The following is a 69,046-nucleotide window of genomic DNA, read 5'->3' on the forward strand; positions in this document are numbered from 1 at the left end:
GGCAAGGTTGAGGGCACAGGTGAGGGTGCAGACACGTGCTAGGTTCGGGGCACGTGCGGACGCACGGGTCAGTGTCCGCGTACGGAGTAGGATAAGGGTACAGCGGAGGCTAAGGTGTGCGGCTGCCGGTGGGTTTCCTTTCCGGGCTAGGGTTAGGGTTAGGGAACGGCAAGGTTGAGGGCACAGGTGAGGGTGCGGACACGTGCTAGGGTCGGGGCACGTGCGGACGCACGGGTCAGTGTCCGCGTACGGATTAGGATTAGGGTACGGCGGAGGCTAAGGTGTGGGGCTGCCGGTGGGTTTCCGTTCCGGGCTAGGGTTAGGGTTAGGGAACGGCAAGGTTGAGGGCACAGGTGAGGGTGCGGACACGTGCTAGGGTCGGGGCACGTGCGGACGCACAGGTCAGTGTCCGCGTATGGATTAGGATTAGGGTACGGCGGAGGCTAAGGTGTGGGGCTGCCGGTGGGTTTCCGTTCCGGGCTAGGGTTAGGGTTAGGGAACGGCAAGGTTGAGGGCACAGGTGAGGGTGCGGACACGTGCTAGGGTCGGGGCACGTGCGGACGCACGGGTCAGGGTCCGCGTACGGATTAGGATTAGGGTACGGCGCAGGCTAAGGTGTGGGGCTGCCGGTGGGTTTCCGTTCCGGGCTAGGGTTAGGGTTAGGGAACGGCAAGGTTGAGGGCACAGGTGAGGGTGCGGACACGTGCTAGGGTCGGGGCACGTGCGGACGCACGGGTCAGGGTCCGCGTACGGATTAGGATTAGGGTACGGCGGAGGCTAAGGTGTGGGGCTGCCGGTGGGTTTCCGTTCCGGGCTAGGGTTAGGGTTAGGGAACGGCAAGGTTGAGGGCACAGGTGAGGGTGCGGACACGTGCTAGGGTCGGGGCACGTGCGGACGCACGGGTCAGTGTCCGCGTACGGATTAGGATTAGGGTACGGCGGAGGCTAAGGTGTGGGTCTGTCGGTGGGTTTCCGTTCCGGGCTAGGGTTAGGGTTAGGGAACGGCAAGGTTGAGGGCACAGGTGAGGGTGCGGACACGTGCTAGGGTCGGGGCACGTGCGGACGAACGTGTCAGTGTCCGCGTACGGATTAGGATTAGGGTACGGCGGAGGATAAGGTGTGGGGCTGCCGGTGGGTTTCCGTTCCGGGCTAGGGTTAGGGTTAGGGAACGGCAAGGTTGAGGGCACAGGTGAGGGTGCGGACACGTGCTAGGGTCGGGGCACGTGCGGACGCACGGGTCAGTGTCCGCGTACGGAGTAGGATTAGGGTACGGCGGAGGCTAAGGTGTGGGGCTGCCGGTGGGTTTCCGTTCAGGGCTAGGGTTAGGGTTAGGGAACGGCAAGGTTGAGGGCACAGGTGAGGGTGCGGACACGTGCTAGGGTCGGGGCACGTGCGGACGCACGGGTCAGTGTCCGCGTACGGATTAGGATTAGGGTACGGCGGAGGCTAAGGTGTGGGGCTGCCGGTGGGTTTCCGTTCCGGGCTAGGGTTAGGGTTAGGGAACGGCAAGGTTGAGGGCACAGGTGAGTGTGCGGACACGTGCTAGGGTCGGGGCACGTGCGGACGCACGGGTCAGTGTCCGCGTACGGAGTAGGATTAGGCTACGGCGGAGGCTAAGGTGTGGGGCTGCCGGTGGGTTTCCGTTCCGGGCTAGGTTTAGGGTTAGGGAACGGCAAGGTTGAGGGCACAGGTGAGGGTGCGGACACGTGCTAGGGTCGTGGCACGTGCGGACGCACGGGTCAGTGTCCACGTACGGAGTAGGATTAGGTTACGGCGGAGGCTAAGGTGTGCGGCTGCCGGTGGGTTTCCGTTCCGGGCTAGGGTTAGGGTTAGGGAACGGCAAGGTTGAGGGCACAGGTGAGGGTGCGGACACGTGCTAGGGTCGGGGCACGTGCTGACGCACGGGTCAGTGTCCGCGCACGGATTAGGATTAGGGTACGGCGGAGGCTAAGGTGTGGGGCTGCCGGTGGGTTTCCGTTCCGGGCTAGGGTTAGGGTTAGGGAACGGCAAGGTTGAGGGCACAGGTGAGGGTGCGGACACGTGCTAGGGTCGGGGCACGTGCGGACGCACGGGTCAGTGTCCGCGTATGGATTAGGATTAGGGTACGGCGGAGGCTAAGGTGTGGGGCTGCCGGTGGGTTTCCGTTCCGGGCTAGGGTTAGGGTTAGGGAACGGCAAGGTTGAGGGCACAGGTGAGGGTGCGGACACGTGCTAGGGTCGGGGCACGTGCGGACGCACGGGTCAGGGTCCGCGTACGGATTAGGATTAGGGTACGGCGCAGGCTAAGGTTTGGGGCTGCCGGTGGGTTTCCGTTCCGGGCTAGGGTTAGGGTTAGGGAACGGCAAGGTTGAGGGCACAGGTGAGGGTGCGGACACGTGCTAGGGTCGGGGCACGTGCGGACGCACGGGTCAGGGTCCGCGTACGGATTAGGATTAGGGTACGGCGGAGGCTAAGGTGTGGGGCTGCCGGTGGGTTTCCGTTCCGGGCTAGGGTTAGGGTTAGGGAACAGCAAGGTTGAGGGCACAGGTGAGGGTGCGGACACGTGCTAGGGTCGGGGCACGTGCGGACGCACGGGTCAGTGTCCGCGTACGGATTAGGATTAGGGTACGGCGGAGGCTAAGGTGTGGGTCTGTCGGTGGGTTTCCGTTCCGGGCTAGGGTTAGGGTTAGGGAACGGCAAGGTTGAGGGCACAGGTGAGGGTGCGGACACGTGCTACGGTCGGGGCACGTGCGGACGCACGGGTCAGTGTCCGCGTACGGATTAGGATTAGGGTACGGCGGAGGCTAAGGTGTGGGGCTGCCGGTGGGTTTCCGTTCCGGGTTAGGGTTAGGGTTAGGGAACGGCAAGGTTGAGGGCACAGGTGAGGGTGCGGACACGTGCTAGGGTCGGGGCACGTGCGGATGCACGGGTCAGTGTCCGCGTACGGATTAGGATTAGGGTACGGCGGAGGCTAAGGTGTGGGGCTGCCGGTGGGTTTCCGTTCCGGGCTAGGGTTAGGGTTAGGGAACGGCAAGGTTGAGGGCACAGGTGAGGGTGCGGACACGTGCTAGGGTCGGGGCACGTGCGGACGCACGGGTCAGTGTCCGCGTACGGATTAGGATTAGGGTACGGCGGAGGCTAAGGTGTCGGGCTGCCGGTGGGTTTCCGTTCCGGGCTAGGTTTAGGGTTAGGGAACGGCAAGGTTGAGGGCACAGGTGAGGGTGCGGACACGTGCTAGGGTCGGGGCACGTGCGGACGCACGGGTCAGTGTCCGCGTACGGATTAGGATTAGGGTACGGCGGAGGCTAAGGTGTGGGGCTGCCGGTGGGTTTCCGTTCCGGGCTAGGTTTAGGGTTAGGGAACGGCAAGGTTGAGGGCACAGGTGAGGGTGCGGACACGTGCTAGGGTCGGGGCACGTGCGGACGCACGGTTCAGTGTCCGCGTACGGAGTAGGATTAGGGTACGGCGGAGGCTAAGGTGTGGGGCTGCCGGTGGTTTTCCGTTCCGGGCTAGGGTTAGGGTTAGGGAACGGCAAGGTTGAGGGCACAGGTGAGGGTGCGGACACGTGCTAGGGTCGGGGCACGTGCGGACGCACGGGTCAGTGTCCGCGTACGGAGTAGGATTAGGGTACGGCGGAGGCTAAGGTGTGGGGCTGCCGGTGGGTTTCCGTTCCGGGCTAGGGTTAGGGTTAGGGAACGGCAAGGTTGAGGGCACAGGTGAGGGTGCGGACACGTGCTAGGGTCGGGGCACGTGCGGACGCACGGGTCAGTGTCCGCGTACGGATTAGGATTAGGGTACGGCGGAGGCTAAGGTGTGGGGCTGCCGGTGGGTTTCCGTTCCGGGCTAGGGTTAGGGTTAGGGAACGGCAAGGTTGAGGGCACAGGTGAGGGTGCGGACACGTGCTAGGGTCGGGGCACGTGCGGACGCACGGGTCAGTGTCCGCGTACGGATTAGGATTAGGGTACGGCGGAGGCTAAGGTGTGGGGCTGCCGGTGGGTTTCCGTTCCGGGCTAGGGTTAGGGTTAGGGAACGGCAAGGTTGAGGGCTCAGGTGAGGGTGCGGACACGTGCTAGGGTCGGGGCACGTTCGGACGCACGGGTCAGTGTCCTCGTACGGATTAGGATTAGGGTACGGCGGAGGCTAAGGTGTGGGGCTGCCGGTGGGTTTCCGTTCCGGGCTAGCGTTAGGGTTAGGGAACGGCAAGGTTGAGGGCACAGGTGAGGGTGCGGACACGTGCTAGGGTCGGGGCACGTTCGGACGCATGGGTCAGTGTCCTCGTACGGATTAGGATTAGGGTACGGCGGAGGCTAAGGTATGGGGCTGCCGGTGGGTTTCCGTTCCGGGCTAGGGTTAGGGTTAGGGAACGGCAAGGTTGAGGGCACAGGTGAGGGTGCGGACACGTGCTAGGGTCGGGGCACGTGCGGACGCACGGGTCAGTGTCCGCGTACGGATTACGATTAGGGTACGGCGGAGGCTAAGGTGTGGGGCTGCCGGTGGGTTTCCGTTCCGGGCTAGGGTTAGGGTTAGGGAACGGCAAGGTTGAGGGCACAGGTGAGGGTGCGGACACGTGCTAGGGTCGGGGCACGTGCGGACGCACGGGTCAGTGTCCGCGTACGGATTAGGATTAGGGTACGGCGGAGGCTAAGGTGTGGGGCTGCCGGTGGGTTTCCGTTCCAGGCTAGGGTTAGGGTTAGGGAACGGCAAGGTTGAGGGCACAGGTGAGGGTGCGGACACGTGCTAGGGTCGGGGCACGTGCGGACGCACGGGTCAGTGTCCGCGTACGGATTAGGATTAGGGTACGGCGGAGGCTAAGGTGTGGGGCTGCCGGTGGGTTTCCGTTCCGGGCTAGGGTTAGGGTTAGGGAACGGCAAGGTTGAGGGCACAGGTGAGGGTGCGGACACGTGCTAGGGTCGGGGCACGTGCGGACGCACGGGTCAGTGTCCGCGTACGGATTAGGATTAGGGTACGGCGGAGGCTAAGGTGTGGGGCTGCCGGTGGGTTTCCGTTCCGGGCTAGGGTTAGGGTTAGGGAACGGCAAGGTTGAGGGCACAGGTGAGGGTGCGGACACGTGCTAGGGTCGGGGCACGTTCGGACGCACGGGTCAGTGTCCTCGTACGGATTAGGATTAGGGTACGGCGGAGGCTAAGGTGTGGGGCTGCCGGTGGGTTTCCGTTCCGGGCTAGGGTTAGGGTTAGGGAACGGCAAGGTTGAGGGCACAGGTGAGGGTGCGGACACGTACTAGGGTCGGGGCACGTTCGGACGCATGGGTCAGTGTCCTCGTACGGATTAGGATTAGGGTACGGCGGAGGCTAAGGTGTGGGGCTGCCGGTGGGTTTCCGTTCCGGGCTAGGGTTAGGGTTAGGGAACGGCAAGGTTGAGGGCACAGGTGAGGGTGCGGACACGTGCTAGGGTCGGGGCACGTGCGGACGCACGGGTCAGTGTCCGCGTACGGATTACGATTAGGGTACGGCGGAGGCTAAGGTGTGGGGCTGCCGGTGGGTTTCCGTTCCAGGCTAGGGTTAGGGTTAGGGAACGGCAAGGTTGAGGGCACAGGTGAGGGTGCGGACACGTGCTAGGGTCGGGGCACGTGCGGACGCACGGGTCAGTGTCCGCGTACGGATTAGGATTAGGGTACGGCGGAGGCTAAGGTGTGGGGCTGCCGGTGGGTTTCCGTTCCAGGCTAGGGTTAGGGTTAGGGAATGGCAAGGTTGAGGGCACAGGTGAGGGTGCGGACACGTGCTAGGGTCGGGGCACGTGCGGACGCACGGGTCAGTGTCCGCGTACGGATTAGGATTAGGGTACGGCGGAGGCTAAGGTGTGGGGCTGCCGGTGGGTTTCCGTTCCGGGCTAGGGTTAGGGTTAGGGAACGGCAAGGTTGAGGGCACAGGTGAGGGTGCGGACACGTGCTAGGGTCGGGGCACGTGCGGACGCACGGGTCAGTGTCCGCGTACGGATTAGGATTAGGGTACGGCGGAGGCTAAGGTGTGGGGCTACCGGTGGGTTTCCGTTCCAGGCTAGGGTTAGGGTTAGGGAACGGCAAGGTTGAGGGCACAGGTGAGGGTGCGGACACGTGCTAGGGTCGGGGCACGTGCGGACGCATGGGTCAGTGTCCGCGTACGGATTAGGATTAGGGTACGGCGGAGGCTAAGGTGTGGGGCTGCCGGTGGGTTTCCATTCCGGGATAGGGTTAGGGTTAGGGAACGGCAAGGTTGAGGGCACAGGTGAGGGTGCGGACACGTGCTAGGGTCGGGGCACGTGCGGACGCACGGGTCAGTGTCCGCGTACGGATTAGGATTAGGGTACGGCGGAGGCTAAGGTGTGGGGCTGCCGGTGGGTTTCCGTTCCGGGCTAGGGTTAGGGTAAGGGAACGGCAAGGTTGAGGGCACAGGTGAGGGTGCGGACACGTGCTAGGGTCGGGGCACGTTCGGACGCACGGGTCAGTGTCCTCGTACGGATTAGGATTAGGGTACGGCGGAGGCTAAGGTGTGGGGCTGCCGGTAGGTTTCCGTTCCGGGCTAGGGTTAGGGTTAGGGAATGGCAAGGTTGAGGGCACAGGTGAGGGTGCGGACACGTGCTAGGGTCGGGGCACGTGCGGACGCACGGGTCAGTGTCCGCGTACGGATTAGGATTAGGGTACGGCGGAGGCTAAGGTGTGGGGCTGCCGGTGGGTTTCCGTTCCGGGCTAGGGTTAGGGTTAGGGAACGGCAAGGTTGAGGGTACAGGTGAGGGTGCGGACACGTGGTAGAGTCGGGGCACGTGCGGACGCACGGTTCAGTGTCCGCGTACGGATTAGGATTAGGGTACGGCGGAGGCTAAGGTGTGGGGCTGCCGGTGGGTTTCCGTTCCGGGCTAGGGTTAGGGTTAGGGAACGGCAAGGTGGAGGGTACAGGTGAGGGTGCGGACACGTGGTAGGGTCGGGGCACGTGCGGACGCACGGGTCACTGTCCGCGTACGGATTAGGATTAGGGTACGGCGGAGGCTAAGGTGTGGGGCTGCCGGTGGGTTTCCGTTCCGGGCTAGGGTTAGGGTTAGGGAACGGCAAGGTTGAGGGCACAGGTGAGGGTGCGGACACGTGCTAGGGTCGGGGCACGTGCGGACGCACGGGTCAGTGTCCGCGTATGGATTAGGATTAGGGTACGGCGGAGGCTAAGGTGTGGGGCTGCCGGTGGGTTTCCGTTCCGGGCTAGGGTTAGGGTTAGGGAACGGCAAGTTTGAGGGCACAGGTGAGGGTGAGGACACGTGCTAGGGTCGGGGCACGTGCGGACGCACGGTTCAGTGTGCGCGTACGGATTAGGATTAGGGTACGGCGGAGGCTAAGGTGTGGGGCTGCCGGTGGGTTTCCGTTCCGGGCTAGGTTTAGGGTTAGGGAACGGCAAGGTTGAGGGCACAGGTGAGGGTGCAGACACGTGCTAGGGTCGGGGCACGTGGGGACGCACGGGTCAGTGTCCGCGTACGGATTAGGATTAGGGTACGGCGGAGGCTAAGGTGTGGGGCTGCCGGTGGGTTTCCGTTCCGGGCTAGGGTTAGGGTTAGGGAACGGCAAGGTTGAGGGCACAGGTGAGGGTGCGGACACGTGCTAGGGTCGGGGCACGTGCGGACGCACGGGTCAGTGTCCGCGTACGGATTAGGATTAGGGTACGGCGGAGGCTAAGGTGTGGGGCTGCCGGTGGGTTTCCGTTCCGGGCTAGGGTTAGGGTTAGGGAACGGCAAGGTTGAGGGCACAGGTGTGGGTGCGGACACGTGCTAGGGTCGGGGCACGTGGGGACGCACGGGTCAGTGTCCGCGTACGGATTAGGATTAGGGTACGGCGGAGGCTAAGGTGTGGGGCTGCCGGTGGGTTTCCGTTCCGGGCTAGGGTTAGCGTTAGGGAACGGCAAGGTTGAGGGCACAGGTGAGGGTGCGGACACGTGGTAGGGTCGGGGCACGTGCGGACGCACGGGTCAGTGTCCGCGTACGGATTAGGATTAGGGTTCGGCGGAGGCTAAGGTGTGGGGCTGCCGGTGGGTTTCCGTTCCGGGCTAGGGTTAGGGTTAGGGAACGGCAAGGTGGAGGGTACAGGTGAGGGTGCGGACACGTGCTAGGGTCGGGGCACGTGCGGACGCACGGGTCACTGTCCGCGTACGGATTAGGATTAGGGTACGGCGGAGGCTAAGGTGTGGGGCTGCCGGTGGGTTTCCGTTCCGGGCTAGGGTTAGGGTTAGGGAACGGCAAGGTTGAGGGCACAGGTGAGGGTGCGGACACGTGCTAGGGTCGGGGCACGTGCGGACGCACGGGTCAGTGTCCGCGTACGGATTAGGATTAGGGTACGGCGGAGGCTAAGGTGTGGGGCTGCCGGTGGGTTTCCGTTCCGGGCTAGGGTTAAGGTTAGGGAACGGCAAGTTTGAGGGCACAGGTGAGGGTGAGGACACGTGCTAGGGTCGGGGCACGTGCGGACGCACGGGTCAGTGTCCGCGTACGGATTAGGATTAGGGTACGGCGGAGGCTAAGGTGTGGGGCTGCCGGTGGGTTTCCGTTCCGGGCTAGGTTTAGGGTTAGGGAACGGCAAGGTTGAGGGCACAGGTGAGGGTGCAGACACGTGCTAGGGTCGGGGCATGTGCGGACGCACGGGTCAGTGTCCGCGTACGGATTAGGATTAGGGTACGGCGGAGGCTAAGGTGTGGGGCTGCCGGTGGGTTTCCGTTCCGGGCTAGGGTTAGGGTTAGGGAACGGCAAGGTTGAGGGCACAGGTGAGGGTGCGGACACGTGCTAGGGTCGGGGCACGTGCGGACGCACGGGTCAGTGTCCGCGTACGGATAAGGATTAGGGTACGGCGGAGGCTAAGGTGTGGGGCTGCCGGTGCGTTGCCGTTCCGGGCTAGGGTTAGGGTTAGGGAACGGCAAGGTTGAGGGCACAGGTGAGGGTGCGGACACGTGCTAGGGTCGGGGCACGTGCGGTCGCACGGTTCAGTGTCCACGTATGGATTACGATTAGGTTACGGCGGAGGCTAAGGTGTGGGGTTGCCGGTGGTTTTCCGTTCCGGGCTAGGGTTAGGGTTAGGGAACGGCAAGGTTGAGGGCACAGGTGAGGGTGCGGACACGTGCTAGGGTCGGGGCACGTGCGGACGCACGGGTCAGTGTCCGCGTATGGATTAGGATTAGGGTACGGCGGAGGCTAAGGTTTGGGGCTGCCGGTGGGTTTCCGTTCCGGGCTAGGGTTAGGGTTAGGGAACGGCAAGGTTGATGGCACAGGTGAGGGTGAGGACACGTGCTAGGGTCGGGGCACGTGCGGACGCACGGGTCAGTGTCCGCGTACCGATTAGGATTAGGGTACGGCGCAGGCTAAGGTGTGGGGCTGCCGGTGGGTTTCCGTTCCGGGCTAGGGTTAGGGTTAGGGAACGGCAAGGTTGAGGGCACAGGTGAGGGTACGGACACGTGCTAGGGTCGGGGCACGTGCGGACGCACGGGTCAGGGTCCGCGTACGGATTAGGATTAGGGTACGGCGGAGGCTAAGGTGTGGGGCTGCCGGTGGGTTTCCGTTCCGGGCTAGGGTTAGGGTTAGGGAACGGCAAGGTTGAGGGCACAGGTGAGGGTGCGGACACGTGCTAGGGTCGGGGCACGTGCGGACGCACGGGTCAGTGTCCGCGTACGGATTAGGATTAGGATACGGCGGAGGCTAAGGTGTGGGGCTGCCGGTGGGTTGCCGTTCCGGGCTAGGGTTATGGTTAGGGAACGGCAAGGTTGAGGGCACAGGTGAGGGTGCGGACACGTGCTAGGGTCGGGGCACGTGCGGACGCACGGGTCAGTGTCCGCGTACGGATTAGGATTAGGGTACGGCGGAGGCTAAGGTGTGGGGCTGCCGGTGGGTTTCCATTCCGGGCTAGGGTTAGGGTTAGGGAACGGCAAGGTTGAGGGCACAGGTGAGGGTGCGGACACGTGCTAGGGTGAGGGAACGTGCGGACGCACGGGTCAGTGTCCGCGTACGGATTAGGATTAGGGTACGGCGGAGGCTAAGGTGTGGGGCTGCCGGTGGGTTTCCGTTCCGGGCTAGGGTTAGGGTTAGGGAACGGCAAGGTTGAGGGCACAGGTGAGGGTGCGGACACGTGCTAGGGTCGGGGCACGTGCGGACGCACGGGTCAGTGTCCGCGTACGGATTAGGATTAGGGTACGGCGGAGGCTAAGGTGTGGGGCTGCCGGTGGGTTTCCGTTCCGGGCTAGGGTTAGGGTTAGGGAACGGCAAGGTGGAGGGTACAGGTGAGGGTGCGGACACGTGCTAGGGTCGGGGCACGTGCGGACGCACGGGTCACTGTCCGCGTACGGATTAGGATTAGGGTACGGCGGAGGCTAAGGTGTGGGGCTGCCAGTGGGTTTCCGTTCCGGGCTAGGGTTAGGGTTAGGGAACGGCAAGGTTGAGGGCACAGGTGAGGGTGCGGACACGTGCTAGGGTCGGGGCACGTGCGGACGCACGGGTCAGTGTTCGCGTACGGATTAGGATTAGGGTACGGCGGAGGCTAAGGTGTGGGGCTGCCGGTGGGTTTCCGTTCCGGGCTAGGGTTAGGGTTAGGGAACGGCAAGGTGGAGGGTACAGGTGAGGGTGCGGACACGTGCTAGGGTCGGGGCACGTGCGGACGCACGGGTCACTGTCCGCGTACGGATTAGGATTAGGGTACGGCGGAGGCTAAGGTGTGGGGCTGCCGGTGGGTTTCCGTTCCGGGCTAGGGTTAGGGTTAGGGAACGGCAAGGTTGAGGGCACAGGTGAGGGTGCGGACACGTGCTAGGGTCGGGGCACGTGCGGACGCACGGGTCAGTGTCCGCGTACGGATTAGGATTAGGGTACGGCGGAGGCTAAGGTGTGGGGCTGCCGGTGGGTTTCCGTTCCGGGCTAGGGTTAAGGTTAGGGAACGGCAAGTTTGAGGGCACAGGTGAGGGTGAGGACACGTGCTAGGGTCGGGGCACGTGCGGACGCACGGGTCAGTGTCCGCGTACGGATTAGGATTAGGGTACGGCGGAGGCTAAGGTGTGGGGCTGCCGGTGGGTTTCCGTTCCGGGCTAGGTTTAGGGTTAGGGAACGGCAAGGTTGAGGGCACAGGTGAGGGTGCAGACACGTGCTAGGGTCGGGGCATGTGCGGACGCACGGGTCAGTGTCCGCGTACGGATTAGGATTAGGGTACGGCGGAGGCTAAGGTGTGGGGCTGCCGGTGGGTTTCCGTTCCGGGCTAGGGTTAGGGTTAGGGAACGGCAAGGTTGAGGGCACAGGTGAGGGTGCGGACACGTGCTAGGGTCGGGGCACGTGCGGACGCACGGGTCAGTGTCCGCGTACGGATTAGGATTAGGGTACGGCGGAGGCTAAGGTGTGGGGCTGCCGGTGCGTTGCCGTTCCGGGCTAGGGTTAGGGTTAGGGAACGGCAAGGTTGAGGGCACAGGTGAGGGTGCGGACACGTGCTAGGGTCGGGGCACGTGCGGTCGCACGGTTCAGTGTCCGCGTATGGATTACGATTAGGTTACGGCGGAGGCTAAGGTGTGGGGTTGCCGGTGGTTTTCCGTTCCGGGCTAGGGTTAGGGTTAGGGAACGGCAAGGTTGAGGGCACAGGTGAGGGTGCGGACACGTGCTAGGGTCGGGGCACGTGCGGACGCACGGGTCAGTGTCCGCGTATGGATTAGGATTAGGGTACGGCGGAGGCTAAGGTTTGGGGCTGCCGGTGGGTTTCCGTTCCGGGCTAGGGTTAGGGTTAGGGAACGGCAAGGTTGATGGCACAGGTGAGGGTGAGGACACGTGCTAGGGTCGGGGCACGTGCGGACGCACGGGTCAGTGTCCGCGTACCGATTAGGATTAGGGTACGGCGCAGGCTAAGGTGTGGGGCTGCCGGTGGGTTTCCGTTCCGGGCTAGGGTTAGGGTTAGGGAACGGCAAGGTTGAGGGCACAGGTGAGGGTGCGGACACGTGCTAGGGTCGGGGCACGTGCGGACGCACGGGTCAGGGTCCGCGTACGGATTAGGATTAGGGTACGGCGGAGGCTAAGGTGTGGGGCTGCCGGTGGGTTTCCGTTCCGGGCTAGGGTTAGGGTTAGGGAACGGCAAGGTTGAGGGCACAGGTGAGGGTGCGGACACGTGCTAGGGTCGGGGCACGTGCGGACGCACGGGTCAGTGTCCGCGTACGGATTAGGATTAGGATACGGCGGAGGCTAAGGTGTGGGGCTGCCGGTGGGTTGCCGTTCCGGGCTAGGGTTATGGTTAGGGAACGGCAAGGTTGAGGGCACAGGTGAGGGTGCGGACACGTGCTAGGGTCGGGGCACGTGCGGACGCACGGGTCAGTGTCCGCGTACGGATTAGGATTAGGGTACGGCGGAGGCTAAGGTGTGGGGCTGCCGGTGGGTTTCCATTCCGGGCTAGGGTTAGGGTTAGGGAACGGCAAGGTTGAGGGCACAGGTGAGGGTGCGGACACGTGCTAGGGTGAGGGAACGTGCGGACGCACGGGTCAGTGTCCGCGTACGGATTAGGATTAGGGTACGGCGGAGGCTAAGGTGTGGGGCTGCCGGTGGGTTTCCGTTCCGGGCTAGGGTTAGGGTTAGGGAACGGCAAGGTTGAGGGCACAGGTGAGGGTGCGGACACGTGCTAGGGTCGGGGCACGTTCGGACGCACGGGTCAGTGTCCTCGTACGGATTAGGTTTAGGGTACGGCGGAGGCTAAGGTGTGGGGCTGCCGGTGGGTTTCCGTTCCGGGCTAGGGTTAGGGTTAGGGAACGGCAAGGTTGAGGGCACAGGTGAGGGTGCGGACACGTGCTAGGGTCGGGGCACGTGCGGACGCATGGGTCAGTGTCCGCGTACGGATTAGAATTAGGGTACGGCGGAGGCTAACGTGTGGGGCTGCCGGTGGTTTTCCGTTCCGGGCTAGGGTTAGGGTTAGGGAACGGCAAGGTTGAGGGTACAGGTGAGGGTGCGGACACGTGGTAGGGTCGGGGCACGTGCGGACGCACGGGTCAGTGTCCGCGTACGGATTAGGATTAGGGTACGGCGGAGGCTAAGGTGTGGGGCTGCCGGTGGGTTTCCGTTCCGGGCTAGGGTTAGGGTTAGGGAACGGCAAGGTTGAGGGCACAGGTGAGGGTGCGGACACGTGCTAGGGTCGGGGCACGTGCGGACGCACGGGTCAGTGTCCGCGTACGGATTAGGATTAGGGTACGGCGGAGGCTAAGGTGTGGGGCTGCCGGTGGGTTTCCGTTCCAGGCTAGGGTTAGGGTTAGGGAACGGCAAGGTTGAGGGCACAGGTGAGGGTGCGGACACGTGCTAGGGTCGGGGCACGTGCGGACGCACGGGTCAGTGTCCGCATACGGATTAGGATTAGGGTACGGCGGAGGCTAAGGTGTGGGGCTGCCGGTGGGTTTCCGTTCCGGGCTAGGGTTAGGGTTAGGGAACGGCAAGGTTGAGGGCACAGGTGAGGGTGCGGACACGTGCTAGGGTCGGGGCACGTGCGGACGCACGGGTCAGTGTCCGCGTACGGATTAGGATTAGGGTACGGCGGAGGCTAAGGTGTGGGGCTGCCGGTGGGTTTCCGTTCCGGGCTAGGGTTAGGGTTAGGGAACGGCAAGGTTGAGGGCACAGGTGAGGGTGCGGACACGTGCTAGGGTCGGGGCACGTTCGGACGCACGGGTCAGTGTCCTCGTACGGATTAGGATTAGGTTACGGCGGAGGCTAAGGTGTGGGGCTGCCGGTGGGTTTCCGTTCCGGGCTAGGGTTAGGGTTAGGGAACGGCAAGGTTGAGGGCACAGGTGAGGGTGCGGACACGTGCTAGGGTCGGGGCACGTTCGGACGCATGGGTCAGTGTCCTCGTACGGATTAGGATTAGGGTACGGCGGAGGCTAAGGTGTGGGGCTGCCGGTGGGTTTCCGTTCCGGGCTAGGGTTAGGGTTAGGGAACGGCAAGGTTGAGGGCACAGGTGAGGGTGCGGACACGTGCTAGAGTCGGGGCACGTGCGGACGCACGGGTCAGTGTCCGCGTACGGATTACGATTAGGGTACGGCGGAGGCTAAGGTGTGGGGCTGCCGGTGGGTTTCCGTTCCGGGCTAGGGTTAGGGTTAGGGAACGGCAAGGTTGAGGGCACAGGTGAGGGTGCGGACACGTGCTAGGGTCGGGGCACGTGCGGACGCACGGGTCAGTGTCCGCGTACGGATTAGGATTAGGGTACGGCGGAGGCTAAGGTGTGGGGCTGCCGGTGGGTTTCCATTCCAGGCTAGGGTTAGGGTTAGGGAACGGCAAGGTTGAGGGCACAGGTGAGGGTGCGGACACGTGCTAGGGTCGGGGCACGTGCGGACGCACGGGTCAGTGTCCGCGTACGGATTAGGATTAGGGTACGGCGGAGGCTAAGGTGTGGGGCTGCCGGTGGGTTTCCGTTCCGGGCTAGGGTTAGGGTTAGGGAACGGCAAGGTTGAGGGCACAGGTGAGGGTGCGGACACGTGCTAGGGTCGGGGCACGTGCGGACGCACGGGTCAGTGTCCGCGTACGGATTAGGATTAGGGTACGGCGGAGGCTAAGGTGTGGGGCTACCGGTGGGTTTCCGTTCCGGGCTAGGGTTAGGGTTAGGGAACGGCAAGGTTGAGGGCACAGGTGAGGGTGCGGACACGTGCTAGGGTCGGGGCACGTGCGGACGCATGGGTCAGTGTCCGCGTACGGATTAGGATTAGGGTACGGCGGAGGCTAAGGTGTGGGGCTGCCGGTGGGTTTCCATTCCGGGATAGGGTTAGGGTTAGGGAACGGCAAGGTTGAGGGCACAGGTGAGGGTGCGGACACGTGCTAGGTTCGGGGCACGTGCGGACGCACGGGTCAGTGTCCGCGTACGGATTAGGATTAGGGTACGGCGGAGGCTAAGGTGTGGGGCTGCCGGTGGGTTTCCGTTCCGGGCTAGGGTTAGGGTAAGGGAACGGCAAGGTTGAGGGCACAGGTGAGGGTGCGGACACGTGCTAGGGTCGGGGCACGTTCGGACGCACGGGTCAGTGTCCTCGTACGGATTAGGATTAGGGTACGGCGGAGGCTAAGGTGTGGGGCTGCCGGTAGGTTTCCGTTCCGGGCTAGGGTTAGGGTTAGGGAATGGCAAGGTTGAGGGCACAGGTGAGGGTGCGGACACGTGCTAGGGTCGGGGCACGTGCGGACGCACGGGTCAGTGTCCGCGTACGGATTAGGATTAAGGTACGGCGGAGGCTAAGGTGTGGGGCTGCCGGTGGGTTTCCGTTCCGGGCTAGGGTTAGGGTTAGGGAACGGCAAGGTTGAGGGTACAGGTGAGGGTGCGGACACGTGGTAGAGTCGGGGCACGTGCGGACGCACGTTTCAGTGTCCGCGTACGGATTAGGATTAGGGTACGGCGGAGGCTAAGGTGTGGGGCTGCCGGTGGGTTTCCGTTCCGGGCTAGGGTTAGGGTTAGGGAACGGCAAGGTGGAGGGTACAGGTGAGGGTGCGGACACGTGCTAGGGTCGGGGCACGTGCGGACGCACGGGTCACTGTCCGCGTACGGATTAGGATTAGGGTACGGCGGAGGCTAAGGTGTGGGGCTGCCGGTGGGTTTCCGTTCCGGGCTAGGGTTAGGGTTAGGGAACGGCAAGGTTGAGGGCACAGGTGAGGGTGCGGACACGTGCTAGGGTCGGGGCACGTGCGGACGCACGGGTCAGTGTCCGCGTACGGATTAGGATTAGGGTACGGCGGAGGCTAAGGTGTGGGGATGCCGGTGGGTTTCCGTTCCGGGCTAGGGTTAGGGTTAGGGAACGGCAAGTTTGAGGGCACAGGTGAGGGTGAGGACACGTGCTAGGGTCGGGGCACGTGCGGACGCACGGTTCAGTGTGCGCGTACGGATTAGGATTAGGGTACGGCGGAGGCTAAGGTGTGGGGCTGCCGGTGGGTTTCTGTTCCGGGCTAGGGTTAGGGTTAGGGAACGGCAAGGTTGAGGGCACAGGTGAGGGTGCGGACACGTGCTAGGGTCGGGGCACGTGGGGACGCACGGGTCAGTGTCCGCGTACGGATTAGTATTAGGGTACGGCGGAGGCTAAGGTGTGGGGCTGCCGGTGGGTTTCCGTTCCGGGCTAGGGTTAGGGTTAGGGAACGGCAAGGTTGAGGGCACAGGTGTGGGTGCGGACACGTGCTAGGGTCGGGGCACGTGCGGACGCTCGGGTCAGTGTCCGCGTACGGATTAGGATTAGGGTACGGCGGAGGCTAAGGTGTGGGGCTGCCGGTGGGTTTCGTTCCGGGCTAGGGTTAGCGTTAGGGAACGGCAAGGTTGAGGGCACAGGTGAGGGTGCGGACACGTGGTAGGGTCGGGGCACGTGCGGACGCACGGGTCAGTGTCCGCGTACGGATTAGGATTAGGGTACGGCGGAGGCTAAGGTGTGGGGCTGCCGGTGGGTTTCCGTTCCGGGCTAGGTTTAGGGTTAGGGAACGGCAAGGTTGAGGGCACAGGTGAGGGTGCAGACACGTGCTAGGGTCGGGGCATGTGCGGACGCACGGGTCAGTGTCCGCGTACGGATTAGGATTAGGGTACGGCGGAGGCTAAGGTGTGGGGCTGCCGGTGGGTTTCCGTTCCGGGCTAGGGTTAGGGTTAGGGAACGGCAAGGTTGAGGGCACAGGTGAGGGTGCGGACACGTGCTAGGGTCGGGGCACGTGCGGACGCACGGGTCAGTGTCCGCGTACGGATTAGGATTAGGGTACGGCGGAGGCTAAGGTGTGGGGCTGCCGGTGCGTTGCCGTTCCGGGCTAGGGTTAGGGTTAGGGAACGGCAAGGTTGAGGGCACAGGTGAGGGTGCGGACACGTGCTAGGGTCGGGGCACGTGCGGTCGCACGGTTCAGTGTCCGCGTATGGATTACGATTAGGTTACGGCGGAGGCTAAGGTGTGGGGTTGCCGGTGGTTTTCCGTTCCGGGCTAGGGTTAGGGTTAGGGAACGGCAAGGTTGAGGGCACAGGTGAGGGTGCGGACACGTGCTAGGGTCGGGGCACGTGCGGACGCACGGGTCAGTGTCCGCGTATGGATTAGGATTAGGGTACGGCGGAGGCTAAGGTTTGGGGCTGCCGGTGGGTTTCCGTTCCGGGCTAGGGTTAGGGTTAGGGAACGGCAAGGTTGATGGCACAGGTGAGGGTGAGGACACGTGCTAGGGTCGGGGCACGTGCGGACGCACGGGTCAGTGTCCGCGTACCGATTAGGATTAGGGTACGGCGCAGGCTAAGGTGTGGGGCTGCCGGTGGGTTTCCGTTCCGGGCTAGGGTTAGGGTTAGGGAACGGCAAGGTTGAGGGCACAGGTGAGGGTGCGGACACGTGCTAGGGTCGGGGCACGTGCGGACGCACGGGTCAGGGTCCGCGTACGGATTAGGATTAGGGTACGGCGGAGGCTAAGGTGTGGGGCTGCCGGTGGGTTTCCGTTCCGGGCTAGGGTTAGGGTAAGGGAACGGCAAGGTTGAGGGCACAGGTGAGGGTGCGGACACGTGCTAGGGTCGGGGCACGTGCGGACGCACGGGTCAGTGTCCGCGTACGGATTAGGATTAGGATACGGCGGAGGCTAAGGTGTGGGGCTGCCGGTGGGTTGCCGTTCCGGGCTAGGGTTATGGTTAGGGAACGGCAAGGTTGAGGGCACAGGTGAGGGTGCGGACACGTGCTAGGGTCGGGGCACGTGCGGACGCACGGGTCAGTGTCCGCGTACGGATTAGGATTAGGGTACGGCGGAGGCTAAGGTGTGGGGCTGCCGGTGGGTTTCCATTCCGGGCTAGGGTTAGGGTTAGGGAACGGCAAGGTTGAGGGCACAGGTGAGGGTGCGGACACGTGCTAGGGTGAGGGAACGTGCGGACGCACGGGTCAGTGTCCGCGTACGGATTAGGATTAGGGTACGGCGGAGGCTAAGGTGTGGGGCTGCCGGTGGGTTTCCGTTCCGGGCTAGGGTTAGGGTTAGGGAACGGCAAGGTTGAGGGCACAGGTGAGGGTGCGGACACGTGCTAGGGTCGGGGCACGTTCGGACGCACGGGTCAGTGTCCTCGTACGGATTAGGTTTAGGGTACGGCGGAGGCTAAGGTGTGGGGCTGCCGGTGGGTTTCCGTTCCGGGCTAGGGTTAGGGTTAGGGAACGGCAAGGTTGAGGGCACAGGTGAGGGTGCGGACACGTGCTAGGGTCGGGGCACATGCGGACGCACGGGTCAGTGTCCGCGTACGGATTAGAATTAGGGTACGGCGGAGGCTAAGGTGTGGGGCTGCCGGTGGGTTTCCGTTCCGGGCTAGGGTTAGGGTTAGGGAACGGCAAGGTTGAGGGTACAGGTGAGGGTGCGGACACGTAGTAGGGTCGGGGCACGTGCGGACGCACGGGTCAGTGTCCGCGTACGGATTAGGATTAGGGTACGGCGGAGGCTAAGGTGTGGGGCTGCCGGTGGGTTTCCGTTCCGGGCTAGGGTTAGGGTTAGGGAACGGCAAGGTTGAGGGTACAGGTGAGGGTGCGGACACGTGCTACGGTCGGGGCACGTGCGGACGCACGGGTCACTGTCCGCATACGGATTAGGATTAGGGTACGGCGGAGGCGAAGGTGTGGGGCTGCCCGTGGGTTTCCGTTCCGGGCTAGGGTTAGGGTTAGGGAACGGCAAGGTTGAGGGCACAGGTGAGGGTGCGGACACGTGCTAGGGTCGGGGCACGTGCGGACGCACGGGTCAGTGTCCGCGTACGGATTAGGATTAGGGTACGGCGGAGGCTAAGGTGTGGGGCTGCCGGTGGGTTTCCGTTCCGGGGTAGGTTTAGGGTTAGGGAACGGCAAGGTTGAGGGCACAGGTGAGGGTGCAGACACGTGCTAGGGTCGGGGCACGTGCGGACGCAGGGGTCAGTGTCCGCGTACGGATTACGATTAGGGTACGGCGGAGGCTAAGGTGTGGGGCTGCCGGTGGGTTTCTGTTCCAGGCTAGGGTTAGGGTTAGGGAACGGCAAGGTTGAGGGCACAGGTGAGGGTGCGGACACGTGCTAGGGTCGGGGCACGTGCGGACGCACGGGTCAGTGTCCGCGTACGGATTAGGATTAGGGTACGGCGGAGGCTAAGGTGTGGGGCTGCCGGTGGGTTTCCGTTCCGGGCTAGGGTTAGGGTTAGGGAACGGCAAGGTTGAGGGCACAGGTGAGGGTGCGGACACGTGCGGACGCACGGGTCAGTGTCCGCGTATGGATTACGATTAGGGTACGGCGGAGGCTAAGGTGTGGGGTTGCCGGTGGGTTTCCATTCTGGGCTAGGGTTAGGGTTAGGGAACGGCAAGGTTGAGGGCACAGGTGAGGGTGCGGACACGTGCTAGGGTCGGGGCACGTGCGGACGCACGGGTCAGTGTCCGCGTACGGATTAGGATTAGGGTACGGCGGAGGCTAAGGTGTGGGGCTGCCGGTGGGTTTCCGTTCCGGGCTAGGGTTAGGGTTAGGGAACGGCAAGGTTGAGGGCACAGGTGAGGGTGCGGACACGTGCTAGGGTCGGGGCACGTGCGGACGCACGGGTCAGTGTCCGCGTACGGATTAGGATTAGGGTACGGTGGAGGCTAAGGTGTGGGGCTGCCGGTGGGTTTCCGTTCTGGGCTAGGGTTAGGGTTAGGGAACGGCAAGGTTGAGGGCACAGGTGAGGGTGCGGACACGTGCTAGGGTCGGGGCACGTGCGGACGCAAGGGTCAGTGTCCGCGTACGGATTAGGATTAGGGTACGGCGGAGGCTAAGGTGTGGGGCTGCCGGTGGGTTTCCGTTCTGGGCTAGGGTTAGGGTTAGGGAACGGCAAGGTTGAGGGCACAGGTGAGGGTGCGGACACGTGCTAGGGTCGGGGCACGTGCGGACGCAAGGGTCAGTGTCCGCGTACGGATTAGGATTAGGGTACGGCGGAGGCTAAGGTGTGGGGCTGCCGGTGGGTTTCCGTTCCGGGCTAGGGTTAGGGTTAGGGAACGGCAAGGTTGAGGGCACAGGTGAGGGTGCGGACACGTGCTAGGGTCGGGGCACGTGCGGACGCACGGGTCAGTGTCCGCGTACGGATTACGATTAGGGTACGGCGGAGGCTAAGGTGTGGGGCTGCCGGTGGGTTTCCGTTCCGGGCTAGGGTTAGGGTTAGGGAACGGCAAGGTTGAGGGCACAGGTGAGGGTGCGGACACGTGCTAGGGTCGGGGCACGTGCGGACGCACGGGTCAGTGTCCGCGTACGGATTAGGATTAGGGTACGGCGGAGGCTAAGGTGTGGGGCTGCCGGTGGGTTTCCGTTCCGGGCTAGGGTTAGGGTTAGGGAACGGCAAGGTTGAGGGCACAGGTGAGGGTGCAGACACGTGCTAGGGTCAGGGCACGTGCGGACGCACGGGTCAGTGTCCGCGTACGGATTAGGATTAGGGTACGGCGGAGGCTAAGGTGTGGGGCTGCCGGTGGGTTTCCGTTCCGGGCTAGGGTTAGGGTTAGGGAACGGCAAGGTTGAGGGCACAGGTGAGGGTGCGGACACGTGCTAGGGTCGGGGCACGTGCGGACGCACGGGTCAGTGTCCTCGTACGGATTAGGATTAGGGTACGGCGGAGGCTAAGGTGTGGGGCTGCCGGTAGGTTTCCGTTCCGGGCTAGGGTTAGGGTTAGGGAATGGCAAGGTTGAGGGCACAGGTGAGGGTGCGGACACGTGCTAGGGTCGGGGCACGTGCGGACGCACGGGTCAGTGTCCGCGTACGGATTAGGATTAGGGTACGGCGGAGGCTAAGGTGTGGGGCTGCCGGTGGGTTTCCGTTCCGGGCTAGGGTTAGGGTTAGGGAACGGCAAGGTTGAGGGTACAGGTGAGGGTGCGGACACGTGGTAGGGTCGGGGCACGTGCGGACGCAAGGTTCAGTGTCCGCGTACGGATTAGGATTAGGGTACGGCGGAGGCTAAGGTGTGGGGCTGCCGGTGGGTTTCCGTTCCGGGCTAGGGTTAGGGTTAGGGAACGGCAAGGTGGAGGGTACAGGTGAGGGTGCGGACACGTGCTAGGGTTGGGGCACGTGCGGACGCACGGGTCACTGTCCGCGTACGGATTAGGATTAGGGTACGGCGGAGGCTAAGGTGTGGGGCTGCCGGTGGGTTTCCGTTCCGGGCTAGGGTTAAGGTTAGGGAACGGCAAGGTTGAGGGCACAGGTGAGTGTGCGGACACGTGCTAGGGTCGGGGCACGTGCGGACGCACGGGTCAGTGTCCGCGTACGGATTAGGATTAGGGTACGGCGGAGGCTAAGGTGTGGGGCTGCCGGTGGGTTTCCGTTCCGGGCTAGGGTTAGGGTTAGGGAACGGCAAGTTTGAGGGCACAGGTGAGGGTGAGGACACGTGCTAGGGTCGGGGCACGTGCGGACGCACGGGTCAGTGTCCGCGTACGGATTAGGATTAGGGTACGGCGGAGGCTAAGGTGTGGGGCTGCCGGTGGGTTTCCGTTCCGGGCTAGGTTTAGGGTTAGGGAACTGCAAGGTTGAGGGCACAGGTGAGGGTGCGGACACGTGCTAGGGTCGGGGCACGTGGGGCCGCACGGGTCAGTGTCCGCGTACGGATTAGGATTAGGGTACGGCGGAGGCTAAGGTGTGGGGCTGCCGGTGGGTTTCCGTTCCGGGCTAGGGTTAGGGTTAGGGAACGGCAAGGTTGAGGGCACAGGTGAGGGTGCGGACACGTGCTAGGGTCGGGGCACGTGCGGACGCACGGGTCAGTGTCCGCGTACGGATTAGGATTAGGGTACGGCGGAGGCTAAGGTGTGGGGCTGCCGGTGGGTTTCCGTTCCGGGCTAGGGTTAGGGTTAGGGAACGGCAAGGTTGAGGGCACAGGTGAGGGTGCGGACACGTGCTAGGGTCAGGGCACATGCGGACGCACGGGTCAGTGTCCGCGTACGGATTAGAATTAGGGTACGGCGGAGGCTAAGGTGTGGGGCTGCCGGTGGGTTTCCGTTCCGGGCTAGGGTTAGGGTTAGGGAACGGCAAGGTTGAGGGTACAGGTGAGGGTGCGGACACGTAGTAGGGTCGGGGCACGTGCGGACGCACGGGTCAGTGTCCGCGTACGGATTAGGATTAGGGTACGGCGGAGGCTAAGGTGTGGGGCTGCCGGTGGGTTTCCGTTCCGGGCTAGGGTTAGGGTTAGGGAACGGCAAGGTTGAGGGTACAGGTGAGGGTGCGGACACGTGCTACGGTCGGGGCACGTGCGGACGCACGGGTCACTGTCCGCATACGGATTAGGATTAGGGTACGGCGGAGGCGAAGGTGTGGGGCTGCCCGTGGGTTTCCGTTCCGGGCTAGGGTTAGGGTTAGGGAACGGCAAGGTTGAGGGCACAGGTGAGGGTGCGGACACGTGCTAGGGTCGGGGCACGTGCGGACGCACGGGTCAGTGTCCGCGTACGGATTAGGATTAGGGTACGGCGGAGGCTAAGGTGTGGGGCTGCCGGTGGGTTTCCGTTCCGGGGTAGGTTTAGGGTTAGGGAACGGCAAGGTTGAGGGCACAGGTGAGGGTGCAGACACGTGCTAGGGTCGGGGCACGTGCGGACGCAGGGGTCAGTGTCCGCGTACGGATTACGATTAGGGTACGGCGGAGGCTAAGGTGTGGGGCTGCTGGTGGGTTTCTGTTCCAGGCTAGGGTTAGGGTTAGGGAACGGCAAGGTTGAGGGCACAGGTGAGGGTGCGGACACGTGCTAGGGTCGGGGCACGTGCGGACGCACGGGTCAGTGTCCGCGTACGGATTAGGATTAGGGTACGGCGGAGGCTAAGGTGTGGGGCTGCCGGTGGGTTTCCGTTCCGGGCTAGGGTTAGGGTTAGGGAACGGCAAGGTTGAGGGCACAGGTGAGGGTGCGGACACGTGCGGACGCACGGGTCAGTGTCCGCGTATGGATTACGATTATGGTACGGCGGAGGCTAAGGTGTGGGGTTGCCGGTGGGTTTCCATTCCGGGCTAGGGTTAGGGTTAGGGAACGGCAAGGTTGAGGGCACAGGTGAGGGTGCGGACACGTGCTAGGGTCGGGGCACGTGCGGACGCACGGGTCAGTGTCCGCGTACGGATTAGGATTAGGGTACGGCGGAGGCTAAGGTGTGGGGCTGCCGGTGGGTTTCCGTTCCGGGCTAGGGTTAGGGTTAGGGAACGGCAAGGTTGAGGGCACAGGTGAGGGTGCGGACACGTGCTAGGGTCGGGGCACGTGCGGACGCACGGGTCAGTGTCCGCGTACGGATTAGGATTAGGGTACGGTGGAGGCTAAGGTGTGGGGCTGCCGGTGGGTTTCCGTTCTGGGCTAGGGTTAGGGTTAGGGAACGGCAAGGTTGAGGGCACAGGTGAGGGTGCGGACACGTGCTAGGGTCGGGGCACGTGCGGACGCACGGGTCAGTGTCCGCGTACGGATTAGGATTAGGGTACGGCGGAGGCTAAGGTGTGGGGCTGCCGGTGGGTTTCCGTTCCGGGCTAGGGTTAGGGTTAGGGAACGGCAAGGTTGAGGGCACAGGTGAGGGTGCGGACACGTGCTAGGGTCGGGGCACGTGCGGACGCACGGGTCAGTGTCCTCGTACGGATTAGGATTAGGGTACGGCGGAGGCTAAGGTGTGGGGCTGCCGGTGGGTTTCCGTTCCGGGCTAGGTTTAGGGTTAGGGAACGGCAAGGTTGAGGGCACAGGTGAGGGTGCGGACACGTGCTACGGTCGGGGCACGTTCGGACGCACGGGTCAGTGTCCTCGTACGGATTAGGATTAGGGTACGGCGGAGGCTAAGGTGTGGGGCTGCCGGTGGGTTTCCGTTCCGGGCTAGGGTTAGGGTTAGGGAACGGCAAGGTTGAGGGCACAGGTGAGGGTGCGGACACGTGCTAGGGTCGGGGCACGTGCGGACGCACGGGTCAGTGTCCGCGTACGGATTACGATTAGGGTACGGCGGAGGCTAAGGTGTGGGGCTGCCGGTGGGTTTCCGTTCCGGGCTAGGGTTAGGGTTAGGGAACGGCAAGGTTGAGGGCACAGGTGAGGGTGCGGACACGTGCTAGGGTCGGGGCACGTGCGGACGCACGGGTCAGTGTCCGCGTACGGATTAGGATTAGGGTACGGCGGAGGCTAAGGTGTGGGGCTGCCGGTGGGTTTCCGTTCCGGGCTAGGGTTAGGGTTAGGGAACGGCAAGGTTGAGGGCACAGGTGAGGGTGCAGACACGTGCTAGGGTCAGGGCACGTGCGGACGCACGGGTCAGTGTCCGCGTACGGATTAGGATTAGGGTACGGCGGAGGCTAAGGTGTGGGGCTGCCGGTGGGTTTCCGTTCCGGGCTAGGGTTAGGGTTAGGGAACGGCAAGGTTGAGGGCACAGGTGAGGGTGCGGACACGTGCTAGGGTCGGGGCACGTGCGGACGCACGGGTCAGTGTCCTCGTACGGATTAGGATTAGGGTACGGCGGAGGCTAAGGTGTGGGGCTGCCGGTAGGTTTCCGTTCCGGGCTAGGGTTAGGGTTAGGGAATGGCAAGGTTGAGGGCACAGGTGAGGGTGCGGACACGTGCTAGGGTCGGGGCACGTGCGGACGCACGGGTCAGTGTCCGCGTACGGATTAGGATTAGGGTACGGCGGAGGCTAAGGTGTGGGGCTGCCGGTGGGTTTCCGTTCCGGGCTAGGGTTAGGGTTAGGGAACGGCAAGGTTGAGGGTACAGGTGAGGGTGCGGACACGTGGTAGGGTCGGGGCACGTGCGGACGCAAGGTTCAGTGTCCGCGTACGGATTAGGATTAGGGTACGGCGGAGGCTAAGGTGTGGGGCTGCCGGTGGGTTTCCGTTCCGGGCTAGGGTTAGGGTTAGGGAACGGCAAGGTGGAGGGTACAGGTGAGGGTGCGGACACGTGCTAGGGTTGGGGCACGTGCGGACGCACGGGTCACTGTCCGCGTACGGATTAGGATTAGGGTACGGCGGAGGCTAAGGTGTGGGGCTGCCGGTGGGTTTCCGTTCCGGGCTAGGGTTAAGGTTAGGGAACGGCAAGGTTGAGGGCACAGGTGAGGGTGCGGACACGTGCTAGGGTCGGGGCACGTGCGGACGCACGGGTCAGTGTCCGCGTACGGATTAGGATTAGTGTACGGCGGAGGCTAAGGTGTGGGGCTGCCGGTGGGTTTCCGTTCCGGGCTAGGGTTAGGGTTAGGGAACGGCAAGTTTGAGGGCACAGGTGAGGGTGAGGACACGTGCTAGGGTCGGGGCACGTGCGGACGCACGGGTCAGTGTCCGCGTACGGATTAGGATTAGGGTACGGCGGAGGCTAAGGTGTGGGGCTGCCGGTGGGTTTCCGTTCCGGGCTAGGTTTAGGGTTAGGGAACGGCAAGGTTGAGGGCACAGGTGAGGGTGCGGACACGTGCTAGGGTCGGGGCACGTGGGGACGCACGGGTCAGTGTCCGCGTACGGATTAGGATTAGGGTACGGCGGAGGCTAAGGTGTGGGGCTGCCGGTGGGTTTCCGTTCCGGGCTAGGGTTAGGGTTAGGGAACGGCAAGGTTGAGGGCACAGGTGAGGGTGCGGACACGTGCTAGGGTCGGGGCACGTGCGGACGCACGGGTCAGTGTCCGCGTACGGATTAGGATTAGGGTACGGCGGAGGCTAAGGTGTGGGGCTGCCGGTGGGTTTCCGTTCCGGGCTAGGGTTAGGGTTAGGGAACGGCAAGGTTGAGGGCACAGGTGAGGGTGCGGACACGTGCTAGGGTCGGGGCACGTGCGGACGCACGGGTCAGTGTCCGCGTACGGATTAGGATTAGGGTACGGCGGAGGCTAAGGTGTGGGGCTGCCGGTGGGTTTCCGTTCAGGGCTAGGGTTAGGGTTAGGGAACGGCAAGGTTGAGGGCACAGGTGAGGGTGCGGACACGTGCTAGGGTCGGGGCACGTGCGGACGCACGGGTCAGTGTCCTCGTACGGATTAGGATTAGGGTACGGCGGAGGCTAAGGTGTGGGGCTGCCGGTGGGTTTCCGTTCCGGGCTAGGTTTAGGGTTAGGGAACGGCAAGGTTGAGGGCACAGGTGAGGGTGCGGACACGTGCTACGGTCGGGGCACGTTCGGACGCACGGGTCAGTGTCCTCGTACGGATTAGGATTAGGGTACGGCGGAGGCTAAGGTGTGGGGCTGCCGGTGGGTTTCCGTTCCGGGCTAGGGTTAGGGTTAGGGAACGGCAAGGTTGAGGGCACAGGTGAGGGTGCGGACACGTGCTATGGTCGGGGCACGTGCGGACGCACGGGTCAGTGTCCTCGTACGGATTAGGATTAGGGTACGGCGGAGGCTAAGGTGTGGGGCTGCCGGTAGGTTTCCGTTCCGGGCTAGGGTTAGGGTTAGGGAATGGCAAGGTTGAGGGCACAGGTGAGGGTGCGGACACGTGCTAGGGTCGGGGCACGTGCGGACGCACGGGTCAGTGTCCGCGTACGGATTAGGATTAGGGTACGGCGGAGGCTAAGGTGTGGGGCTGCCGGTGGGTTTCCGTTCCGGACTAGGGTTAGGGTTAGGGAACGGCAAGGTTGAGGGTACAGGTGAGGGTGCGGACACGTGGTAGGGTCGGGGCACGTGCGGACGCACGGTTCAGTGTCCGCGTACGGATTAGGATTAGGGTACGGCGGAGGCTAAGGTGTGGGGCTGCCGGTGGGTTTCCGTTCCGGGCTAGGGTTAGGGTTAGGGAACGGCAAGGTGGAGGGTACAGGTGAGGGTGCGGACACGTGCTAGGGTTGGGGCACGTGCGGACGCACGGGTCACTGTCCGCGTACGGATTAGGATTAGGGTACGGCGGAGGCTAAGGTGTGGGGTTGCCGGTGGGTTTCCGTTCCGGGCTAGGGTTAGGGTTAGGGAACGGCAAGGTTGAGGGCACAGGTGAGGGTGCGGACACGTGCTAGGGTCGGGGCACGTGCGGACGCACGGGTCAGTGTCCGCGTACGGATTAGGATTAGGGTACGGCGGAGGCTAAGGTGTGGGGCTGCCGGTGGGTTTCCGTTCCGGGCTAGGGTTAGGGTTAGGGAACGGCAAGTTTGAGGGCACAGGTGAGGGTGAGGACACGTGCTACGGTCGGGGCACGTGCGGACGCACGGGTCAGTGTCCGCGTACGGATTAGGATTAGGGTACGGCGGAGGCTAAGGTGTGGGGCTGCCGGTGGGTTTCCGTTCCGGGCTAGGTTTAGGGTTAGGGAACGGCAAGGTTGAGGGCACAGGTGAGGGTGCGGACACGTGCTAGGGTCGGGGCACGTGGGGACGCACGGGTCAGTGTCCGCGTACGGATTAGGATTAGGGTATGGCGGAGGCCTAGGTGTGGGGCTGCCGGTGGGTTTCCGTTCCGGGCTAGGGTTAGGGTTAGGGAACGGCAAGGTTGAGGGCACAGGTGAGGGTGCGGACACGTGCTAGGGTCGGGGCACGTGCGGACGCACGGGTCAGTGTCCGCGTACGGATTAGGATTAGGGTACGGCGGAGGCTAAGGTGTGGGGCTGCCGGTGGGTTTCCGTTCCGGGCTAGGGTTAGGGTTAGGGAACGGCAAGGTTGAGGGCACAGGTGAGGGTGCGGACACGTGCTAGGGTCGGGGCACGTGCGGACGCACGGGTCAGTGTCCGCGTACGGATTACGATTAGGGTACGGCGGAGGCTAAGGTGTGGGGCTGCCGGTGGGTTTCCGTTCCGGGCTAGGGTTAGGGTTAGGGAACGGCAAGGTTGAGGGCACAGGTGAGGGTGCGGACACGTGGTAGGTTCGGGGCACGTGCGGACGCACGGGTCAGTGTCCGCGTACGGATTAGGATTAGGGTACGGCGGAGGCTAAGGTGTGGGGCTGCCGGTGGGTTTCCGTTCCGGGCTAGGGTTAGGGTTAGGGAACGGCAAGGTGGAGGGTACAGGTGAGGGTGCGGACACGTGCTAGGGTCGGGGCACGTGCGGACGCACGGGTCACTGTCCGCGTACGGATTAGGATTAGGGTACGGCGGAGGCTAAGGTGTGGGGCTGCCGGTGGGTTTCCGTTCCGGGCTAGGGTTAGGGTTAGGGAACGGCAAGTTTGAGGGCACAGGTGAGGGTGCGGACACGTGCTAGGTTCGGGGCACGTGCGGACGCACGGTTCAGTGTCCGCGTATGGATTACGATTAGGTTACGGCGGAGGCTAAGGTGTGGGGTTGCCGGTGGTTTTCCGTTCCGGGCTAGGGTTAGGGTTAGGGAACGGCAAGGTTGAGGGCACAGGTGAGGGTGCGGACACGTGCTAGGGTCGGGGCACGTGCGGACGCACGGGTCAGTGTCCGCGTATGGATTAGGATTAGGGTACGGCGGAGGCTAAGGTTTGGGGCTGCCGGTGGGTTTCCGTTCCGGGCTAGGGTTAGGGTTAGGGAACGGCAAGGTTGATGGCACAGGTGAGGGTGAGGACACGTGCTAGGGTCGGGGCACGTGCGGACGCACGGGTCAGTATCCGCGTACCGATTAGGATTAGGGTACAGCGGAGGCTAAGGTGTGGGGCTGCCGGTGGGTTTCCGTTCCGGGCTAGGGTTAGGTTTAGGGAACGGCAAGGTTGAGGGCACAGGTGAGGGTGCGGACACGTGCTAGGGTCGGGGCACGTGCGGACGCACGGGTCAGGGTCCGCGTACGGATTAGGATTAGGGTACGGCGGAGTCTAAGGTGTGGGGCTGCCGGTGGGTTTCCGTTCCGGGCTAGGGTTAGGGTTAGGGAACGGCAAGGTTGAGGGCACAGGTGAGGGTGCGGACACGTGCTAGGGTCGGGGCACGTGCGGACGCACGGGTCAGTGTCCGCGTACGGATTAGGATTAGGGTACGGCGGAGGCTAAGGTGTGGGGCTGCCGGTGGGTTGCCGTTCCGGGCTAGGGTTAGGGTTAGGGAACGGCAAGGTTGAGGGCACAGGTGAGGGTGCGGACACGTGCTAGGGTCGGGGCACGTGCGGACGCACGGGTCAGTGTCCGCGTACGGATTAGGATTAGGGTACGGCGGAGGCTAAGGTGTGGGGCTGCCAGTGGGTTTCCATTCCGGGCTAGGGTTAGGGTTACGGAACGGCAAGGTTGAGGGCACAGGTGAGGGTGCGGACACGTGCTAGGGTCAGGGCACGTGCGGACGCACGGGTCAGTGTCCGCGTACGGATTAGGATTAGGGTACGGCGGAGGCTAAGGTGTGGGGCTGCCGGTGGGTTTCCGTTCCGGGCTAGGGTTAGGGTTAGGGAACGGCAAGGTTGAGGGCACAGGTGAGGGTGCGGACACGTGCTAGGGTCGGGGCACGTGCGGACGCACGGGTCAGTGTCCGCGTACGGATTAGAATTAGGGTACGGCGGAGGCTAAGGTGTGGGGCTGCCGGTGGGTTTCCGTTCCGGGCTAGGGTTAGGGTTAGGGAACGGCAAGGTTGAGGGTACAGGTGAGGGTGCGGACACGTGGTAGGGTCGGGGCACGTGCGGACGCACGGGTCAGTGTCCGCGTACGGATTAGGATTAGGGTACGGCGGAGGCTAAGGTGTGGGGCTGCCGGTGGGTTTCCGTTCCGGGCTAGGGTTAGGGTTAGGGAACGGCAAGGTTGAGGGTACAGGTGAGGGTGCGGACACGTGCTACGGTCGGGGCACGTGCGGACGCACGGGTCACTGTCTGCATACGGATTAGGATTAGGGTACGGCGGAGGCGAAGGTGTGGGGCTGCCGGTGGGTTTCCGTTCCGGGCTAGGGTTAGGGTTAGGGAACGGCAAGGTTGAGGGCACAGGTGAGGGTGCGGACACGTGCTAGGGTCGGGGCACGTGCGGACGCACGGGTCAGTGTCCGCGTACGGATTAGGATTAGGGTACGGCGGAGGCTAAGGTGTGGGGCTGCCGGTGGGTTTCCGTTCCGGGGTAGGTTTAGGGTTAGGGAACGGCAAGGTTGAGGGCACAGGTGAGGGTGCAGACACGTGCTAGGGTCGGGGCACGTGCGGACGCACGGGTCAGTGTCCGCGTACGGATTAGGATTAGGGTACGGCGGAGGCTAAGGTGTGGGGCTGCCGGTGGGTTTCCGTTCCGGGCTAGGGTTAGGGTTAGGGAACGGCAAGGTTGAGGGCACAGGTGAGGGTGCGGACACGTGCTAGGGTCGGGGCACGTGCGGACGCACGGGTCAGTGTCCGCGTACGGATTAGAATTAGGGTACGGCGGAGGCTAAGGTGTGGGGCTGCCGGTGGGTTTCCGTTCCGGGCTAGGGTTAGGGTTAGGGAACGGCAAGGTTGAGGGTACAGGTGAGGGTGCGGACACGTGGTAGGGTCGGGGCACGTGCGGACGCACGGGTCAGTGTCCGCGTACGGATTAGGATTAGGGTACGGCGGAGGCTAAGGTGTGGGGCTGCCGGTGGGTTTCCGTTCCGGGCTAGGGTTAGGGTTAGGGAACGGCAAGGTTGAGGGTACAGGTGAGGGTGCGGACACGTGCTACGGTCGGGGCACGTGCGGACGCACGGGTCACTGTCTGCATACGGATTAGGATTAGGGTACGGCGGAGGCGAAGGTGTGGGGCTGCCGGTGGGTTTCCGTTCCGGGCTAGGGTTAGGGTTAGGGAACGGCAAGGTTGAGGGCACAGGTGAGGGTGCGGACACGTGCTAGGGTCGGGGCACGTGCGGACGCACGGGTCAGTGTCCGCGTACGGATTAGGATTAGGGTACGGCGGAGGCTAAGGTGTGGGGCTGCCGGTGGGTTTCCGTTCCGGGGTAGGTTTAGGGTTAGGGAACGGCAAGGTTGAGGGCACAGGTGAGGGTGCAGACACGTGCTAGGGTCGGGGCACGTGCGGACGCACGGGTCAGTGTCCGCGTACGGATTACGATTAGGGTACGGCGGAGGCTAAGGTGTGGGGCTGCCGGTGGGTTTCTGTTCCAGGCTAGGGTTAGGGTTAGGGAACGGCAAGGTTGAGGGCACAGGTGAGGGTGCGGACACGTGCTAGGGTCGGGGCACGTGCGGACGCACGGGTCAGTGTCCGCGTACGGATTAGGATTAGGGTACGGCGGAGGCTAAGGTGTGGGGCTGCCGGTGGGTTTCCGTTCCGGGCTAGGGTTAGGGTTAGGGAACGGCAAGGTTGAGGGCACAGGTGAGGGTGCGGACACGTGCTAGGGTCGGGTCACGTGCGGACGCACGGGTCAGTGTCCTCGTACGGATTAGGATTAGGTTACGGCGGAGGCTAAGGTGTGGGGCTGCCGGTAGGTTTCCGTTCCGGGCTAGGGTTAGGGTTAGGGAACGGCAAGGTTGAGGGCACAGGTGAGGGTGCGGACACGTGCTAGGGTCGGGGCACGTGCGGACGCACGGGTCAGTGTCCGCGTATGGATTACGATTAGGGTACGGCGGAGGCTAAGGTGTGGGGTTGCCGGTGGGTTTCCATTCCGGGCTAGGGTTAGGGTTAGGGAACGGCAAGGTTGAGGGCACAGGTGAGGGTGCGGACACGTGCTAGGGTCGGGGCACGTGCGGACGCACGGGTCAGTGTCCGCGTACGGATTAGGATTAGGGTACGGCGGAGGCTAAGGTGTGGGGCTGCCGGTGGGTTTCCGTTCCGGGCTAGGGTTAGGGTTAGGGAACGGCAAGGTTGAGGGCACAGGTGAGGGTGCGGACACGTGCTAGGGTCGGGGCACGTGCGGACGCACGGGTTAGTGTCCGCGTACGGATTAGGATTAGGGTACGGTGGAGGCTAAGGTGTGGGGCTGCCGGTGGGTTTCCGTTCTGGGCTAGGGTTAGGGTTAGGGAACGGCAAGGTTGAGGGCACAGGTGAGGGTGCGGACACGTGCTAGGGTCGGGGCACGTGCGGACGCACGGGTTAGTGTCCGCGTACGGATTAGGATTAGGGTACGGCGGAGGCTAAGGTGTGGGGCTGCCGGTGGGTTTCCGTTCCGGGCTAGGGTTAGGGTTAGGGAACGGCAAGGTTGAGGGCACAGGTGAGGGTGCGGACACGTGCTAGGGTCGGGGCACGTGCGGACGCACGGGTCAGTGTCCTCGTACGGATTAGGATTAGGTTACGGCGGAGGCTAAGGTGTGGGGCTCCCGGTAGGTTTCCGTTCCGGGCTAGGGTTAGGGTTAGGGAACGGCAAGGTTGAGGGCACAGGTGAGTGTGCGGACACGTGCTAGGGTCGGGGCACGTGCGGACGCACGGGTCAGTGTCCGCGTACGGATTAGGATTAGGGTACGGCGGAGGCTAAGGTGTGGGGCTGCCGGTAGGTTTCCGTTCCGGGCTAGGGTTAGGGTTAGGGAACGGCAAGGTTGAGGGCACAGGTGAGGGTGCGGACACGTGCTAGGGTCGGGGCACGTGCGGACGCACGTGTCAGTGTCCGCGTACGGATTAGGATTAGGGTACGGCGGAGGCTAAGGTGTGGGGCTGCCGGTGGGTTTCCGTTCTGGGCTAGGGTTAGGGTTAGGGAACGGCAAGGTTGAGGGTACAGGTGAGGGTGCGGACACGTGGTAGGGTCGGGGCACGTGCGGACGCACGGGTCAGTGTCCGCGTACGGATTAGGATTAGGGTACGGCGGAGGCTGAGGTGTGGGGCTGCCGGTGGGTTTCCGTTCCGGGCTAGGGTTAGGGTTAGGGAACGGCAAGGTTGAGGGTACAGGTGAGGGTGCGGACACGTGCTAGGGTCGGGGCACGTGCGGACGCACGGGTCACTGTCCGCGTACGGATTAGGATTAGGGTACGGCGGAGGCTAAGGTGTGGGCCTGCCGGTGGGTTTCCGTTCCGGGCTAGGGTTAGGGTTAGGGAACGGCAAGGTTGAGGGCACAGGTGAGGGTGCGGACACGTGCTAGGGTCGGGGCACGTGCGGACGCACGGGTCAGTGTCCGCGTACGGATTAGGATTAGGGTACGGCGGAGGCTAAGGTGTGGGGCTGCCGGTGGGTTTCCGTTCCGGGCTAGGGTTAGGGTTAGGGAACGGCAAGTTTGAGGGCACAGGTGAGGGTGAGGACACGTGCTAGGGTCGGGGCACGTGCGGACGCACGGGTCAGTGTCCGCGTACGGATTAGTACTAGGGTACGGCGGAGGCTAAGGTGTGGGGCTGCCGGTTGGTTTCCGTTCCGGGCTAGGTTTAGGGTTAGGGAACGGCAAGGTTGAGGGCACAGGTGAGGGTGCAGACACGTGCTAGGGTCGGGGCACGTGCGGACGCACGGGTCAGTGTCCGCGTACGGATTAGGATTAGGGTACGGCGGAGGCTAAGGTGTGGGGCTGCCGGTGGGTTTCCGTTCCGGGCTAGGGTTAGGGTTAGGGAATGGCAAGGTTGAGGGCACAGGTGAGGGTGCGGACACGTGCTAGGGTCGGGGCACGTGCGGACGCACGGGTCAGTGTCCGCGTACGGATTAGGATTAGGGTACGGCGGAGGCTGAGGTGTGGGGCTGCCGGTGGGTTTCCGTTCCGGGCTAGGGTTAGGGTTAGGGAACGGCAAGGTTGAGGGCACAGGTGAGGGTGCGGACACGTGCTAGGGTCGGGGCACGTGCGGACGCACGGGTCAGTGTCCGCGTACGGAGTAGGATTAGGGTACGGCGGAGGCTAAGGTGTGGGGCTGCCGGTGGGTTTCCGTTCCGGGCTAGGGTTAGGGTTAGGGAACGGCAAGGTTGAGGGCACAGGTGAGGGTGCGGACACGTGGTAGGGTCGGGGCACGTGCGGACGCACGGGTCAGTGTCCGCGTACGGATTAGGATTAGGGTACGGCGGAGGCTAAGGTGTGGGGCTGCCGGTGGGTTTCCGTTCCGGGCTAGGGTTAGGGTTAGGGAACGGCAAGGTGGAGGGTACAGGTGAGGGTGCGGACACGTGCTAGGGTCGGGGCACGTGCGGACGCACGGGTCACTGTCCGTGTACGGATTAGGATTAGGGTACGGCGGAGGCTAAGGTGTGGGGCTGCCGGTGGGTTTCCGTTCCGGGCTAGGGTTAGGGTTAGGGAACGGCAAGGTTGAGGGCACAGGTGAGGGTGCGGACACGTGCTAGGGTCGGGGCACGTGCGGACGCACGTATCAGTGTCCGCGTACGGATTAGGATTAGGGTACGGCGGAGGCTAAGGTGTGGGGCTGCCGGTGGGTTTCCGTTCCGGGCTAGGGTTAGGGTTAGGGAACGGCAAGTTTGAGGGCACAGGTGAGGGTGAGGACACGTGCTAGGGTCGCGGCACGTGCGGACGCACGGGTCAGTGTCCGCGTACGGATAAGGATTAGGGTACGGCGGAGGCTAAGGTGTGGGGCTGCCGGTGGGTTTCCGTTCCGGGCTAGGTTTAGGGTTAGGGACCGGTAAGGTTGAGGGCACAGGTGAGGGTGCAGACACGTGCTAGGGTCGGGGCACGTGCGGACGCACGCGTCAGTGTCCGCGTACGGATTAGGATTAGGGTACGGCGGAGGCTAAGGTGTGGGGCTGCCGGTGGGTTTCTCTTCCGGGCTAGGGTTAGGGTTAGGGAACGGCAAGGTTGAGGGCACAGGTGAGGGTGCGGACACGTGCTAGGGTCGGGGCACGTGCGGACGCACGGGTCAGTGTCCGCGTATGGATTAGGATTAGGGTACGGCGGAGGCTAAGGTGTGGGGCTGCCGGTGGGTTTCCATTCTGGGCTAGGGTTAGGGTTAGGGAACGGCAAGGTTGAGGGCACAGGTGAGGGTGCGGACATGTGCTAGGGTCGGGGCACGTGCGGACGCACGGGTCAGTGTCCGCGTATGGATTACGATTAGCGTACGGCGGAGGCTAAGGTGTGGGGTTGCCGGTGGGTTTCCGTTCCGGGCTAGGGTTAGGGTTAGGGAACGGCAAGGTTGAGGGTACAGGTGAGGGTGCGGACACGTGCTAGGGTCGGGGCACGTGCGGACGCACGGGTCAGTGTCCGCGTACGGATTAGGATTAGGGTACGGTGGAGGCTAAGGTGTGGGGCTGCCGGTGGGTTTCCGTTCCGGGCTAGGGTTAGGGTTAGGGAACGGCAAGGTTGAGGGCACAGGTGAGGGTGAGGACACGTGCTAGGGTCGGGGCACATGCGGACGCACGGGTCAGTGTCCGCGTACCGATTAGGATTAGGGTACGGCGCAGGCTAAGGTGTGGGGCTGCCGGTGGGTTTCCGTTCCGGGCTAGGGTTAGGGTTAGGGAACGGCAAGGTTGAGGGCACAGGTGAGGGTGCGGACACGTGCTAGGGTCGGGGCACGTGCGGACGCACGGGTCACTGTCCACGTACGGATTAGGATTAGGGTACGGCGGAGGCTAAGGTGTGGGGCTGCCGGTGGGTTTCCGTTCCGGGCTAGGGTTAGGGTTAGGGAACGGCAAGGTGGAGGGCACAGGTGAGGGTGCGGACACGTGCTAGGGTCGGGGCACGTGCGGACGCACGGGTCAGTGTCCGCGTACGGATTAGGATTAGGGTACGGCGGAGGCTATGGTGTGGGGCTGCCGGTGGGTTTCCATTCCGGGCTAGGGTTAGGGTTAGGGAACGGCAAGGTTGAGGGCACAGGTGAGGGTGCGGACACGTGCTAGGGTCAGGGCACGTGCGGACGCACGGGTCAGTGTCCGCGTACGGATTAGGATTAGGGTACGGCGGAGGCTAAGGTGTGGGGCTGCCGGTGGGTTTCCGTTCCGGGCTAGGGTTAGGGTTAGGGAACGGCAAGGTTGAGGGCACAGGTGAGGGTGCGGACACGTGCTAGGGTCGGGGCACGTTCGGACGCACGGGTCAGTGTCCTCGTACGGATTAGGATTAGGGTACGGCGGAGGCTAAGGTGTGGGGCTGCCGGTGGGTTTCCGTACTGGGCTAGGGTTAGGGTTAGGGAACGGCAAGGTTGAGGGCACAGGTGAGGGTGCGGACACGTGCTAGGGTCGGGGCACGTGCGGACGCACGGGTCAGTGTCCGCGTACGGATTAGGATTAGGGTACGGCGGAGGCTAAGGTGTGGGGCTGCCGGTGGGTTTCCGTTCCGGGCTAGGGTTAGGGTTAGGGAACGGCAAGGTTTAGCGTACAGGTGAGGGTGCGGACACGTGGTAGGGTCGGGGCACGTGCGGACGCACGGGTCAGTGTCCGCGTACGGATTAGGATTAGGGTACGGCGGAGGCTAAGGTGTGGGGCTGCCGGTGGGTTTCCGTTCCCGGCTAGGGTTAGGGTTAGGGAACGGCAAGGTTGAGGGTACAGGTGAGGGTGCGGACACGTGCTAGGGTCGGGGCACGTGCGGACGCACGGGTCACTGTCCGCGTACGGATTAGGATTAGGGTACGGCGGAGGCTAAGGTGTGGGGCTGCCGGTGGGTTTCCGTTCCGGGCTAGGGTTAGGGTTAGGGAACGGCAAGGTTGAGGGCACAGGTGAGGGTGCGGACACGTGCTAGGGTCGGAGCACGTGCGGACGCACGGGTCAGTGTCCGCGTACGGATTAGGATTAGGGTATGGCGGAGGCTAAGGTGTGGGGCTGCCAGTGGGTTTCCATTCCGGGCTAGGTTTAGGGTTAGGGAACGGCAAGGTTGAGGGCACAGGTGAGGGTGCAGACACGTGCTAGGGTCGGGGCACGTGCGGACGCACGGGTCAGTGTCCGCGTACGGATTAGGATTAGGGTACGGCGGAGGCTAAGGTGTGGGGCTGCCGGTGGGTTTCCGTTCCGGGCTAGGGTTAGGGTTAGGGAACGGCAAGGTTGAGGGCACAGGTGAGGGTGCGGACACGTGCTAGGGTCGGGGCACGTGCGGACGCACGGGTCAGTGTCCGCGTACGGATTAGGATTAGGGTACGGCGGAGGCTAAGGTGTGGGGCTGCCGGTGGGTTTCCATTCCGGGCTAGGGTTAGGGTTAGGGAACGGCAAGGTTGAGGGCACAGGTGAGGGTGCGGACACGTGCTAGGTTCGGGGCACGTGCGGACGCACGGGTCAGTGTCCGCGTATGGATTACGATTAGGTTACGGCGGAGGCTAAGGTGTGGGGTTGCCGGTGGGTTTCCATTCCGGGCTAGGGTTAGGGTTAGGGAACGGCAAGGTTGAGGGCACAGGTGAGGGTGCGGACACGTGCTAGGGTCGGGGCACGTGCGGACGCACGGGTCAGTGTCCGCGTATGGATTAGGATTAGGGTACGGCGGAGGCTAAGGTGTGGGGCTGCCGGTGGGTTTCCGTTCCGGGCTAGGGTTAGGGTTAGGGAACGGCAAGGTTGAGGGCACAGGTGAGGGTGCGGACACGTGCTAGGGTCGGGGCACGTGCGGACGCACGGGTCAGTGTCCGCGTACGGATTAGGATTAGGGTACGGCGGAGGCTAAGGTGTGGGGCTGCCGGTGGGTTTCCGTTCCTGGCTAGGGTTAGGGTTAGGGAACGGCAAGGTTGAGGGCACAGGTGAGGGTGCGGACACGTGCTAGGGTCGGGGCACGTGCGGACGCACGGGTCAGTGTCCGCGTACGGATTAGGATTAGGGTACGGTGGAGGCTAAGGTGTGGGGCTGCCGGTGGGTTTCCGTTCCGGGCTAGGGTTAGGGTTAGGGAACGGCAAGGTTGAGGGCACAGGTGAGGGTGCGGACACGTGCTAGGGTCGGGGCACGTGCGGACGCACGGGTCAGTGTCCGTGTACGGATTAGGATTAGGGTACGGCGGAGGCTAAGGTGTGGGGCTGCCGGTGGGTTTCCGTTCCGTGCTAGGGTTAGGGTTAGGGAACGGCAAGGTTGAGGGCACAGGTGAGGGTGCGGACACGTGCTAGGGTAGGGGCACGTGCGGACGCACGGGTCAGTGTCCGCGTACAGAGTAGGATTAGGGTACGGCGGAGGCCAATGTGTGGGGCTGCCGGTGGGTTTCCGTTCCGGGCTAGTGTTAGGGTTAGGGAACGGCAAGGTTGAGGGCACAGGTGAGGGTGCGGACACGTGCTAGGGTCGGGGCACGTGCGGACGCATGGGTCAGTCTCTGCGTACGGATTACGATTAGGGTACGGCGGAGGCTAAGGTGTGGGGCTGCCGGTGGGTTTCCGTTCCGGGCTAGGGTTAGGGTTAGGGAACGGGAAGGTTGAGGGCACAGGTGAGGGTGCGGACACGTGCTAGGGTCAGGGCACGTGCGGACGCACGGGTCAGTGTCCGCGTACGGAGTAGGATTAGGGTACGGCAGAAGCTAAGGTGTGGGGCTGCCGGTGGGTTTCCGTTCCGGGCTAGGGTTAGGGTTAGGGAACGGCAAGTTTGAGGGCACAGGTGAGGGTGCGGACACGTGCTAGGGTCGGGGCACGTGCGGACGCACGGGTCAGTGTCCGCGTACGGATTAGGATTAGGGTACGGCGGAGGCTAAGGTGTGGGGCTGCCGGTGGGTTTCCGTTCCGGGCTAGGGTTAGGGTTAGGGAACTGCAAGGTTGAGGGCACAGGTGAGGGCGCGGACACGTGCTAGGGTCGGGGCACGTGCGGACGCACGGGTCAGTGTCTGCGTACGGATTAGGATTAGGGTACGACGGAGGCTAAGGTGTGGGGCTGCCGGTGGGTTTCCGTTCCGGGCTAGGGTTAGGGTTAGGGAACGGCAAGGTTGAGGGTACAGGTGAGGGTGCGGACACGTGCTAGGGTCGGGGCACGTGCGGACGCACGGGTCAGTGTCCGCGTACGGATTAGGATTAGGGTACGGCGGAGGCTAAGGTGTGGGGATGCCGGTGGGTTTCCGTTCCGGGCTAGGGTTAGGGTTAGGGAACGGCAAGGTTGAGGGCACAGGTGAGGGTGCGGACACGTGCTAGGGTCGGGGCACGTGCGGACGCAAGGGTCAGTGTCCACGTACGGATTAGGAATAGGGTACGGCGGAGGCTAAGGTGTGGGGCTGCCGGTGGGTTTCCGTTCCGGGCTAGGGTTAGGGTTAGGGAACGGCAAGGTTGAGGGCACAGGTGAGGGTGCTGACGCGTGCTAGGGTCGGGGCACGTGCGGACGCACGGGTCAGTGTCCGCGTACGGAGTAGGATTAGGGTACGGCGGAGGCTAAGGTGTGGGGCTGCCGGTGGGTTTCCGTTCCGGGCTAGTGTTAGGGAACGGCAAGTTTGAGGGCGCAGGTGAGGGTGCGGATGCGTGCTAGGGTCGGGGCACGTGCGGACGCACGGGTCAGTGTCCGCGTACGGATTAGGATTAGGGTACGGCGGAGGCTAAGGTGTGGGGCTGCCGGTGGGTTTCCGTTCCGGGCTAGGGTTAGGGTTAGGGAACGGCAAGGTTGAGGGCACAGGTGAGGGTGCGGACACGTGCTAGGGTCGGGGCACGTGCGGACGCACGGGTCAGTGTCCGCGTACGGATTAGGATTAGGGTACGGCGGAGGCTAAGGTTTGGGGCTGCCGGTGGGTTTCCGTTCCGGGCTAGGGTTAGGGTTAGGGAACGGCAAGGTTGAGGGCACAGGTGAGGGTGCGGACACGTGTTAGGGTCGGGGCACGTGCAGACGCACGGGTCAGTGTCCGCGTACGGATTAGGATTAGGGTACGGCGCAGGCTAAGGTGTGGGGCTGCCGGTGGGTTTCCGTTCCGGGCTAGGGTTAGGGTTAGGGAACGGCAAGGTTGAGGGCACAGGTGAGGGTGCGGACACGTGCTATGGTCGGGGCACGTGGGGACGCACGGGTCAGGGTCCGCGTACGGATTAGGATTAGGGTACGGCGGAGGCTAAGGTGTGGGGCTGCCGATGGGTTTCCGTTCCGGGCTAGGGTTAGGGTTAGGGAACGGCAAGGTTGAGGGCACAGGTGAGGGTGCGGACACGTGCTAGGGTCGGGGCACGTGCGGACGCACGGGTCAGTGTGCGCGTACGGATTAGGATTAGGGTACGGCGGAGGCTAAGGTGTGGGGCTGCCGGTGGGTTTCCGTTCCGGGCTAGGGTTAGGGTTAGGGAACGGCAAGGTTGAGGGCACAGGTGAGGGTGCGGATACGTGCTAGGGTCGGGGCACGTGCGGACGCACAGGTCAGTGTCCGCGTACGGATTAGGATTAGGGTACGGCGGAGGCTAAGGTGTGGGGCTGCCGGTGGGTTTCCGTTCCGGGCTAGGGTTAGGGTTAGGGAACGGCAAGGTTGAGGGCACAGGTGAGGGTGCGGACACGTGCTAGGGTCGGGGCACGTGCGGACGCACGGGTCAGTGTCCGCGTACGGATTAGGATTAGGGTACGGCGGAGGCTAAGGTGTGGGGCTGCCGGTGGGTTTCCGTTCCGGGCTAGGTTTAGGGTTAGGGAACGGCAAGGTTGAGGGCACAGGTGAGGGTGCGGACACGTGCTAGGGTCGGGGCTCGTGCGGACGCACGGGTCAGTGTCCGCGTACGGATTAGGATTAGGGTACGGCGGAGGCTAAGGTGTGGGGCTGCCGGTGGGTTTCCGTTCCGGGCTAGGGTTAGGGTTAGGGAACGGCAAGGTTGAGGGCACAGGTGAGGGTGCGGACACGTGCTAGGGTCGGGGCACGTGCGGACGCACGGGTCAGTGTCCGCGTACGGATTAGGATTAGGGTACGGCGGAGGCTAAGGTGTGGGGCTGCCGGTGGGTTTCCGTTCCGGGCTAGGGTTAGGGTTAGGGAACGGCAAGGTTGAGGGCACAGGTGAGGGTGCGGACACGTGTTAGGGTCGGGGCACGTGCAGACGCACGGGTCAGTGTCCGCGTACGGATTAGGATTAGGGTACGGCGCAGGCTAAGGTGTGGGGCTGCCGGTGGGTTTCCGTTCCGGGCTAGGGTTAGGGTTAGGGAACGGCAAGGTTGAGGGCACAGGTGAGGGTGCTGACGCGTGCTAGGGTCGGGGCACGTGCGGACGCACGGGTCAGTGTCCGCGTACGGAGTAGGATTAGGGTACGGCGGAGGCTAAGGTGTGGGGCTGCCGGTGGGTTTCCATTCCGGGCTAGTGTTAGGGAACGGCAAGGTTGAGGGCACAGGTGAGGGTGCGGACGCGTGCTAGGGTCGGGGCACGTGCGGACGCACGGGTCAGTGTCCGCGTACGGATTAGGATTAGGGTACGGCGGAGGCTAAGGTGTGGGGCTGCCGGTGGGTTTCCGTTCCGGGCTAGGGTTAGGGTTAGGGAACGGCAAGGTTGAGGGCACAGGTGAGGGTGCGGACGCGTGGTAGGGTCGGGGCACGTGCGGACGCACGTGTCAGTGTCCGCGTACGGATTAGGATTAGGGTACGGCGGAGGCTAAGGTGTGGGGCTGCCGGTGGCTTTCCGTTCCGGGCTAGGGTTAAGGTTAGGGAACGGCAAGGTTGAGGGCACAGGTGAGGGTGCGGACACGTGCTAGGGTCGGGGTACGTGCGGACGCACGGGTCAGAGTCCGCGTACGGATTAGGATTAGGGTACGGCGGAGGATAAGGTGTGGGGTTGCCGGTGGGTTTCCGTTCCGGGCTAGGGTTAGGGTTAGGGAACGGCAAGGTTGAGGGCACAGGTGAGGGTGCGGACACGTGCTAGGGTCGGGGCACGTGCGGACGCACGGGTCAGTGTCCGCGTACGGATTAGGATTAGGGTACGGCGGAGGCTAAGGTGTGGGGCTGCCGGTGGGTTTCCGTTCCGGGCTAGGGTTAGGGTTAGGGAACGGCAAGGTTGAGGGCACAGGTGAGGGTGCGGACACGTGTTAGGGTCGGGGCACGTGCAGATGCACGGGTCAGTGTCCGCGTACGGATTAGGATTAGGGTACGGCGCAGGCTAAGGTGTGGGGCTGCCGGTGGGTTTCCGTTCCGGGCTAGGGTTAGGGTTAGGGAACGGCAAGGTTGAGGGCACAGGTGAGGGTGCGGACACGTGCTAGGGTCGGGGCACGTGCGGACGCACGGGTCAGGGTCCGCGTACGGATTAGGATTAGGGTACGGCGGAGGCTAAGGTGTGGGGCTGCCGGTGGGTTTCCATTCCGGGCTAGGGTTAGGGTTAGGGAACGGCAAGGTTGAGGGCACAGGTGAGGGTGCGGACACGTGCTAGGGTCGGGACACGTGCGGACGCACGGGTCAGTGTGCGCGTACGGATTAGGATTAGGGTACGGCGGAGGCTAAGGTGTGGGGCTGCCGGTGGGTTTCCGTTCCGGGCTAGGGTTAGGGTTAGGGAACGGCAAGGTTGAGGGCACAGGTGAGGGTGCGGATACGTGCTAGGGTCGGGGCACGTTCGGACGCACGGGTCAGTGTCCGCGTACGGATTAGGATTAGGGTACGGCGCAGGCTAAGGTGTGGGGCTGCCGGTGGGTTTCCGTTCCGGGCTAGGGTTAGGGTTAGGGAACGGCAAGGTTGAGGGCACAGGTGAGGGTGCGGACACGTGCTAGGGTCGGGGCACGTGCGGACGCACGGGTCAGTGTCCGCATACGGATTAGGATTAGGGTACGGCGGAGGCTAAGGTGCGGGGCTGCCGGTGGGTTTCCGTTCCGGGCTAGGTTTAGGGTTAGGGAACGGCAAGGTTGAAGGCACAGGTGAGGGTGCGGACACGTGCTAGGGTCGGGGCACGTGCGGACGCACGGGTCAGTGTCCGCGTACGGATTAGGATTAGGGTACGGCGGAGGCTAAGGTGTGGGGCTGCCGGTGGGTTTCCGTTCCGGGCTAGGGTTAGGGTTAGGGAACGGCAAGGTTGAGGGCACAGGTGAGGGCGCGGACACGTGCTAGGGTCGGGGCACGTGCGGACGCATGGGTCAGTGTCCCCGTACGGATTAGGATTAGGGTACGGCGGAGGCTAAGGTGTGGGGCTGCCGGTGGGTTTCCGTTCCGGTCTAGGGTTAGGGTTAGGGAACGGCAAGGTTGAGGGCACAGGTGAGGGTGCGGACACGTGCTAGGTTCGGGGCACGTGCGGACGCACGGGTCAGTGTCCGCGTACGGATTAGGATTAGGGTACGGCGGAGGCTAAGGTGTGGGGCTGCCGGTGGGTTTCCGTTCCGGGCTAGGGTTAGGGTTAGGGAACGGCAAGGTTGAGGGCACAGGTGAGGGTGCGGACACGTGCTAGGGTCGGGGCACGTGCGGACGCACGGGTCAGTGTCCGCGTACGGGTTAGGATTAGGGTACGGCGGAGGCTAAGGTGTGGGGCTGCCGGTGGGTTTCCGTTCCGGGCTAGGGTTAGGGTTAGGGAACGGCAAGGTTGAGGGCACAGGTGAGGGTGCGGACACGTGCTAGGGACGGGGCACGTGCGGACGCACGGGTCAGTGTCCGCGTACGGATTTGGATTAGGGTACGGCGGAGGCTAAGGTGTGGGGCTGCCGGTGGGTTTCCGTTCCGGGCTAGGGTTAGGGTTAGGGAACGGCAAGGTTGAGGGCACAGGTGAGGGTGCGGACACGTGCTAGGGTCGGGGCACGTTCGGACGCACGGGTCAGTGTCCTCGTACGGATTAGGATTAGGGTACGGCGGAGGCTAAGGTGTGGGGATGCCGGTGGGTTTCCGTTCCGGGCTAGGGTTAGGGTTAGGGAACGGCAAGGTTGAGGGCACAGGTGAGGGTGCGGACACGTGCTAGGGTCGGGGCACGTGCGGATGCACGGGTCAGTGTCCGCGTACGGATTAGGATTAGGGTACGGCGGAGGCTAAGATGTGGGGCTGCCGGTGGGTTTCCGTTCCGGGCTAGGGTTAGGGTTAGGGAACGGCAAGGTTGAGGGTACAGGTGAGGGTGCGGACACGTGGTAGGGTCGGGGCACGTGCGGACGCACGGGTCAGTGTCCGCGTACGGATTAGGATTAGGGTACGGCGGAGGCTAAGGTGTGGGGCTGCCGGTGGGTTTCCGTTCCGGGCTAGGGTTAGGGTTAGGGAACGGCAAGGTTGAGGGCACAGGTGAGGGTGCGGACACGTCCTAGGGTCGGGGCACGTGCGGACGCGCGGGTCAGTGTCCGCGTACGGATTAGGATTAGGGTACGGCGGAGGCTAAGGTGTGGGGCTGCCGGTGGGTTTCCGTTCCGGGCTAGGGTTAGGGTTAGGGAACGGCAAGGTTGAAGGCACAGGTAAGGGTGCGGACACGTGCTAGGGTCGGGGCACGTGCGGACGCACGGGTCAGTGTCCGCGTACGGATTAGGATTAGGGTACGGCGGAGGCTAAGGTGTGGGGCTGCCGGTGGGTTTCCGTTCCGGGCTAGGGTTAGGGTTAGGGAACGGCAAGTTTGAGGGCACAGGTGAGGGTGAGGACACGTGCTAGGGTCGGGGCACGTGCGGACGCACGGGTCAGTGTCCGCGTACGGATTAGGATTAGGGTACGGCGGAGGCTAAGGTGTGGGGCTGCCGGTGGGTTTCCGTTCCGGGCTAGGGTTAGGGTTAGGGAACGGCAAGGTTGAGGGCACAGGTGAGGGTGCGGACACGTGCTAGGGTCAGGGCATGTGCGGACGCACGGGTCAGTGTCCGCGTACGGAGTAGGATTAGGGTACGGCGGAGGCTAAGGTGTGGGGCTGCCAGTGGGTTTCCGTTCCGGGCTAGGGTTAGGGTTAGGGAACGGCAAGGTTAAGGGCACAGGTGAGAGTGCGGACACGTGCTAGGGTTGGGGCACGTGCGGACGAACGGGTCAGTGTCCGCGTACGGATTAAGATTAGGGTACGGCGGAGGCTAAGGTGTGGGGCTGCCGGTGGGTTTCCGTTCCGGGCTAGGGTTAGGGTTAGGGAACGGCAAGGTTGAGGGCACAGGTGAGGGTGCGGACACGTGCTAGGGTCGGGGCACGTGCGGACGCACGGGTCAGTGTCTGCGTACGGATTACGATTAGGGTACGGCGGAGGCTAAGGTGTGGGGTTGCCGGTGGGTTTCCGTTCCGGGCTAGGGTTAGGGTTAGGGAACGGCAAGGTTGAGGGCACAGGTGAGGGTGCGGACACGTGCTAGGGTCGGGGCACGTGCGGACGCACGGGTCAGTGTCCGCGTACGGATTAGGATTAGGGTACGGCGGAGGCTAAGGTGTGGGGTTGCCGGTGGGTTTCCGTTCCGGGCTAGGGTTAGGGTTAGGGAACTGCAAGGTTGAGGGCACAGGTGAGGGTGCGGACACGTGCTAGGGTCGGGGCACGTGCGGACGCACGGGTCAGTGTCCGCGTACGGATTAGGATTAGGGTACGGCGGAGGCTAAGGTGTGGGGTTGCCGGTGGGTTTCCGTTCCGGGCTAGGGTTAGGGTTAGGGAACTGCAAGGTTGAGGGCACAGGTGAGGGTGCGGATACGTGCTAGGGTCGGGGCACGTGCGGACGCACGGGTCAGTGTCCGCGTACGGGTTAGGATTAGGGTACAGCGGAGGCTAAGGTGTGGGGCTGCCGGTGGGTTTCCGTTCCGGGCTAGGGTTAGGGTTAGGGAACGGCAAGGTTGAGGGCACAGGTGAGGGTGCGGACACGTGCTAGGGACGGGGCACGTGCGGACGCACGGGTCAGTGTCCGCGTACGGATTTGGATTAGGGTACGGCGGAGGCTAAGGTGTGGGGCTGCCGGTGGGTTTCCGTTCCGGGCTAGGGTTAGGGTTAGGGAACGGCAAGGTTGAGGGCACAGGTGAGGGTGCGGACACGTGCTAGGGTCGGGGCACGTTCGGACGCACGGGTCAGTGTCCTCGTACGGATTAGGATTAGGGTACGGCGGAGGCTAAGGTGTGGGGATGCCGGTGGGTTTCCGTTCCGGGCTAGGGTTAGGGTTAGGGAACGGCAAGGTTGAGGGCACAGGTGAGGGTGCGGACACGTGCTAGGGTCGGGGCACGTGCGGATGCACGGGTCAGTGTCCGCGTACGGATTAGGATTAGGGTACGGCGGAGGCTAAGGTGTGGGGCTGCCGGTGGGTTTCCGTTCCGGGCTAGGTTTAGGGTTAGGGAACGGCAAGGTTGAGGGTACAGGTGAGGGTGCGGACACGTGGTAGGGTCGGGGCACGTGCGGACGCACGGGTCAGTGTCCGCGTACGGATTAGGATTAGGGTACGGCGGAGGCTAAGGTGTGGGGCTGCCGGTGGGTTTCCGTTCCGGGCTAGGGTTAGGGTTAGGGAACGGCAAGGTTGAGGGCACAGGTGAGGGTGCGGACACGTCCTAGGGTCGGGGCACGTGCGGACACACGGGTCAGTGTCCGCGTACGGATTAGGATTAGGGTACGGCGGAGGCTAAGGTGTGGGGCTGCCGGTGGGTTTCCGTTCCGGGCTAGGGTTAGGGTTAGGGAACGGCAAGGTTGAAGGCACAGGTAAGGGTGCGGACACGTGCTAGGGTCGGGGCACGTGCGGACGCACGGGTCAGTGTCCGCGTACGGATTAGGATTAGGGTACGGCGGAGGCTAAGGTGTGGGGCTGCCGGTGGGTTTCCGTTCCGGGCTAGGGTTAGGGTCAGGGAACGGCAAGTTTGAGGGCACAGGTGAGGGTGAGGACACGTGCTAGGGTCGGGGCACGTGCGGACGCACGGGTCAGTGTCCGCGTACGGATTAGGATTAGGGTACGGCGGAGGCTAAGGTGTGGGGCTGCCGGTGGGTTTCCGTTCCGGGCTAGGGTTAGGGTTAGGGAACGGCAAGGTTGAGGGCACAGGTGAGGGTGCGGACACGTGCTAGGGTCAGGGCATGTGCGGACGCACGGGTCAGTGTCCGCGTACGGAGTAGGATTAGGGTACGGCGGAGGCTAAGGTGTGGGGCTGCCAGTGGGTTTCCGTTCCGGGCTAGGGTTAGGGTTAGGGAACGGCAAGGTTAAGGGCACAGGTGAGAGTGCGGACACGTGCTAGGGTTGGGGCACGTGCGGACGAACGGGTCAGTGTCCGCGTACGGATTAAGATTAGGGTACGGCGGAGGCTAAGGTGTGGGGCTGCCGGTAGGTTTCCATTCCGGGCTAGGGTTAGGGTTAGGGAACGGCAAGGTTGAGGGCACAGGTGAGGGTGCGGACACGTGCTAGGGTCGGGGCACGTGCGGACGCACGGGTCAGTGTCTGCGTACGGATTACGATTAGGGTACGGCGGAGGCTAAGGTGTGGTGTTGCCGGTGGGTTTCCGTTCCGGGCTAGGGTTAGGGTTAGGGAACGGCAAGGTTGAGGGCACAGGTGAGGGTGCGGACACGTGCTAGGGTCGGGGCACGTGCGGACGCACGGGTCAGTGTCCGCGTACGGATTAGGATTAGGGTACGGCAGAGGCTAAGGTGTGGGGCTGCCGGTGGGTTTCCGTTCCGGGCTAGGGTTAGGGTTAGGGAACGGCAAGGTTGAGGGTACAGGTGAGGGTGCGGACACGTGCTAGGGTAGGGGCACGTGCGGACGCACGGGTCAGTGTCCGCGTACAGAGTAGGATTAGGGTACGGCGGAGGCCAATGTGTGGGGCTGCCGGTGGGTTTCCGTTCCGGGCTAGGGTTAGGGTTAGGGAACGGCAAGGTTGAGGGCACAGGTGAGGGGGCGGACACTTGCTAGGGTCGGGGCACGTGCGGACACATGGGTCAGTCTCCGCGTACGGATTACGATTAGGGTACGGCGGAGGCTAAGGTGTGGGGCTGCCGGTGGGTTTCCGTTCCGGGCTAGGGTTAGGGTTAGGGAACGGGAAGGTTGAGGGCACAGGTGAGGGTGCGGACACGTGCTAGGGTCAGGGCACGTGCGGACGCACGGGTCAGTGTCCGCGTACGGAGTAGGATTAGGGTACGGCAGAAGCTAAGGTGTGGGGCTGCCGGTGGGTTTCCGTTCCGGGCTAGGGTTAGGGTTAGGGAACGGCAAGTTTGAGGGCACAGGTGAGGGTGCGGACACGTGCTAGGGTCGGGGCACGTGCGGACGCACGGGTCAGTGTCCGCGTACGGATTAGGATTAGGGTACGGCGGAGGCTAAGGTGTGGGGCTGCCGGTGGGTTTCCGTTCTGTGCTAGGGTTAGGGTTAGGGAACTGCAAGGTTGAGGGCACAGGTGAGGGCGCGGACACGTGCTAGGGTCGGGGCACGTGCGGACGCACGGGTCAGTGTCTGCGTACGGATTAGGATTAGGGTACGACGGAGGCTAAGGTGTGGGGCTGCCGGTGGGTTTCCGTTCCGGGCTAGGGTTAGGGTTAGGGAACGGCAAGGTTGAGGGTACAGGTGAGGGTGCGGACACGTGCTAGGGTCGGGGCACGTGCGGACGCACGGGTCAGTGTCCGCGTACGGATTAGGATTAGGGTACGGCGGAGGCTAAGGTGTGGGGCTGCCGGTGGGTTTCCGTTCCGGGCTAGGGTTAGGGTTAGGGAACGGCAAGGTTGAGGGCACAGGTGAGGGTGCGGACACGTGCTAGGGTCGTGGCACGTGCGGACGCAAGGGTCAGTGTCCACGTACGGATTAGGATTAGGGTACGGCGGAGGCTAAGGTGTGGGGCTGCCGGTGGGTTTCCGTTCCGGGCTAGGTTTAGGGTTAGGGAACGGCAAGTTTGAGGGCACAGGTGAGGGTGCTGACGCGTGCTAGGGTCGGGGCACGTGCGGACGCACGGGTCAGTGTCCGCGTACGGAGTAGGATTAGGGTACGGCGGAGGCTAAGGTGTGGGGCTGCCGGTGGGTTTCCGTTCCGGGCTAGTGTTAGGGAACGGCAAGTTTGAGGGCGCAGGTGAGGGTTCGGACGCGTGCTAGGGTCGGGGCACGTGCGGACGCACGGGTCAGTGTCCGCGTACGGATTAGGATTAGGGTACGGCGGAGGCTAAGGTGTGGGGCTGCCGGTGGGTTTCTGTTCCGGGCTAGGGTTAGGGTTAGGGAACGGCAAGGTTGAGGGCACAGGTGAGGGTGCGGACACGTGCTAGGGTCGGGGCACGTGCGGACGCATGGGTCAGTGTCCGCGTACGGATTAGGATTAGGGTACGGCGGAGGCTAAGGTTTGGGGCTGCCGGTGGGTTTCCGTTCCGGGCTAGGGTTAGGGTTAGGGAACGGCAAGGTTGAGGGCACAGGTGAGGGTGCGGACACGTGTTAGGGTCGGGGCACGTGCAGACGCACGGGTCAGTGTCCGCGTACGGATTAGGATTAGGGTACGGCGCAGGCTAAGGTGTGGGGCTGCCGGTGGGTTTCCGTTCCGGGCTAGGGTTAGGGTTAGGGAACGGCAAGGTTGAGGGCACAGGTGAGGGTGCGGACACGTGCTATGGTCGGGGCACGTGGGGACGCACGGGTCAGGGTCCGCGTACGGATTAGGATTAGGGTACGGCGGAGCCTAAGGTGTGGGGCTGCCGATGGGTTTCCGTTCCGGGCTAGGGTTAGGGTTAGGGAACGGCAAGGTTGAGGGCACAGGTGAGGGTGCGGACACGTGCTAGGGTCGGGGCACGTGCGGACGCACGGGTCAGTGTGCGCGTACGGATTAGGATTAGGGTACGGCGGAGGCTAAGGTGTGGGGCTGCCGGTGGGTTTCCGTTCCGGGCTAGGGTTAGGGTTAGGGAACGGCAAGGTTGAGGGCACAGGTGAGGGTGCGGATACGTGCTAGGGTCGGGGCACGTGCGGACGCACAGGTCAGTGTCCGCGTACGGATTAGGATTAGGGTACGGCGGAGGCTAAGGTTTGGGGCTGCCGGTGGGTTTCCGTTCCGGGCTAGGGTTAGGGTTAGGGAACGGCAAGGTTGAGGGCACAGGTGAGGGTGCGGACACGTGCTAGGGTCGGGGCACGTGCGGACGCACGGGTCAGTGTCCGCGTACGGATTAGGATTAGGGTACGGCGGAGGCTAAGGTGTGGGGCTGCCGGTGGGTTTCCGTTCCGGGCTAGGTTTAGGGTTAGGGAACGGCAAGGTTGAGGGCACAGGTGAGGGTGCGGACACGTGCTAGGGTCGGGGCTCGTGCGGACGCACGGGTCAGTGTCCGCGTACGGATTAGGATTAGGGTACGGCGGAGGCTAAGGTGTGGGGCTGCCGGTGGGTTTCCGTTCCGGGCTAGGGTTAGGGTTAGGGAACGGCAAGGTTGAGGGCACAGGTGAGGGTGCGGACACGTGCTAGGGTCGGGGCACGTGCGGACGCACGGGTCAGTGTCCGCGTACGGATTAGGATTAGGGTACGGCGGAGGCTAAGGTGTGGGGCTGCCGGTGGGTTTCCGTTCCGGGCTAGGGTTAGGGTTAGGGAACGGCAAGGTTGAGGGTACAGGTGAGGGTGCGGACACGTGCTAGGGTCGGGGCACGTGCGGACGCACGGGCCAGTGTCCGCGTACGGATTAGGATTAGGGTACGGCGGAGGCTAAGGTGTGGGGCTGCCGGTGGGTTTCCGTTCCGGGCTAGGGTTAGGGTTAGGGAACGGCAAGGTTGAGGGCACAGGTGAGGGTGCGGACACGTGCTAGGGTCGGGGCACGTGCGGACGCAAGGGTCAGTGTCCACGTACGGATTAGGATTAGGGTACGGCGGAGGCTAAGGTGTGGGGCTGCCGGTGGGTTTCCGTTCCGGGCTAGGGTTAGGGTTAGGGAACGGCAAGGTTGAGGGCACAGGTGAGGGTGCTGACGCGTGCTAGGGTCGGGGCACGTGCGGACGCACGGGTCAGTGTCCGCGTACTGAGTAGGATTAGGGTACGGCAGAGGCTAAGGTGTGGGGCTGCCGGTGGGTTTCCATTCCGGGCTAGTGTTAGGGAACGGCAAGGTTGAGGGCACAGGTGAGGGTGCGGACGCGTGCTAGGGTCGGGGCACGTGCGGACGCACGGGTCAGTGTCCGCGTACGGATTAGGATTAGGGTACGGCGGAGGCTAAGGTGTGGGGCTGCCGGTGGGTTTCCGTTCCGGGCTAGGGTTAGGGTTAGGGAACGGCAAGGTTGAGGGCACAGGTGAGGGTGGGGACGCGTGGTAGGGTCGGGGCACGTGCGGACGCACGTGTCAGTGTCCGCGTACGGATTAGGATTAGGGTACGGCGGAGGCTAAGGTGTGGGGCTGCCGGTGGGTTTCCGTTCCGGTCTAGGGTTAAGGTTAGGGAACGGCAAGGTTGAGGGCACAGGTGAGGGTGCGGACACGTGCTAGGGTCGGGGCACGTGCGGACGCACGGGTCAGAGTCCGCGTACGGATTAGGATTAGGGTACGGCGGAGGCTAAGGTGTGGGGTTGCCGGTGGGTTTCCGTTCCGGGCTAGGGTTAGGGTTAGGGAACGGCAAGGTTGAGGGCACAGGTGAGGGTGCGGACACGTGCTAGGGTCGGGGCACGTGCGGACGCACGGGTCAGTGTCCGCGTACGGATTAGGATTAGGGTACGGCGGAGGCTAAGGTGTGGGGCTGCCGGTGGGTTTCCGTTCCGGGCTAGGGTTAGGGTTAGGGAACGGCAAGGTTGAGGGCACAGGTGAGGGTGCGGACACGTGTTAGGGTCGGGGCACGTGCAGACGCACGGGTCAGTGTCCGCGTACGGATTAGGATTAGGGTACGGCGCAGGCTAAGGTGTGGGGCTGCCGGTGGGTTTCCGTTCCGGGCTAGGGTTAGGGTTAGGGAACGGCAAGGTTGAGGGCACAGGTGAGGGTGCTGACGCGTGCTAGGGTCGGGGCACGTGCGGACGCACGGGTCAGTGTCCGCGTACGGAGTAGGATTAGGGTACGGCGGAGGCTAAGGTGTGGGGCTGCCGGTGGGTTTCCATTCCGGGCTAGTGTTAGGGAACGGCAAGGTTGACGGCACAGGTGAGGGTGCGGACGCGTGCTAGGGTCGGGGCACGTGCGGACGCACGGGTCAGTGTCCGCGTACGGATTAGGATTAGGGTACGGCGGAGGCTAAGGTGTGGGGCTGCCGGTGGGTTTCCGTTCCGGGCTAGGGTTAGGGTTAGGGAACGGCAAGGTTGAGGGCACAGGTGAGGGTGCGGATGCGTGGTAGGGTCGGGGCACGTGCGGACGCACGTGTCAGTGTCCGCGTACGGATTAGGATTAGGGTACGGCGGAGGCTAAGGTGTGGGGCTGCCGGTGGGTTTCCGTTCCGGGCTAGGGTTAAGGTTAGGGAACGGCAAGGTTGAGGGCACAGGTGAGGGTGCGGACACGTGCTAGGGTCGGGGCACGTGCGGACGCACGGGTCAGAGTCCGCGTACGGATTAGGATTAGGGTACGGCGGAGGATAAGGTGTGGGGTTGCCGGTGGGTTTCCGTTCCGGGCTAGGGTTAGGGTTAGGGAACGGCAAGGTTGAGGGCACAGGTGAGGGTGCGGACACGTGCTAGGGTCGGGGCACGTGCGGACGCACGGGTCAGTGTCCGCGTACGGATTAGGATTAGGGTACGGCGGAGGCTAAGGTGTGGGGCTGCCGGTGGGTTTCCGTTCCGGGCTAGGGTTAGGGTTAGGGAACGGCAAGGTTGAGGGCACAGGTGAGGGTGCGGACACGTGTTAGGGTCGGGGCACGTGCAGACGCACGGGTCAGTGTCCGCGTACGGATTAGGATTAGGGTACGGCGCAGGCTAAGGTGTGGGGCTGCCGGTGGGTTTCCGTTCCGGGCTAGGGTTAGGGTTAGGGAACGGCAAGGTTGAGGGCACAGGTGAGGGTGCGGACACGTGCTAGGGTCGGGGCACGTGCGGACGCACGGGTCAGGGTCCGCGTACGGATTAGGATTAGGGTACGGCGGAGGCTAAGGTGTGGGGCTGCCGGTGGGTTTCCATTCCGGGCTAGGTTTAGGGTTAGGGAACGGCAAGGTTGAGGGCACAGGTGAGGGTCCGGACACGTGCTAGGGTCGGGACACGTGCGGACGCACGGGTCAGTGTGCGCGTACGGATTAGGATTAGGGTACGGCGGAGGCTAAGGTGTGGGGCTGCCGGTGGGTTTCCGTTCCGGGCTAGGGTTAGGGTTAGGGAACGGCAAGGTTGAGGGCACAGGTGAGGGTGCGGATACGTGCTAGGGTCGGGGCACGTGCGGACGCACGGGTCAGTGTCCGCGTACGGATTAGGATTAGGGTACGGCGGAGGCTAAGGTGTGGGGCTGCCGGTGGGTTTCCGTACCGGGCTAGGGTTAGGGTTAGGGAACGGCAAGGTTGAGGGCACAGGTGAGGGTGCGGACACGTGCTAGGGTCGGGGCACGTGCGGACGCACGGGTCAGTGTCCGCGTACGGATTAGGATTAGGGTACGGCGGAGGCTAAGGTGTGGGGCTGCCGGTGGGTTTCCGTTCCGGGCTAGGTTTAGGGTTAGGGAACGGCAAGGTTGAAGGCACAGGTGAGGGTGCGGACACGTGCTAGGGTCGGGGCACGTGCGGACGCACGGGTCAGTGTCCGCGTACGGATTAGGATTAGGGTACGGCGGAGGCTAAGGTGTGGGGCTGCCGGTGGGTTTCCGTTCCGGGCTAGGGTTAGGGTTAGGGAACGGCAAGGTTGAGGGCACAGGTGAGGGCGCGGACACGTGCTAGGGTCGGGGCACGTGCGGACGCATGGGTCAGTGTCCCCGTACGGATTAGGATTAGGGTACGGCGGAGGCTAAGGTGTGGGGCTGCCGGTGGGTTTCCGTTCCGGTCTAGGGTTAGGGTTAGGGAACGGCAAGGTTGAGGGCACAGGTGAGGGTGCGGACACGTGCTAGGTTCAGGGCACGTGCGGACGCACGGGTCAGTGTCCGCGTACGGATTAGGATTAGGGTACGGCGGAGGCTAAGGTGTGGGGCTGCCGGTGGGTTTCCGTTCCGGGCTAGGGTTAGGGTTAGGGAACGGCAAGGTTGAGGGCACAGGTGAGGGTGCGGACACGTGCTAGGGTCGGGGCACGTGCGGACGCACGGGTCAGTGTCCGCGTACGTGTTAGGATTAGGGTACGGCGGAGGCTAAGGTGTGGGGCTGCCGGTGGGTTTCCGTTCCGGGCTAGGGTTAGGGTTAGGGAACGGCAAGGTTGAGGGCACAGGTGAGGGTGCGGACACGTGCTAGGGACGGGGCACGTGCGGACGCACGGGTCAGTGTCCGCGTACGGATTTGGATTAGGGTACGGCGGAGGCTAAGGTGTGGGGCTGCCGGTGGGTTTCCGTTCCGGGCTAGGGTTAGGGTTAGGGAACGGCAAGGTTGAGGGCACAGGTGAGGGTGCGGACACGTGCTAGGGTCGGGGCACGTGCGGACGCACGGGTCAGGGTCCGCGTACGGATTAGGATTAGGGTACGGCGGAGGCTAAGGTGTGGGGCTGCCGGTGGGTTTCCGTTCCGGGCTAGGGTTAGGGTTAGGGAACGGCAAGGTTGAGGGCACAGGTGAGGGTGCGGACACGTGCTAGGGTCGGGGCACGTGCGGACGCACGGGTCAGGGTCCGCGTACGGATTAGGATTAGGGTACGGCGGAGGCTAAGGTGTGGGGCTGCCGGTGGGTTTCCATTCCGGGCTAGGTTTAGGGTTAGGGAACGGCAAGGTTGAGGGCACAGGTGAGGGTCCGGACACGTGCTAGGGTCGGGACACGTGCGGACGCACGGGTCAGTGTGCGCGTACGGATTAGGATTAGGGTACGGCGGAGGCTAAGGTGTGGGGCTGCCGGTGGGTTTCCGTTCCGGGCTAGGGTTAGGGTTAGGGAACGGCAAGGTTGAGGGCACAGGTGAGGGTGCGGATACGTGCTAGGGTCGGGGCACGTGCGGACGCACGGGTCAGTGTCCGCGTACGGATTAGGATTAGGGTACGGCGGAGGCTAAGGTGTGGGGCTGCCGGTGGGTTTCCGTACCGGGCTAGGGTTAGGGTTAGGGAACGGCAAGGTTGAGGGCACAGGTGAGGGTGCGGACACGTGCTAGGGTCGGGGCACGTGCGGACGCACGGGTCAGTGTCCGCGTACGGATTAGGATTAGGGTACGGCGGAGGCTAAGGTGTGGGGCTGCCGGTGGGTTTCCGTTCCGGGCTAGGTTTAGGGTTAGGGAACGGCAAGGTTGAAGGCACAGGTGAGGGTGCGGACACGTGCTAGGGTCGGGGCACGTGCGGACGCACGGGTCAGTGTCCGCGTACGGATTAGGATTAGGGTACGGCGGAGGCTAAGGTGTGGGGCTGCCGGTGGGTTTCCGTTCCGGGCTAGGGTTAGGGTTAGGGAACGGCAAGGTTGAGGGCACAGGTGAGGGCGCGGACACGTGCTAGGGTCGGGGCACGTGCGGACGCATGGGTCAGTGTCCCCGTACGGATTAGGATTAGGGTACGGCGGAGGCTAAGGTGTGGGGCTGCCGGTGGGTTTCCGTTCCGGTCTAGGGTTAGGGTTAGGGAACGGCAAGGTTGAGGGCACAGGTGAGGGTGCGGACACGTGCTAGGTTCAGGGCACGTGCGGACGCACGGGTCAGTGTCCGCGTACGGATTAGGATTAGGGTACGGCGGAGGCTAAGGTGTGGGGCTGCCGGTGGGTTTCCGTTCCGGGCTAGGGTTAGGGTTAGGGAACGGCAAGGTTGAGGGCACAGGTGAGGGTGCGGACACGTGCTAGGGTCGGGGCACGTGCGGACGCACGGGTCAGTGTCCGCGTACGTGTTAGGATTAGGGTACGGCGGAGGCTAAGGTGTGGGGCTGCCGGTGGGTTTCCGTTCCGGGCTAGGGTTAGGGTTAGGGAACGGCAAGGTTGAGGGCACAGGTGAGGGTGCGGACACGTGCTAGGGACGGGGCACGTGCGGACGCACGGGTCAGTGTCCGCGTACGGATTTGGATTAGGGTACGGCGGAGGCTAAGGTGTGGGGCTGCCGGTGGGTTTCCGTTCCGGGCTAGGGTTAGGGTTAGGGAACGGCAAGGTTGAGGGCACAGGTGAGGGTGCGGACACGTGCTAGGGTCGGGGCACGTGCGGACGCACGGGTCAGGGTCCGCGTACGGATTAGGATTAGGGTACGGCGGAGGCTAAGGTGTGGGGCTGCCGGTGGGTTTCCGTTCCGGGCTAGGGTTAGGGTTAGGGAACGGCAAGGTTGAGGGCACAGGTGAGGGTCCGGACACGTGCTAGGGTCGGGACACGTGCGGACGCACGGGTCAGTGTGCGCGTACGGATTAGGATTAGGGTACGGCGGAGGCTAAGGTGTGGGGCTGCCGGTGGGTTTCCGTTCCGGGCTAGGGTTAGGGTTAGGGAACGGCAAGGTTGAGGGCACAGGTGAGGGTGCGGATACGTGCTAGGGTCGGGGCACGTGCGGACGCACGGGTCAGTGTCCGCGTACGGATTAGGATTAGGGTACGGCGGAGGCTAAGGTGTGGGGCTGCCGGTGGGTTTCCGTTCCGGGCTAGGGTTAGGGTTAGGGAACGGCAAGGTTGAGGGCACAGGTGAGGGTGCGGACACGTGCTAGGGTCGGGGCACGTGCGGACGCACGGGTCAGTGTCCGCGTACGGATTAGGATTAGGGTACGGCGGAGGCTAAGGTGTGGGGCTGCCGGTGGGTTTCCGTTCCGGGCTAGGTTTAGGGTTAGGGAACGGCAAGGTTGAAGGCACAGGTGAGGGTGCGGACACGTGCTAGGGTCGGGGCACGTGCGGACGCACGGGTCAGTGTCCGCGTACGGATTAGGATTAGGGTACGGCGGAGGCTAAGGTGTGGGGCTGCCGGTGGGTTTCCGTTCCGGGCTAGGGTTAGGGTTAGGGAACGGCAAGGTTGAGGGCACAGGTGAGGGCGCGGACACGTGCTAGGGTCGGGGCACGTGCGGACGCATGGGTCAGTGTCCCCGTACGGATTAGGATTAGGGTACGGCGGAGGCTAAGGTGTGGGGCTGCCGGTGGGTTTCCGTTCCGGTCTAGGGTTAGGGTTAGGGAACGGCAAGGTTGAGGGCACAGGTGAGGGTGCGGACACGTGCTAGGTTCAGGGCACGTGCGGACGCACGGGTCAGTGTCCGCGTACGGATTAGGATTAGGGTACGGCGGAGGCTAAGGTGTGGGGCTGCCGGTGGGTTTCCGTTCCGGGCTAGGGTTAGGGTTAGGGAACGGCAAGGTTGAGGGCACAGGTGAGGGTGCGGACACGTGCTAGGGTCGGGGCACGTGCGGACGCACGGGTCAGTGTCCGCGTACGTGTTAGGATTAGGGTACGGCGGAGGCTAAGGTGTGGGGCTGCCGGTGGGTTTCCGTTCCGGGCTAGGGTTAGGGTTAGGGAACGGCAAGGTTGAGGGCACAGGTGAGGGTGCGGACACGTGCTAGGGACGGGGCACGTGCGGACGCACGGGTCAGTGTCCGCGTACGGATTTGGATTAGGGTACGGCGGAGGCTAAGGTGTGGGGCTGCCGGTGGGTTTCCGTTCCGGGCTAGGGTTAGGGTTAGGGAACGGCAAGGTTGAGGGCACAGGTGAGGGTGCGGACACGTGCTAGGGTCGGGGCACGTTCGGACGCACGGGTCAGTGTCCTCGTACGGATTAGGATTAGGGTACGGCGGAGGCTAAGGTGTGGGGATGCCGGTGGGTTTCCGTTCCGGGCTAGGGTTAGGGTTAGGGAACGGCAAGGTTGAGGGCACAGGTGAGGGTGCGGACACGTGCTAGGGTCGGGGCACGTGCGGATGCACGGGTCAGTGTCCGCGTACGGATTAGGATTAGGGTACGGCGGAGGCTAAGGTGTGGGGCTGCCGGTGGGTTTCCGTTCCGGGCTAGGGTTAGGGTTAGGGAACGGCAAGGTTGAGGGTACAGGTGAGGGTGCGGACACGTGGTAGGGTCGGGGCACGTGCGGACGCACGGGTCAGTGTCCGCGTACGGATTAGGATTAGGGTACGGCGGAGGCTAAGGTGTGGGGCTGCCGGTGGGTTTCCGTTCCGGGCTAGGGTTAGGGTTAGGGAACGGCAAGGTTGAGGGCACAGGTGAGGGTGCGGACACGTCCTAGGGTCGGGGCACGTGCGGACGCGCGGGTCAGTGTCCGTGTACGGATTAGGATTAGGGTACGGCGGAGGCTAAGGTGTGGGGCTGCCGGTGGGTTTCCGTTCCGGGCTAGGGTTAGGGTTAGGGAACGGCAAGGTTGAAGGCACAGGTAAGGGTGCGGACACGTGCTAGGGTCGGGGCACGTGCGGACGCACGGGTCAGTGTCCGCGTACGGATTAGGACTAGGGTACGGCGGAGGCTAAGGTGTGGGGCTGCCGGTGGGTTTCCGTTCCGGGCTAGGGTTAGGGTTAGGGAACGGCAAGTTTGAGGGCACAGGTGAGGGTGAGGACACGTGCTAGGGTCGGGGCACGTGCGGACGCACGGGTCAGTGTCCGCGTACGGATTAGGATTAGGGTACGGCGGAGGCTAAGGTGTGGGGCTGCCGGTGGGTTTCCGTTCCGGGCTAGGGTTAGGGTTAGGGAACGGCAAGGTTGAGGGCACAGGTGAGGGTGCGGACACGTGCTAGGGTCAGGGCATGTGCGGACGCACGGGTCAGTGTCCGCGTACGGAGTAGGATTAGGGTACGGCGGAGGCTAAGATGTGGGGCTGCCAGTGGGTTTCCGTTCCGGGCTAGGGTTAGGGTTAGGGAACGGCAAGGTTAAGGGCACAGGTGAGAGTGCGGACACGTGCTAGGGTTGGGGCACGTGCGGACGAACGGGTCAGTGTCCTCGTACGGATTAAGATTAGGGTACGGCGGAGGCTAAGGTGTGGGGCTGCCGGTGGGTTTCCGTTCCGGGCTAGGGTTAGGGTTAGGGAACGGCAAGGTTGAGGGCACAGGTGACGGTGCGGACACGTGCTAGGGTCGGGGCACGTCCGGACGCACGGGTCAGTGTCTGCGTACGGATTACGATTAGGGTACGGCAGAGGCTAAGGTGTGGGGTTGCCGGTGGGTTTCCGTTCCGGGCTAGGGTTAGGGTTAGGGAATGGCAAGGTTGAGGGCACAGGTGAGGGTGCGGACACGTGCTAGGGTCGGGGCACGTGCGGACGCACGGGTCAGTGTCCGCGTACGGATTAGGATTAGGGTACGGCAGAGGCTAAGGTGTGGGGCTGCCGGTGGGTTTCCGTTCCGGGCTAGGGTTAGGGTTAGGGAACGGCAAGGTTGAGGGTACAGGTGAGGGTGCGGACACGTGCTAGGGTCGGGGCACGTGCGGACGCACGGGTCAGTGTCCGCGTACGGATTAGGATTAGGGTACGGCGGAGGCTAAGGTGTGGGGCTGCCGGTGGGTTTCCGTTCCGGGCTAGGGTTAGGGTTAGGGAACGGCAAGGTTGAGGGCACAGGTGAGGGTGCGGACACGTGCTAGGGTCGGGGCACGTGCGGACGCACGGGTCAGTGTCCGCGTACGGATTAGGATTAGGGTACGGCGGAGGCTAAGGTGTGGGGTTGCCGGTGGGTTTCCGTTCCGGGCTAGGGTTAGGGTTAGGGAACTGCAAGGTTGAGGGCACAGGTGAGGGTGCGGATACGTGCTAGGGTCGGGGCACGTGCGGACGCACGGGTCAGTGTCCGCGTACGGGTTAGGATTAGGGTACGGCGGAGGCTAAGGTGTGGGGCTGCCGGTGGGTTTCCGTTCCGGGCTAGGGTTAGGGTTAGGGAACGGCAAGGTTGAGGGCACAGGTGAGGGTGCGGACACGTGCTAGGGACGGGGCACGTGCGGACGCACGGGTCAGTGTCCGCGTACGGATTTGGATTAGGGTACGGCGGAGGCTAAGGTGTGGGGCTGCCGGTGGGTTTCCGTTCCGGGCTAGGGTTAGGGTTAGGGAACGGCAAGGTTGAGGGCACAGGTGAGGGTGCGGACACGTGCTAGGTTCGGGGCACGTTCGGACGCACGGGTCAGTGTCCTCGTACGGATTAGGATTAGGGTACGGTGGAGGCTAAGGTGTGGGGATGCCGGTGGGTTTCCGTTCCGGGCTAGGGTTAGGGTTAGGGAACGGCAAGGTTGAGGGCACAGGTGAGGGTGCGGACACGTGCTAGGGTCGGGGCACGTGCGGATGCACGGGTCAGTGTCCGCGTACGGATTAGGATTAGGGTACGGCGGAGGCTAAGGTGTGGGGCTGCCGGTGGGTTTCCGTTCCGGGCTAGGGTTAGGGTTAGGGAACGGCAAGGTTGAGGGTACAGGTGAGGGTGCGGACACGTGGTAGGGTCGGGGCACGTGCGGACGCACGGGTCAGTGTCCGCGTACGGATTAGGATTAGGGTACGGCGGAGGCTAAGGTGTGGGGCTGCCGGTGGGTTTCCGTTCCGGGCTAGGGTTAGGGTTAGGGAACGGCAAGGTTGAGGGCACAGGTGAGGGTGCGGACACGTCCTAGGGTCGGGGCACGTGCGGACGCACGGGTCAGTGTCCGCGTACGGATTAGGATTAGGGTACGGCGGAGGCTAAGGTGTGGGGCTGCCGGTGGGTTTCCGTTCCGGGCTAGGGTTAGGGTCAGGGAACGGCAAGTTTGAGGGCACAGGTGAGGGTGAGGACACGTGCTAGGGTCGGGGCACGTGCGGACGCACGGGTCAGTGTCCGCGTACGGATTAGGATTAGGGTACGGCGGAGGCTAAGGTGTGGGGCTGCCGGTGGGTTTCCGTTCCGGGCTAGGGTTAGGGTTAGGGAACGGCAAGGTTGAGGGCACAGGTGAGGGTGCGGACACGTGCTAGGGTCAGGGCATGTGCGGACGCACAGGTCAGTGTCCGCGTACGGAGTAGGATTAGGGTACGGCGGAGGCTAAGGTGTGGGGCTGCCAGTGGGTTTCCGTTCCGGGCTAGGGTTAGGGTTAGGGAACGGCAAGGTTAAGGGCACAGGTGAGAGTGCGGACACGTGCTAGGGTTGGGGCACGTGCGGACGAACGGGTCAGTGTCCGCGTACGGATTAAGATTAGGGTACGGCGGAGGCTAAGGTGTGGGGCTGCCGGTGGGTTTCCGTTCCGGGCTAGGGTTAGGGTTAGGGAACGGCAAGGTTGAGGGCACAGGTGAGGGTGCGGACACGTGCTAGGGTCGGGGCACGTGCGGACGCACGGGTCTGTGTCTGCGTACGGATTACGATTAGGGTACGGCGGAGGCTAAGGTGTGGGGTTGCCGGTGGGTTTCCGTTCCGGGCTAGGGTTAGGGTTAGGGAACGGCAAGGTTGAGGGCACAGGTGAGGGTGCGGACACGTGCTAGGGTCGGGGCACGTGCGGACGCACGGGTCAGTGTCCGCGTACGGATTAGGATTAGGGTACGGCAGAGGCTAAGGTGTGGGGCTGCCGGTGGGTTTCCGTTCCGGGCTAGGGTTAGGGTTAGGGAACGGCAAGGTTGAGGGTACAGGTGAGGGTGCGGACACGTGCTAGGGTCGGGGCACGTGCGGACGCACGGGTCAGTGTCCGCGTACGGATTAGGATTAGGGTACGGCGGAGGCTAAGGTGTGGGGCTGCCGGTGGGTTTCCGTTCCGGGCTAGGGTTAGGGTTAGGGAACGGCAAGGTTGAGGGCACAGGTGAGGGTGCGGACACGTGCTAGGGTCGGGGCACGTGCGGACGCACGGGTCAGTGTCCGCGTACGGATTAGGATTAGGGTACGGCGGAGGCTAAGGTGTGGGGTTGCCGGTGGGTTTCCGTTCCGGGCTAGGGTTAGGGTTAGGGAACTGCAAGGTTGAGGGCACAGGTGAGGGTGCGGATACGTGCTAGGGTCGGGGCACGTGCGGACGCACGGGTCAGTGTCCGCGTACGGAGTAGGATTAGGGTACGGCGGAGGCTAAGGTGTGGGGCTGCCGGTGGGTTTCCGTTCCGGGCTAGGGTTAGGGTAAGGGAACGGCAAGGTTGAGGGCACAGGTGAGGTTGCGGACACGTGCTAGGGTCGGGGCACGTGCGGACGCACGGGTCAATGTCCGCGTACGGAGTAGGATTACGGTACGGCGGAGGCTAAGGTGTGGGGCTGCCGGTGGGTTTCCGTTCCGGGCTAGGGTTAGGGTTAGGGAACGGCAACGTTGAGGGCACAGGTGAGGGTGCGGACACGTGCTAGGGTCGGGGCACGTGCGGACGCACGGGTCAGTTTCCGCGTACGGAGTAGGATTAGGGTACGGCGGAGGCTAAGGTGTGGGGCTGCCGGTGGGTTTCCGTTCCGGGCTAGGGTTAGGGTTAGGGAACGGCAAGGTTGAGGGCACAGGTGAGGGGGCTGACGCGTGCTAGGATCGGGGCACGTGCGGACTCACGGGTCAGTGTCCGCGTACGGATTAGGATTAGGGTACGGCGGAGGCTAAGGTGTGGGGCTGCCGGTGGGTTTCCGTTCCGGGCTAGGGTTAGGGTTAGGGAACGGCAAGGTTGAGGGCACAGGTGAGGGTGCGGACGCGTGCTAGGGTCGGGGCACGTGCGGACGCACGGGTCAGTGTCCGCGTACGGATTAGGATTAGGGTACGGCGGAGGCTAAGGTGTGGGGCTGCCGGTGGGTTTCCGTTCCGGGTTAGGGTTAGGGTTAGGGAACGGCAAGGTTGAGGGCACAGGTGAGGGTGCGGACGCGTGCTAGTGTCGGGGCATGTGCGGTCGCACGGGTCAGTGTCCGCGTATGGATTCCGATTAGGGTACGGCGGAGGCTAACGTGTGGGGCTGCCGGTGGGTTTCCGTTCCGGGCTAGGGTTAGGGTTAGGGAACGGCAAGGTTGAGGGCACAGGTGAGGGTGCGGACACGTGCTAGGGTCGGGGCACGTGCGGACGCACGGGCCAGTGTCCGCGTACGGATTAGGATTAGGGTACGGCGGAGGCTAAGGTGTGGGGCTGCCGGTGGGTTTCCGTTCCGGGCTAGGGTTAGGGTTAGGGAACTGCAAGGTTGAGGGCACAGGTGAGGGTGCGGACACGTGCTAGGGTCGGGGCACGTGCGGACGCACGGGTCAGTGTCCGCGTACGGATTAGGATTAGGGTACGGCGGAGGCTAAGGTGTGGGGCTGCCGGTGGGTTTCCGTTCCGGGCTAGGGTTAGGGTTAGGGAACGGCAAGGTTGAGGGCACAGGTGAGGGTGCGGACACGTGCTAGGGTCGGGGCACGTTCGGACGCACGGGTCAGTGTCCTCGTACGGATTAGGATTAGGGTACGGCGGAGGCTAAGGTGTGGGGCTGCCGGTGGGTTTCCGTTCCGGGCTAGGGTTAGGGTTAAGGAACGGCAAGGTTGAGGGCACAGGTGAGGGTGCGGACGCGTGCTAGGGTCGGGGCACGTGCGGACGCACGGGTCAGTGTCCGCGTACGGATTACGGTTAGGGTACGGCGGAGGCTAAGGTGTGGGGCTGCCGGTGGGTTTCCGTTCCGGGCTAGGGTTAGGGTTAGGGAAAGGCAAGGTTGAGGGCACAGGTGAGGGTGCGGACACGTGCTAGGGTCGGGGCACGTGCGGACGCACGGGTCAGTGTCCGCGTATGGATTAGGATTAGGGTACGGCGGAGGCTAAGGTGTGGGGCTGCCGGTGGGTTTCCGTTCCGGGCTAGGGTTAGGGTTAGGGAACGGCAAGGTTGAGGGCACAGGTGAGGGTGCGGACACGTGCTAGGGTCGGGGCAGGTGCGGATGCATGGGTCATTGTCCGCGTACGGATTAGGATTAGGGTACGGCGGAGGCTAAGGTGTGGGGCTGACAGAGGGTTTCCATTCCGGGCTAGGGTTAGGGTTAAGGAACGGCAAGGTTGAGGGCACAGGTGAGGGTGCGGACACGTGCTAGGGTCGGGGCACGTGCGGACGCACGGGTCAGTGTCCGCGTACGGATTAGGATTAGGGTACGGCGGAGGCTAAGGTGTGGGGCTGCCGGTAGGTTTCCGTTCCGGGCTAGGGTTAGGGTTAGGGAACGGCAAGGTTGAGGGCACAGGTGAGGGTGCGGACACGTGCTAGGGTCGGGGCACGTGCGGACGCACGGGTCAGTGTCCGCGTACGGATTAGGATTAGGGTACGGCGGAGGCTAAGGTGTGGGGCTGCCGGTGGGTTTCCGTTCTGGGCTAGGGTTAGGGTTAGGGAACGGCAAGGTTGAGGGTACAGGTGAGGGTGCGGACACGTGGTAGGGTCGGGGCACGTGCGGACGCACGGGTCAGTGTCCGCGTACGGATTAGGATTAGGGTACGGCGGAGGCTAAGGTGTGGGGCTGCCGGTGGGTTTCCGTTCCGGGCTAGGGTTAGGGTTAGGGAACGGCAAGGTGGAGGGTACAGGTGACGGTGCGGACACGTGCTAGGGTCGGGGCACGTGCGGACGCACAGGTCACTGTCCGCGTACGGATTAGGATTAGGGTACGGCGGAGGCTAAGGTGTGGGGCTGCCGGTGGGTTTCCGTTCCGGGCTAGGGTTAGGGTTAGGGAACGGCAAGGTTGAGGGCACAGGTGAGGGTGCGGACACGTGCTAGGGTAGGGGCACGTGCGGACGCACGGGTCAGTGTCCGCGTACGGATTAGGATTAGGGTACGGCGGAGGCTAAGGTGTGGGGCTGCCGGTGGGTTTCCGCTCCGGGCTAGGGTTAGGGTTAGGGAACGGCAAGTTTGAGGGCACAGGTGAGGGTGAGGACACGTGCTAGGGTCGGGGCACGTGCGGACGCACGGGTCAGTGTCCGCGTACGGATTAGTATTAGGGTACGTCGGAGGCTAAGGTGTGGGGCTGCCGGTGGGTTTCCGTTCCGGGCTAGGTTTAGGGTTAGGGAACGGCAAGGTTGAGGGCACAGGTGAGGGTGCAGACACGTGCTAGGGTCGGGGCATGTGCGGACGCACGGGTCAGTGTCCGCGTACGGATTAGGATTAGGGTACGGCGGAGGCTAAGGTGTGGGGCTGCCGGTGGGTTTCCGTTCCAGGCTAGGGTTAGGGTTAGGGAACGGCAAGGTTGAGGGCACAGGTGAGGGTGCGGACACGTGCTAGGGTCGGGGCACGTGCGGACGCACGGGTCAGTGTCCGCGTACGGATTAGGATTAGGGTACGGCGGAGGCTAAGGTGTGGGGCTGCCGGTGGGTTTCCGTTCCGGGCTAGGGTTAGGGTTAGGGAACGGCAAGGTTGAGGGCACAGGTGAGGGTGCGGACACGTGCTAGGGTCGGGGCACGTGCGGACGCACGGGTCAGTGTCCGCGTACGGATTAGGATTAGGGTACGGCGGAGGCTAAGGTGTGGGGCTGCCGGTGGGTTTCCGTTCCGGGCTAGGGTTAGGGTTAGGGAACGGCAAGGTGGATGGTACAGGTGAGGGTGCGGACACGTGCTAGGGTCAGGGCACGTGCGGACGCACGGGTCAGTGTCCGCGTACGGATTAGGATTAGGGTACGGCGGAGGCTAAGGTGTGGGGCTGCCGGTGGGTTTCCGTTCCGGGCTAGGGTTAGGGTTAGGGAACGGCAAGGTTGAGGGCACAGGTGAGGGTGCGGACACGTGCTAGGGTCGGGGCACGTGCGGACGCACGTGTCAGTGTCCGCGTACGGATTAGGATTAGGGTACGGCGGAGGCTAAGGTGTGGGGCTGCCGGTGGGTTTCCGTTCCGGGCTAGGGTTAGGGTTAGGGAACGGCAAGTTTGAGGGCACAGGTGAGGGTGAGGACACGTGCTAGGGTCGGGGCACGTGCGGACGCACGGGTCAGTGTCCGCGTACGGATAAGGATTAGGGTACGGCGGAGGCTAAGGTGTGGGGCTGCCGGTGGGTTTCCGTTCCGGGCTAGGTTTAGGGTTAGGGAACGGCAAGGTTGAGGGCACAGGTGAGGGTGCAGACACGTGCTAGGGTCGGGGCACGTGCGGACGCACGGGTCAGTGTCCGCGTACGGATTAGGATTAGGGTACGGCGGAGGCTAACGTTTGGGGCTGCCGGTGGGTTTCTGTTCCGGGCTAGGGTTAGGGTTAGGGAACGGCAAGGTTGAGGGCACAGGTGAGGGTGCGGACACGTGCTAGGGTCGGGGCACGTGCGGACGCACGGGTCAGTGTCCGCATACGGATTAGGATTAGGGTACGGCGGAGGCTAAGGTGTGGGGCTGCCGGTGGGTTGCCGTTCCGGGCTAGGGTTAGGGTTAGGGAACGGCAAGGTTGAGGGCACAGGTGAGGGTGCGGACACGTGCTAGGGTCGGGGCACGTGCGGACGCACGGGTCAGTGTCCGCGTATGGATTACGATTAGGGTACGGCGGAGGCTAAGGTGTGGGGTTGCCGGTGGGTTTCCGTTCCGGGCTAGGGTTAGGGTTAGGGAACGGCAAGGTTGAGGGTACAGGTGAGGGTGCGGACACGTGCTAGGGTCGGGGCACGTGCGGACGCACGGGTCAGTGTCCGCGTACGGATTAGGATTAGGGTACGGCGGAGGCTAAGGTGTGGGGCTGCCGGTGGGTTTCCGTTCCGGGCTAGGGTTAGGGTTAGGGAACGGCAAGGTTGAGGGCACAGGTGAGGGTGAGGACACGTGCTAGGGTCGGGGCACGTGCGGACGCACGGGTCAGTGTCCGCGTACCGATTAGGATTAGGGTACGGCGGAGGCTAAGGTGTGGGGCTGCCGGTGGGTTTCCGTTCCGGGCTAGGGTTAGGGTTAGGGAACGGCAATGTTGAGGGCACAGGTGAGGGTGCGGACACGTGCTAGGTTCGGGGCACGTGCGGACGCAAGGGTCAGGGTCCGTGTACGGATTAGGATTAGGGTACGGCGGAGGCTAAGGTGTGGGGCTGCCGGTGGGTTTCCGTTCCGGGCTAGGGTTAGGGTTAGGGAACGGCAAGGTTGAGGGCACAGGTGAGGGTGCGGACACGTGCTAGGTTCGGGGCACGTGCGGACGTACGGGTCAGTGTCCGCGTACGGATTAGGATTAGGGTACGGCGGAGGCTAAGGTGTGGGGCTGCCGGTGGGTTTCCGTTCCGGGCTAGGGTTAGGGTTAGGGAACGGCAAGGTTGAGGGCACAGGTGAGGGTGCGGACACGTGCTAGGGTCGGGGCACGTGCGGACGCACGGGTCAGTGTCCGCGTACGGATTAGGATTAGGGTACGGCGGAGGCTAAGGTGTGGGGCTGCCGGTGGGTTTCCATTCCGGGCTAGGGTTAGGGTTAGGGAACGGCAAGGTTGAGGGCACAGGTGAGGGTGCGGACACGTGCTAGGGTCAGGGCACGTGCGGACGCACGGGTCAGTGTCCACGTACAGAGTAGGATTAGGGTACGGCGGAGGCTAATGTGTGGGGCTGCCGGTGGGTTTCCGTTCCGGGCTAGGGTTAGGGTTAGGGAACGGAAAGGTTGAGGGCACAGGTGAGGGTGCGGACACGTGCTAGGGTCGGCGCACGTGCGGACGCACGGGTCAGTCTCCGCGTACGGATTACGATTAGGGTACGGCGGAGGCTAAGGTGTGGGGCTGCCGGTGCGTTTCCGTTCCGGGCTAGGGTTAGGGTTAGGGAACGGGAAGGTTGAGGGCACAGGTGAGGGTGCGGACACGTGCTAGGGTCGGGGCACGTGCGGACGCACGGGTCAGTGTCCGCGTACGGAGTAGGATTAGGGTACGGCAGAAGCTAAGGTGTGGGGCTGCCGGTGGGTTTCCGTTCCGGGCTAGGGTTAGGGTTAGGGAACGGCAAGTTTGAGGGCACAGGTGAGGGTGCGGACACGTGCTAGGGTCGGGGCACGTGCGGACGCACGGGTCAGTGTCCGCGTACGGATTAGGATTAGGGTACGGCGGAGGCTAAGGTGTGGGGCTGCCGGTGGGTTTCCGTTCCGGGCTAGGGTTAGGGTTAGGGAACTGCAAGGTTGAGGGCACAGGTGAGGGTGCGGACACGTGCTAGGGTCGGGGCACGTGCGGACGCACGGTTCAGTGTCCGCGTACGGATTAGGATTAGGGTACGGCGGAGGCTAAGGTGTGGGGCTGCCGGTGGGTTTCCGTTCCGGGCTAGGGTTAGGGTTAGGGAACGGCAAGGTTGAGGGTACAGGTGAGGGTGCGGACACGTGCTAGGGTCGGGGCACGTGCGGACGCACGGGTCAGTGTCCGCGTACGGATTAGGATTAGGGTACGGCGGAGGCTAAGGTGTGGGGCTGCCGGTGGGTTTCCGTTCCGGGCTAGGGTTAGGGTTAGGGAACGGCAAGGTTGAGAGCACAGGTGAGGGTGCGGACACGTGCTAGGTTCGGGGCACGTGCGGACGGAAGGGTCAGTGTCCACGTACGGATTAGGATTAGGGTACGGCGGAGGCTAAGGTGTGGGGCTGCCGGTGGGTTTCCGTTCCGGGCTAGGGTTAGGGTTAGGGAACGGCAAGGTTGAGGGCACAGGTGAGGGTGCTGACGCGTGCTAGGGTCGGGGCACGTGCGGACGCACGGGTCAGTGTCCGCGTACGGAGTAGGATTAGGGTACGGCGGAGGCTAAGGTGTGGGGCTGCCGGTGGGTTTCCGTTCCGGGCTAGTGTTAGGGAACGGCAAGGTTGAGGGCACAGGTGAGGGTGCGGACGCGTGCTAGGGTCAGGGCACGTGCGGACGCACGGGTCAGTGTCTGCGTACGGATTAGGATTAGGGTACGGCGGAGGCTAAGGTGTGGGGCTGCCGGTGGGTTTCCGTTCCGGGCTAGGGTTAAGGTTAGGGAACGGCAAGGTTGAGGGCACAGGTGAGGGTGCGGACACGTGCTAGGGTCGGGGCACGTGCGGACGCACGGGTCAGTGTCCGCGTACGGATTAGGATTAGGGTACGGCGGAGGCTAAGGTGTGGGGCTGCCGGTGGGTTTCCGTTCCGGGCTAGGGTTAGGGTTAGGGAACGGCAAGGTTGAGGGCACAGGTGAGGGTGCGGACACGTGTTAGGGTCGGGGCACGTGCAGACGCACGGGTCAGTGTCCGCGTACGGATTAGGATTAGGGTACGGCGCAGGCTAAGGTGTGGGGCTGCCGGTGGGTTTCCGTTCCGGGCTAGGGTTAGGGTTAGGGAACGGCAAGGTTGAGGGCACAGGTGAGGGTGCGGACACGTGCTAGGGTCGGGGCACGTGCGGACGCACGGGTCAGGGTCCGCGTACGGATTAGGATTAGGGTACGGCGGAGGCTAAGGTGTGGGGCTGCCGGTGGGTTTCCGTTCCGGGCTAGGGTTAGGGTTAGGGAACGGCAAGGTTGAGGGCACAGGTGAGGGTGCGGACACGTGCTAGGGTCGGGGCACGTGCGGACGCACGGGTCAGTGTGCGCGTACGGATTAGGATTAGGGTACGGCGGAGGCTAAGGTGTGGGGCTGCCGGTGGGTTTCCGTTCCGGGCTAGGGTTAGGGTTAGGGAACGGCAAGGTTGAGGGCACAGATGAGGGAGCGGATACGTGCTAGGGTCGGGGCACGTGCGGACGCACGGGTCAGTGTCCGCGTACGGATTAGGATTAGGGTACGGCGGAGGCTAAGGTGTGGGGCTGCCGGTGGGTTTCCTTTCCGGGCTAGGGTTAGGGTTAGGGAACGGCAAGGTTGAGGGCACAGGTGAGGGTGCGGACACGTGCTAGGGTCGGGGCACGTGCGGACGCACGGGTCAGTGTCCGCGTACGGATTAGGAGTAGGGTACGGCGGAGGCTAAGGTGTGGGGCTGCCGGTGGGTTTCCGTTCCGGGCTAGGGTTAGGGTTAGGGAACGGCAAGGTTGAGGGCACAGGTGAGGGTGCGGACACGTGCTAGGGTCGGGGCACGTGCGGACGCACGGGTCAGTGTCCGCGTACGGATTAGGATTAGGGTACGGCGGAGGCTAAGGTGTGGGGCTGCCGGTGGGTTTCCGTTCCGGGCTAGGGTTAGGGTTAGGGAACGGCAAGGTTGAGGGCACAGGTGAGGGTGCGGACACGTGCTAGGGTCGGGGCACGTGCGGACGCACGGGTCAGTGTCTGCGTACGGATTACGATTAGGGTACGGCGGAGGCTAAGGTGTGGGGTTGCCAGTGGGTTTCCGTTCCGGGCTAGGATTAGGGTTAGGGAACGGCAAGGTTGAGGGCACAGGTGAGGGTGCGGACACGTGCTAGGGTCGGGGCACGTGCGGACGCACGGGTCAGTGTCCGCGTACGGATTAGGATTAGGGTACGGCGGAGGCTAAGGTTTGGGGCTGCCGGTGGGTTACCGTTCCGGGCT

This window comes from Hyperoodon ampullatus, assembly GCF_949752795.1.
Source record: "Hyperoodon ampullatus genome assembly, chromosome: 5".
In the NCBI taxonomy this organism is placed as follows: domain Eukaryota; kingdom Metazoa; phylum Chordata; class Mammalia; order Artiodactyla; family Ziphiidae; genus Hyperoodon; species Hyperoodon ampullatus.